The sequence below is a fragment of the Amphiura filiformis genome, chromosome 14 (assembly GCF_039555335.1).
Source record: "Amphiura filiformis chromosome 14, Afil_fr2py, whole genome shotgun sequence".
NCBI lineage: Eukaryota > Metazoa > Echinodermata > Ophiuroidea > Amphilepidida > Amphiuridae > Amphiura > Amphiura filiformis.
In genome coordinates this window covers 12,176,892-12,248,980 of record NC_092641.1, presented here as the reverse complement: position 1 = coordinate 12,248,980, position 72,089 = coordinate 12,176,892, and the positions used below count along the sequence as shown (strand labels likewise).

The 72,089-nt window shown below is 37.6% G+C and overlaps 1 long non-coding RNA gene across 2 annotated transcripts; it reads right to left on the bottom strand.

The window, feature by feature from the left end:
* Positions 1 to 28,974: 28,974 nt before the first annotated feature.
* On the bottom strand, positions 28,975 to 50,863 carry LOC140169718 (uncharacterized). Of its 2 annotated transcripts, none has more exons than XR_011861386.1 (4): positions 50,851 to 50,863; positions 34,189 to 34,323; positions 31,890 to 32,109; positions 28,975 to 31,001 (listed from the first exon to the last, which is right to left on the bottom strand). It is a non-coding gene; the product is annotated as an uncharacterized lncRNA (long non-coding RNA). The 2 variants fall into 2 exon arrangements; XR_011861385.1 differs by lacking the exon at positions 50,851 to 50,863 and adding an exon at positions 38,481 to 38,647.
* Positions 50,864 to 72,089: the final 21,226 nt, after the last annotated feature.

Sequence of the window (72,089 nt, the reverse complement as noted above, 5' to 3'; positions counted from 1 at the left end):
GTTAGGGTCTATACGCCGTAGAAGTGACGTAGTTAATCGGATTAACTACCATGGCAATAGATGAATACAATTTGGACTATACCGCCCTGCACTACAACGTTAACGCGGTACCGATGCATTGAACCATAGATATCAAAGAAAGACTGATCTCTTGCACCTGTAAGATTAGTATCTTTTAAAAGGCGGTATTGTATCCAATCTATGTGTGCTGACCTACACAGGTGATTAGTGTAATCTACTTGTAGTGCGGAGCGATCTATTCAAAAATTGTATTCATCTATTGCTATGGTAGTTAATCCGATTATGACGTCACTTCTACGGCGTATTGACTTTGGATAACACAATGAACTATGTACTCTCACTGGCTATGATGCTACTTTATTAATAATGCATCTGCTTATGTTATAAAACTTATTTGACTGTAGCCCATGCTAGCAACCTTCAGTGTTACTTGAATTCCCGATGCGGATATCGTAACGAACATCGTAACGATCTTCGCATTGTGTATGACTAAATATGCCCTTCTCTTTCCAGTCAACCTAGAAAGGTCAGGGCGGTTGTTGAAATGGTTATAGCACTTGTTTCTCACCACTGCTGACTGGGTTCGATTCCTGTGGCGTAAGTGAGCACGGTTGCCGAACTATTACCATCTTCACAGAGATCTCTCCGAGTACTCCGCTTTTCATCATGTATCCTGGGACCTTGACCGGTCTTATTTGGTTTTCATTAATGCTCTGTAGGCACATGAAATTGCGCTCCAAAAGTCGCGCTTGTGATCTACATAATGGTGGATAATAATTTGCGCATTGGTGGCGATTCCTCCTTACTGGTGAGCAAAAGGGACCGGTCCCCTTTGTGCGAAGTCACTAAAACTCGAGACAACACTTATCTTAAAAGATACGTAGATACTCTATTCAATGTAAATCATCGTTACTAATATATTACATGATAGACTATATTCTCTTACCAACATTGAAAATAATAAGCTCATTTTTTTCATGGATATGCCCATCATCATCCAGGAATCTAGCCGGTCGAAATTTATCCGGATCTCCCCATACATCAGGATCGCGAAGAATAGCCCAGATATTCGGTATTACCGTAGAACCTAATTAAAACAAATATAAGCCAGATAATGTATTAATCATTCAGAGATAACCTTGATACTTTTTTAGAAGTTTTCCCTTTTCCTGCAAAAACAATATATAACTAGAGTCAACAGACGCTGATACAAGCCGCAATTTGACCCCTATAACTTGACCCCTGGGTTACGGATGGGGTTGATTTTTGGTTTTGACCGGAAGCGACCCTTAATGACCTTTGACCCCAAAACTGTAGACACCCCAAAGACCTTGGTTAGTAGCAATGCATGTGTGCTAATGACAGCACTCTGCTATGTAATTTGTAAAAACAGTGATTTTTGAATATTTTTAGCTCTCAGACCGGAAATGACCCCTTAATGACCTTTGACCCAAATTCTGTGAATAAATTATAGACACCAACCAAAGTCAAGTCACATGACCTAAGCATGTCACTATCACATGTTATTTGTGGAAGAAGAAGCATTTTAGAGTAAAAATCACATTTTTGCCATTGTGAGCAGGTCAAAGGTCAAATGGAGTTCAATGTCATGTCACATGTGGGGACATGGTCAGTGGTGTTTGTGACCAAGTATGGTCAAAAACTGTCAAAGCATAACAGAGCTAGGGCGAAACGTGGCAAGTCACGCACGTGTTGCCAGAAAGAAGAAAGATCCGATAGCATCACAAGACCTAGCCGGTGTCCCGGCTAGGTAAGAAACCGCCGTTCCATAGAACGGGTACAAGCCGACTCTTGAACTTTGACCCCTATAACTTGACCCCTGGGTCACGAATGGGGTCAACTGTGCTTAGGATGTCATAAGAAATATTCCTGGTGAATTTTAGCTTAATCGGAACTTATACACGGATTTTTATTTTTTTTAAATTTTTTTTTTTTTTTTTGACCCCCTTAATGACCTTTGACCTCAATGAAAAAAAAAACCTTATGTACACCAACAAAATGCATTGTTTCAATTTTAATTAAAACATTCTACTATGTTCAGTTGTTGAGATAAAAATTCTTGCAGTTATTTAGCTAAAGACAGGAAGTGACCCCTTAATGACCTTTGACCCCCAAAATAAAAATACCATGCATACATCAGGTAATACTGATTCATGTATGATGGTTATATTACTCTGGTCTGTTTACATTTTGAGATAAAATGTTTTTGATCAATTTTGATAATTTTGGTTTTTGACCGGAAGTAACCCTTAATGACCTTTGACCCCAAAACTGTAGGCATCCTAAAGACCCTGGCTAGTAGCAATGCATGTGTGCTAATGGCGACTCTCTGCTATATATTTTGTAAAGACAGTGATTTTTTGAATATTTTTACCTTTCAGACCGGAAATGACCCCTTAATGACCTTTGACCTCAATTCTTTTTGACAAGTTTTAAGCACTGCCACATGTTGATTCATATGCATGAGTAACATGATCATTGCATGTAACTTGTGGAAGGAGTAGCATTTTTTGTGAAATCACATTTTTGACCATTATAGCTAGGTCAAAGGTCACAGCAAGGTCAAAGTCAAATGGAAGGTTTGGCCTAGCCCAGTGGTCTTTTGGGTCAAGTTTGGTTGAAATCTGTCAATCCTTTGCAGAGCTAGATGCAGTTGATTGGTTGCCAGAAGAAAGAAAGAAAGAAAGAAGAAGAAGAAGAAAAACTAGAGTCAACAGACGCTGAATACAAGCCGCAATTTGACCCTATAACTTGACCCCTGGGTTACGGATGGGGTCAACTGCTCTTGCACTGTGCTTAGGATGTCATAAGAAATATTCCTGGTGAATTTCAGCTTAATCGGAACTTATACATGGATTTTGATTTTTGAAAATTTTGATTGACCTTTTGACCCCTTTAATGACCTTTGACCTCAATGTAAAAAAACCTTATGTACACCGACAAAATGCATTGTTCCAATTTTAATTAAAAAATTCTAACATGTTCAGTTCTCGAGATAAAAATTCTTGAAGTTATTCAGCTAAAAACAGGAAGTGACCCCTTAATGACCTTTGACCCCCAAAATAAAAATACCATGCATACATCAGGGAACACTAATTCATGTATGTTGGTTATATTATTCTGGTCTGTTTACATTTTGAGATAAAATGTTTTTGAACATTTTTGGTTTTTGACCGGAAGTAACCCCTTAATGACCTTTGACCCCAAACCTGTAGGCATCCTAAAGACCCTGGCTAGTAGCAATGCATGTGTGCTAATGGCGACTCTCTGCTATATATTTTGTAAAGACAGTGATTTTTTGAATATTTTTAGCTTTCAGACCGGAAATGACCCCCTTAATGACCTTTGACCTCAATTCTTTTTAGGAAGTTTTAAGCACTGCCACATGTTGATTCATATGCATGAGTCACATGATCATTGCATGAAATTTGTGGAAGGAGTAGCATTTTTGTGAAATCACATTTTTGACCATTATAGCTAGGTCAAAGGTCACAGCGAGGTCAAAGTCAAATGGAAGGTTTGGCCTAGCCCAATGGTCATTTGGGTCAACTTTGGTTGAAATCTGTCAATCCTTTGCGGAGCTACATGCAGTTGATTGCGGTTGCCAGAAGAAAGAAGAAAGAAGAAAGAACTAGAGTCAACAGACGCTGAATACAAGCCGCAATTTGACCCTATAACTTAACCCCTGGGTTACGGATGGGGTCAACTGCTCTTGCATTGTGCTTAGGATGTCATAAGAAATATTCCTGGTGAATTTCAGCTTAATCGGAACTTATACATGGATTTTGATTTTTTTAAATTTTTGATTGACCTTTTGACCCCTTAATGACCTTTGACCTCAATGAAAAAAAACCCTTATGTACACCGACAAAATGCATTGTTCCAATTTTAATTAAAAAATTTTAACATGTTTAGTTCTTGAGATAAAAATTCTTAAAGTTATTCAGCTAAAAACAGGAAGTGACCCCTTAATGACCTTTGACCCCCAAAATAAAAATACCATGCATACATCAGGGAACACTAATTCATGTGTGATGATTATATTATTCTGGTCTGTTTATCTTTTGAGATAAAATTTTTTGAACATTTTTGATAATTTTGGTTTTTGACCGGAAGTAACCCCTTAATGACATTTGACCCCAAAACTGTAGACATCCTAAAGACCCTGGCTAATAGCAATGCATGTGTGTTAATGGCGACTCTCTGCTATGTTATTTGTACAGACAGTGATTTTTTGAATATTTTTTACAAATTTTTCAGATTTTGACCGGAAATGACCCCTTAATGACCTTTGACCTCAATTCTTTTTAGGAAGTTTTAAGCACTGCCACATGTTGATTCATATGCATGAGTTACATGATCATTGCATGTAATTTGTGGAAGGAGTAGCATTTTTTGTTGAGATCAACATTTTTGGCCATAAGGTCAAGGTCAAAGGTCACAGTCAGGTCAAAGTCAAATGTAAGGTTTGGCCTAGTCCAGTGGTCATTTGACTCAAGTATGGTTGAAATCTGTCGAAGCATAAGAGAGCTAGGGCGAAACGTGGCAAGTCACGCAAAATGTCACGAGTTGCCAGAAAGAAAGAATTGGAAGAAGACAGCACAAGCCGACGTTTGACGTCGGCTTGTAACTAGATCTGGTTACAGATCTGGACCTAGCCGGAGCCGGAAACGGCAGTCTTAAAGTTTATGGATATCTCACACCATTAACGGTGCATCACTGTAGCATGTATGGGCTTTATCCGTCTAGATCTTCCATAGGCTGAGATACAGCTACTTTTCCGTAATTTTAAACATTTTTGTGCAAATTTGACGTTTTGACCTCCTTAATGACCTTATGACCTTTGACCCCAATATAAAAAACCCTCATATACACCGCGAAAAATGCATTGTTACAGTTTAAATAAAAAAAATCTACAATGCTTAGTTATGGTGATAAAAATTCTTGAAGTTATTTAGCTTAAAACCGGAAATGACGTGTAAATGACCTTTGACCAAAAAATTAAAAATACCGTGCACACATCGGGTAACACTAATGCATATATGAAGTTTACGTCACTCCGGTCTGGTTACGTTTTGAGATATAAAAAATGAACATATTTGATGATTTTTGGTTTTTGACCGGAAGCGACCCTTGATGACCTTTTGACCCCAAAACTGTAGACACCCCAAAGACCCTGGTTGGTAGCAATGCATGTGTGCTAATGACAACACTCTGCTATGTAATTGGTAAAAACAGTGATTTTTGAATATTTTTGCTTTCAGACCGGAAATGCCCCCCTTAAGGACCTTCGACCCAAATTCTATGAATAATTTATGGGCACTGGATATAGCCGATGCATATGTGTAAGTGACATCATCGTACTATGTAATTTGTGGCAGAAGAGCATTTTGAAGATATTTGGTTTTTAGACCGGAAATGACCCCTTAATGACCTTTGACCCCAAATTTGTGAATATCCTATAGACACTGGATATAGCCGATGCATATGTGCAAGTGACGTTATTGTAGGATGTAACATGTAGGAGAAGAAGCATTTTGAAATTTGTTGCCAGAAAGAAGAAAGATCCGATAGCATCACAAGACCTAGCCGGTGTCCCGGCTAGGTAAGAATTGAGAAGAGACAGAACAAGCCGACATCCGTCGTCGGCTTGTAAGAATTGGAAGAAGACAGAACAAGCCGACGTTCCGTCGTCGGCTTGTAACTAGAGTCAACAGACGCTGAATACAAGCCGCAATTTGACCCCTATAACTTGACCCCTGGGTTACGGATGAGGTCAACTGCTCTTGCACTGTGCTTAGGATGTCATAAGAAATATTCCTGGTGAATTTCAGCTTAATCGGAACTTATACATGGATTTTGATTTTTTGAAAATTTTTGATTGACCTTTTGACCCCTTTAATGACCTTTGACCTCAATGTAAAAAAAAACCTTATGTACACCGACAAAATGCATTGTTCCAATTTTAATTAAAAAAATTCTAACATGTTCAGTTCTTGAGATAAAAATTCTTGAATTTATTCAGCTAAAAACAGGAAGTGACCCCTTAATGACCTTTGACCCCCAAAATAAAAATACCATGCATACATCAGTGAACACTTATTCATGTATGTTGGTTATATTATTCTGGTCTGTTTACATTTTGAGATAAAATTTTTTTTTTTTTTTTTGGTTTTTGACCGGAAGTAACCCCTTAATGACCTTTTACTCCAAACCTGTAGGCATCCTAAAGACCCTGGCTAGTAGCAATGCATGTGTGCTAATGGCGACTCTCTGCTATATATTTTGTAAAGACAGTGATTTTTTGAATATTTTTAGCTTTCAGACCGGAAATGACCCCTTTAATGACCTTTGACCTCAATGTAAAAAAAACCTTATGTACACCGACAAAATGCATTGTTCCAATTTTAATTAAAAAATTCTAACATGTTCAGTTCTTGAGATAAAAATTCTTGAATTTATTCAGCTAAAAACAGGAAGTGACCCCTTAATGACCTTTGACCCCAAAATAAAAATACCATGCATACATCAGTGAACACTTATTCATGTATGTTGGTTATATTATTCTGGTCTGTTTACATTTTGAGATAAAATTTTTTTGAACATTTTTGGTTTTTGACCGGAAGTAACCCCTTAATGACCTTTGACCCCAAACCTGTAGGCATCCTAAAGACCCTGGCTAGTAGCAATGCATGTGTGCTAATGGCGACTCTCTGCTATATATTTTGTAAAGACAGTGATTTTTGAATATTTTTAGCTTTCAGACCGGAAATGACCCCTTAATGACCTTTGACCTCAATTCTTTTTAGGAAGTTTTAAGCACTGCCACATGTTGATTCATATGCATGAGTCACATGATCATTGCATGAAATTTGTGGAAGGAGTAGCATTTTTGTGAAATCACATTTTAACCATTATAGCTAGGTCAAAGGTCACAGCGAGGTCAAAGTCAAATGGAAGGTTTGCCCTAGCCCAGTGGTCATTTGGGTCAACTTTGGTTGAAATCTGTCAATTCTTTGCGACGCTAGATGCAGTTGATTGGTTGCCAGAAGAAAGAAAGAACTAGAGTCAACAGACGCTGAATACAAGCCGCAATTTGACCCCTATAACTTGACCCCTGGGTTACGGATGGGGTCAACTGCTCTTGCATTGTGCTTAGGATGTCATAAGAAATATTCCTGGTGAATTTCAGCTTAATCGGAACTTATACATGGATTTTGATTTTTGAAAATTTTTGATTGACCTTTTGACCCCTTAATGACCTTTGACCTCAATGAAAAAAAAAACCTTATGTACACCGACAAAATGTATTGTTCCAATTTTAATTAAAAAATTGTAACATGTTTAGTTCTTGAGATAAAATTCTTGAAGTTATTCAGCTAAAAACAGGAAGTGACCCCTTAATGACCTTTGACCCCCAAAATAAAAATACCATGCATACATCAGGGAACAATAATTCATGTATGTTGGTTATATTATTCTGGTCTGTTTACATTTTGAGATAAAAATGTTTTGAACATTTTTGATAATTTTGGTTTTTGACCGGAAGTAACCCCTTAATGACCTTTGACCCCGAAACTGTAGGCATCCTAAAGACCCTGGCTAGTAGCAATGCATGTGTGCTAATGGCGACTCTCTGCTATGTAATTTGTAAAGACAGTGAATTTTTGAATATTTTTTAGACTTTGACCAGAAATGACCCCTTAATGACCTTTGACCCCTTATCTGAGCACACCCTATAGACACCTACTAAAGTCGAGTCACATGATATAACCATGTCCTCATCGCATGAAATTTGTGGAAGGAGTAGCATTTTTTGTGAAATCACATTTTTGACCATTATAGCTAGGTCAAAGGTCACAGCGAGGTCAAAGTCAAATGGAAGGTTTGGCCTAGCCCAATGGTCATTTGGGTCAACTTTGGTTGAAATCTGTCAATCCCTTGCGGAGCTACATGCAGTTGATTGCGGTTGCCAGAGGAAAGAAGAAAGAAAGAAAGAAGAAGAATTGAGAAGAGACAGAACAAGCCGACATTCGTCGTCGGCTTGTAAGAAGAAAGAAGAAGAAAGAAGAAGAAACTAGAGTCAACAGACGCTGAATACAAGCCGCAATTTGACCCCTATAACTTGACCCCTGGGTTACGGATGGGGTCAACTGCTCTTGCACTGTGCTTAGGATGTCATAAGAAATATTCCTGGTGAATTTCAGCTTAATCGGAACTTATACATGGATTTTGATTTTTTGAAAATTTTGATTGACCTTTTGACCCCTTTAATGACCTTTGACCTCAATGTAAAAAAAAACCTTATGTACACCGACAAAATGCATTGTTCCAATTTTAATTAAAAATTCTAACATGTTCAGTTCTTGAGATAAAAATTCTTGAAGTTATTCAGCTAAAAACAGGAAGTGACCCCTTAATGACCTTTGACCCCCAAAATAAAAATACCATGCATACATCAGGGAACACTAATTCATGTATGTTGGTTATATTATTCTGGTCTGTTTACATTTTGAGATAAAATTTTTTTTTTTTTTTTGGTTTTTTTTTGGAAGTAACCCCTTAATGACCTTTGACCCCAAACCTGTAGGCATCCTAAAGACCCTGGCTAGTAGTAATGCATGTGTGCTAATGGCGACTCTCTGCTATATATTTTGTAAAGACAGTGATTTTTTGAATATTTTTAGCTTTCAGACCGGAAATGACCCCCTTAATGACCTTTGACCTCAATTCTTTTTAGGAAGTTTCAAGCACTGCCACATGTTGATTCATATGCATGAGTCACATGATCATTGCATGAAATTTGTGGAAGGAGTAGCATTTTTTGTGAAATCACATTTTTGACCATTATAGCTAGGTCAAAGGTCACAGCGAGGTCAAAGTCAAATGGAAGGTTTGGCCTAGCCCAATGGTCATTTGGGTCAACTTTGGTTGAAATCTGTCAATCCTTGCGGAGCTACATGCAGTTGATTGCGGTTGCCAGAAGAAAGAAGAAAGAAACTAGAGTCAACAGACGCTGAATACAAGCCGCAATTTGACCCTATAACTTGACCCCTGGGTTACGGATGGGGTCAACTGCTCTTGCACTGTGCTTAGGATGTCATAAGAAATATTCCTGGTGAATTTCAGCTTAATCGGAACTTATACATGGATTTTGATTTTTTGAAAATTTTGATTGACCTTTTGACCCCTTTAATGACCTTTGACCTCAATGTAAAAAAAACCTTATGTACACCGACAAAATGCATTGTTCCAATTTTAATTAAAAATTCTAACATGTTCAGTTCTTGAGATAAAAATTCTTGAAGTTATTCAGCTAAAAACAGGAAGTGACCCCTTAATGACCTTTGACCCCCAAAATAAAAATACCATGCATACATCAGGGAACACTAATTCATGTATGTTGGTTATATTATTCTGGTCTGTTTACATTTTGAGATAAAATTTTTTGAACATTTTGGTTTTTGACCGGAAGTAACCCCTTAATGACCTTTGACCCCAAACCTGTAGGCATCCTAAAGACCCTGGCTAGTAGCAATGCATGTGTGCTAATGGCGACTCTCTGCTATATATTTTGTAAAGACAGTGATTTTTTGAATATTTTAGCTTTCAGACCGGAAATGACCCCCTTAATGACCTTTGACCTCAATTCTTTTTAGGAAGTTTTAAGCACTGCCACATGTTGATTCATATGCATGAGTCACATGATCATTGCATAAAATTTGTGGAAGGAGTAGCATTTTTTGTGAAATCACACTTTTGACCATTATAGCTAGGTCAAAGGTCACAGCAAGGTCAAAGTCAAATGGAAGGTTTGGCCTAGTCCAGTGGTCATTTGGCTCAAGTATGGTTGAAATCTGTCGAAGCATAAGAGAGCTAGGGCGAAACGTGGCAATTCACGCAAAATGTCACGAGGTTGCCAGAAGAAGAAAGAAGAAACTAGAGTCAACAGACGCTGATACAAGCCGCAATTTGACCCCTATAACTTGACCCCTGGGTTACGGATGGGGTCAACTGCTCTTGCATTGTGCTTAGGAGGTCATAAGAAATATTCCTGGTGAATTTCAGCTTAATCGGAACTTATACATGGATTTTGATTTTTGAAAATTTTGATTGACCTTTTGACCCCTAATGACCTTTGACCTCAATGAAAAAAAACCTTGTGTACACCGACAAAATGCATTGTTCTAATTTTAATTTAAAAATTCTAACTTGTTTAGTTCTCGAGATAAAAATTCTTGAAGTTATTCAGCTAAAAACAGGAAGTGACCCCTTAATGACCTTCGACCTCCAAAATAAAAATACCATGCATACATCAGGGAACACTTATTCATGTATGTTGGTTATATTATTCTGGTCTGTTTACATTTTGAGATAAAATTTTTTAAACATTTTGATAATTTTCGTTTTTGACCGGAAGTAACCCCTTAATGACCTTTGAGCCCAAAACTGTAGGCATCCTAAAGACCCTGGCTAGTAGCAATGCATGTGTGCTAATGGCGACGCTCTGCTATATAATTTGTAAAGACAGTGATTTTTTGAATATTTTTTACAAATTTTTCAGACTTTCACCGGAAATGACCCCTTAATGACCTTTGACCTCAATCTTTTTTAGGAAGTTTTAAGCACTGTCACATGTTGATTCATATGCATGAGTCACATGATCATTGCATGTAATTTGTGGAAGGAGTAGCATTTTTTGTGAAATCAATATTTTTGGCCATAAGGTCAAGGTCAAAGGTCACAGTCAGGTCAAAGTCAAATGTAAGGTTTGGCCTAGTCCAGTGGTCATTTGGCTCAAGTATGGTTGAAATCTGTCGAAGCACAAGAGAGCTAGGGCGAAACGTGGCAAGTCACGCAAAATGTCACGAGGTTGCCAGAAGAAAGAAAGAACTAGATCTGGTTACAGATCTGGACCTAGCCGGTGCCGGAAATGCCAGTCTTAACTTAAAGTTTGACCTTTGACCGGCTATTATGGACATCTCACACCATTAATGGTGCATCACTGTAGCATGTAGGGGCTTTATCCGTCTTCCATAGGCTGAGATACAGCTACTTTTCCGTAATTTTAAACATTTTTTTGCAAATTTGACGTTTTGACCTCCTTAATGACCTTTGACCCCAATATAAAAAAAACCTTATATACACCGAGAAAATGCATTGTTACAGTTTAAATTTAAAAAATCTACTATGCTTAGTTATGGAGATGAAAATTCTTGAAGTTACTTAGCTTAAAACCGGAAATGACGTCTAAATGACCTTTGACCAAAAAATAAAAATACCGTGCATGCATCGGGTAACACTAATGCATATATGAAGTTTATGTCACTCTGGTCCGGTTACGTTTTGAGATAAAAAAAAAAATGAACATATTTGATGATTTTTGGTTTTTGACCGGAAGCGACCCCTTAATGACCTTTGACCCCGAAACTGTAGACACCCCAAAGACCCTGGCTAGTAGCAATGCATGTGTGCTAATGACAACACTCTGCTATGTAATTTGTAAAACAGTGATTTTTGAATATTTTTAGCTTTCAGACCGGAAATGACCCCTTAATGACCTTTGACCCAAATTCTGTGAATAATTTATAGGCACTGGATATAGCCAATGCATATGTGCAAGTGACGTCATTGTAGGATGTAACATGTAGGAGAAGAAGCATTTTGAAGATATTTGGTTTTATACCGAAATAACCCTTAATGACCTTTGACCCCAAATTTGTGAATATCCTATAGACACTGGATATAGCCGATGCATATGTGCAAGTGATGTCATTGTAGGATGTAACATGTAGGAGAAGAAGCATTTTGAAATTTGTTGCCAGAAGAAAGAAGCAGAAAGAAAGATCCGATAGCATCACAAGACCTAGCCGGTGTCCCGGCTAGGTAACTAGACTAAGCTGTGGTCTAACCCACGAACACAGCCGTGTTGTTACCCCTAATGACCTTATGACCCCAAAATATATGAAAACGGCCATAGACATAGGCTAATGTCAATGCATGGGTGCATGTGGCACCACTTTGCTATGTTACTTGTGGCAGAAGGGGCATTTTGAAGGTTTTTCGTCTCAGACCGGAAGTGACCCCTTAATGACATTTGACCCCAAATAAAAAATACCACATATGAATTGAGTACCCACAATTCATGTGTGAACATACCGTTACTGTCCTATGTTTTTCTTAGCAAATAAAAAATTTTGACGGTTTTTCGTTTTATACCGGAAGTGACCCCTTAATGACGTTTGACCCCAAATAAAAAAATACCACATATGAATTGGGTATCCACAATTCATGTGTGAACATACCGTTACTGTCCTATGTTTTTCTTAGCAAATAAAATTTTTGACGGTTTTTCGTTTTATACCGGAAGTGACCCCTTAATGACCTTTGACCCCAAATCTGTGAGGACCCCATAGACACTGGATAATAACAATGCATGTATGCAAGTGGTGTTACTGTCCTACGTAATTTGTGGGAGAAGAAGCATTTTAAAGGTATTTCGTTTTGTACCGGAAGTGTCACCTTAATGACCTTTGACCCTAAATACAAAAATACCACATATACACAGGGTAATTACAATTTATGTGTGAACATACCGTTACTGTCCTATGTTTTTCTTAGCAAATAAAATTTTTTGAAGGTTTTTCGTTTTATACCGGAAGTGACCCCTTAATGACCTTTGACCCCAAATCTGTGAGGACCCCATAGACACTGGGTAATAACAATGCATGTGTGCAAGTGGTGTCACTGTCCTACGTAATTTGTGGGAGAAGAAGCATTTTAAAGGTATTTCGTTTTATACCGGTAAGTGGCCCTTAATGACCTTTGACCCTAAATAAAAAATACCACATATACACAGGGTCACTACAATTTATGTGTGAACATACCGTTACTGTCCTATGTTTTTCTTAGCAAATAAAAAAATGTGATGGTTTTTCGTTTTATACCGGAAGTGACCCCTTAATGACCTTTGACCCCAAATCTGTGAGGACCCCATAGACACTGGATAATAAAAATGCATGTGTGCAAGTGGTGTCACTGTCCTACGTAATCTGTGAGAGAAGAAGCATTTTGAGTTGAAATCACGTTTTTGACCCCTATGACCCCTGCGTGACCTTTGACCCCACGAGTTTCATATGACATGTAGGGGCATGGTCAATGATGGTTGTGACTAAGTTAGGTCAAAATCGGTGTAAGCATGTAAGTGCTAGAGCAAATGTAGTGGTCGGCAGAAGAAAGAAGAAAGAAGAAAGAACCTGTAAGAAAAAGACACAGCCGTGACTAACGTCACGGCTGTGTAAAAAGAAGAATTAGAAGAAGACAGAACAAGCCGACATCCGTCGTCGGCTTGTAAGAAGAACTAGATCTGGTTACAGATCTGGACCTAGCCGGGCCGGAAATGTCAGTCTTAACTTAAAGTTTGACCTTTGACCGGCTATTATGGACATCTCACACCATTAATGGTGCATCGCTGTAGCATGTAGGGGCTTAATCCGTCTTTAATAGGCTGAGATACAACTACTTTTCCGTAATTTTAAACATTTTTTTTGCAAATTTGACGTTTTGACCTCCTTAATGACCTTTGACCCTAATATAAAAAAACCCTCATATACACCGAGAAAATGCATTGTTACAGTTTAAATTTAAAAAATCTACTATGCTTAGTTATGGAGATAAAAATTCTTGAAGTTACTTAGCTTAAAACCGGAAATGACGTCTAAATGACCTTTGACCAAAAAATAAAAATACCGTGCATACATCGGGTAACACTAATGCATATATGAAATTTATGTCACTCTGGTCTGATTACGTTTTGAGATATAAAAAAATGAACATATTTGATGATTTTTGTTTTTTTTTCCGGAAGCGACCCCTTAATGACCTTTGACCCCGAAACTGTAGACACCCCAAAGACCTTGGTTGGTAGCAATGCATGTGTGCTAATGACAACACTCTGCTATGTAATTTGTAAAGACAGTGATTTTTTGAATATTTTTAGCTTTCAGACCGGAAATGACCCCCTTAATGACCTTTGACCCAAATTCTGTGAATAATTTATAGGCACTGGATATAGCCGATGCATATGTGCAAGTGACGTCATTGTAGGATGTAACATGTAGGAGAAGAAGCATTTTGAAGATATTTGGTTTTATACCGGAAATGACCCCTTAATGACCTTTGACCCCAAATTTGTGAATATCCTATAGACACTGGATATAGCCGATGCATATGTGCAAGTGACGTCATTGTAGGATGTAACATGTAGGAGAAGAAGCATTTTGAAATGTGTTGCCAGAAGAAAGAAGAAGAAGAAGAAGAAAGATCCGATAGCATCACAAGACCTAGCCGGTGTCCCGGCTAGGTAACTAGATCTGGTTACAGATCTGGACCTAGCCGGAGCCGGAAATGCCAGTCTTCAAGTTTATGGACATCTCATACCATTAATGGTGCATCACTGTAGCATGTAGGGGCTTTATCCGTCTTCCATAGGCTGAGATATAGCTACTTTCCGTAATTTTAAACATTTTTTGCAAATTTGACGTTTTGACCTCCTTAATGACCTTTGACCCCAATACAAAAAAAACCTAATATACACCACGAAAATGCATTGTTACAGTTTAAATATAAAAAATCTGCTATGCTTAGTTTTGGAGATAAAAATTCTTGAAGTTATTTAGCTTTAAACCGGAAATGACGTCTAAATGACCTTTGACCAAAAAAATAAAAATACCATGCTCACATCGGGTAACACTAATGCATATATGAAGTTTATGCAACTCTGGTCTGGTTACGTTTTGAGATAAAAAAAAAATGAACATATTTGATGATTTTGGTTTTGACCGGAAGCGACCCCTTAATGACCTTTGACCCCAAAACTGTAGACACCCCAAAGACCCTGGTTGGTAGCAATGCATGTGTGCTAATGACAACACTCTGCTATGTAATTTGTAAAAACAGTGATTTTTTGAATATTTTTAGCTTTCAGACCGGAAATGACCCCCTTAATGACCTTTGACCCAAATTCTGTGAATAATTTATAGGCACTGGATATAGCTGATGCATATGTGCAAGTGACGTCATTGTAGGATGTAACATGTAGGAGAAGAAGCACTTTGAAGATATTTGGTTTTATACCGGAAATGACCCCTTAATGACCTTTGACCCCAAATTTGTGAATATCCTATAGACACTGGATATAGCCGATGCATATGTGCAAGTGACGTCATTGTAGGATGTAACATGTAGGAGAAGAAGCATTTTGAAATTTGTTGCCAGAAGAAAGAAGAAAGAAGAAAGATCCGATAGCATCACAAGACCTAGCCGGTGTCCCGGCTAGGTAATTGAGAAGAGACAGAACAAGCCGACGAGCCGCAATTTGACCCCTATAACTTGACCCCTGGGTTACGGATGGGGTCAACTGCTCTTGCACTGTGCTTAGGAGGTCATAAGAAATATTCCTGGTGAATTTCAGCTTAATCGGAACTTATACATGGATTTTGATTTTTGAAAATTTTTGATTGACCTTTTGACCCCTTTAATGACCTTTGACCTCAATGTAAAAAAACCTAATGTACACCGACAAAATGCATTGTTCCAATTTTATTTAAAAAATTCTAACATGTTCAGTTCTTGAGATAAAAATTCTTGAAGTTATTCAGCTAAAAACAGGAAGTGACCCCTTAATGACCTTTGACCCCCAAAATAAAAATACCATGCATACATCAGGTAACACTGATTCATGTATGTTGGTTATATTATTCTGGTCTGTTTACATTTTGAGATAAAAATTTTTGAACATTTTTGGTTTTTGACCGGAAGTAACCCCTTAATGACCTTTGACCCCAAACCTGTAGGCATCCTAAAGACCCTGGCTAGTAGCAATGCATGTGTGCTAATTGCGACTCTCTGCTATATATTTTGTAAAGACAGTGATTTTTTGAATATTTTTAGCTTTCAGACCGGAAATGACCCCCTTAATGACCTTTGACCTCAATTCTTTTTAGGAAGTTTTAAGCACTGCCACATGTTGATTCATATGCATGAGTCACATGATCATTGCATGAAATTTGTGGAAGGAGTAGCATTTTTGTGAAATCACATTTTGACCATTATAGCTAGGTCAAAGGTCACAGCGAGGTCAAAGTCAAATGGAAGGTTTGGCCTAGCCCAGTGGTCATTTGGGTCAACTTTGGTTGAAATCTGTCAATCCTTTGCGAAGCTAGATGCAGTTGATTGGTTGCCAGAAGAAAGAAGAAAGAAGAAGAAAGAATTGAGAAGAGACAGAACAAGCCGACATCCGTCGTCGGCTTGTAACTAGAGTCAACAGACGCTGAATACAAGCCGCAATTTGACCCCTATAACTTGACCCCTGGGTTACGGATGGGGTCAACTGCTCTTGCATTGTGCTTAGGATGTCATAAGAAATATTCCTGGTGAATTTCAGCTTAATCGGAACTTATACATGGATTTTGATTTTTTTTAAATTTTTGATTAACCTTTTGACCCCCTTAATGACCTTTGACCTCATTGGAAAAAAAAACCTTATGTACACCGACAAAATGCATTGTTCCAATTTTAATTTAAAAATTCTACTTTGTTTAGTTATGGAGATAAAAATTCTTAAAGTTATTTAGCTAAAATCAGGAAGTGACCCCTTAATGACCTTTGACCCCCAAAATAAAAATACCATGCATACATCAGGTAACACTGATACATGTATGATGGTTATATTACTCTGGTCTGTCTACATTTTGAGACAAAATTTTTTGAACATTTTGATAATTTTGGTTTTTGACCGGAAGTAACCCCTTAATGACCTTTGACCCCAAAACTGTAGGCATCCTAAAGACCCTGGCTAGTAGCGATGCGTGTGTGCTAATGGCGACTCTCTGCTATGTAATTTGTAAAGACAGTGATTTTTTGAATATTTTTTAGACTTTGAGCGGAAATGACCCCTTAATGACCTTTGACCTCTTATCTGAGCACACCCTATAGACACCGACTAAAGTCGAGTCACATGATATAACCATGTCCCCATCGCATAGCATTTTTTGTGAAATCACATTTTTGACCATTATAGCTAGGTCAAAGGTCACAGCGAGGTGGTCCTTTGGGTCAACTTTGGTTGAAATCTGACAATCACTTGCGGAGCTACATGCAGTTGATTGCGGTTGCCAGAAGAAACAAGAAATGAGGTTAATGGGATCAAAAGTACCATGTCTTGTACACATTCTGTTCCTGTTTAATGTGCCGAACTTGGGGGCCAAATCAGGGAGTGCGAATGTGGCTCCTCGTCAGTGATCCAGATTGCCGCATTCTGGTTTTAACCACAGATCCTCAATTTTTTGAGGATCGGTAGTTTTAAGACTCGTTTCGGTAAGAGCAGTAAAACCTGCTCTCCTGGACCAGACGAGCCTATTTTGAGCTCTATGATAATAAAAAGATGGCAAATTTATAATTGCAAAATAATTCAATACAAATAACAAATTGGACAGCATTGTAGATGAAAATACGTCACATTTGATTATGTAATACATTACTCTCGATTATATTTCGCATATAAGATTTTTGGTGTAGTGTTCATTACACTATTATTGCACATGTAGATATTGATTATTACTAGTATACAGTATATTGCACATTAATTATTGTAAATTATTTTTTCTCTTTTCAGTGTTTTTGATCACAATGGTCAAATATAAATTCAAATATATTGTAACAAACACTTTCAGTTTTAAACAATACCATTAAATATACCCACGATGGAGTTACACTTTGTATATTACATAACATTCGAACATGGTTGACATTCGTTTTATTGTACTTCATTTATCATTATATCTTAAGTTTTCTTGTCGAGTTCTTCATCATAATATCATTGAGTTTATTTGATTCTGTAACAAGTAACTTGTCAATAGGACCTTATTGGTCTCTTTGTTTTAATTTTTGACTTACATATAGAAAAAGATGCAAATTCAATCGAAATATTGGTTAAAATATTAAGTTTATCATTGATATTCCATCCCCGGTATTCCATCCAAAAATAATTGTATGCAGTGATACATCAACATTAAAAGCGTTTTCATGAATTGATACATATAATTGGAGAATTTCAATATGCAGTGATACATCAACATTAAAAGCGTTTTCATGAATTGATACATATAATTGGAGAATTTCAACCAAAATGATTGTTTTTGTACCACGAGAACGTGTTCATTGTCTTCTATAGAATTGCAAATAATACAATTTGGAGTGTCACTAAATGATCATTTCAATTATTCCTTTACCGTTACTAGAGTTGACTGAAATCAATGTGGATCCTTCAATATCAAGACTGTGAAGTTCCTAATACTTTATGGCAACAAATGTTGGATGATGGTAACTGTAGTAGGAAGTCAATACTGAAGCATTGTAGTTCTGCGGTGTTGGTTTGATATATATATGATCCAAAAGAGTTCCTTTGGAAGTAGTTGGGTCTTCAATCAATTGATTGTATTGTCTGAATGCAGGCAGGACTTGCTCTTTTATCAAGTTTCGATTGAAGTCTCCCACAAGGACTTTAAAATCTGTTTCTAGATTTTCAATCTGGGCTGTTATCTCATTCATTTCATCATTGAATACTCTTGAGCTTGTTGCAACAGGTTTGTATATAGCTGCAATCAGCAAGTTGGTTCTTCCTGATGTTCTTATCGCTAATACATCGGAGTGCTCAGTTATCAATGGTAATATATTGTATTTCACACTGTTTTGAACATAGATGGCAACCCCTCTTCCACTACCAGAATTGATGGATTCAATGAATAACCATCAATTGCAATTGTTTCAGGGTTATTGCTACTTGTCAACCAGGTTTCAGATAAGCAAATGACGTGAGCTTTTCTGAACTCGCTATTGTTTTTCATATCTTCGAAATGTCGATTTAGGCTCTGTATGTTATGATGTGCAATAATGAAATAGTTGTTGTGGTCTATTTCTAATAAAGGGTTAGCTACGGAAAGATCACATTGCGACATCTTGGCAATATTGGTTGCAACAGTTTCATCACAATAGATTCTTCTGGCATCAAAATTCATCAGATACATTCCATCAAGATGAGTGACTCGACTAAGTGCTACGTATGCCATTGCCTGCTGCAAGTATTTCAATGATATTACTGCTTTGTCCGTAGTTTGTCCTTGGATCTTGTGAATGGTTACAGCCCAGGAAAGTTTTAACGGTATCTGTTCTCTGGTTGTGGTAAACGTCTTTCCTTTCAACTGAAACGATTCCTTGCGTGGCTTTATGGGAGTACATTCTTGATAGTGTGGTGGGATGAATTCTGTTGTTCTTGCCTTGGCACCAATACGAGAACTATCAAATTTGACATATACGACAGTTGGCATATTTGTCGAGTTGCAGAATTCGATACCTTTAAATACGCCAGAAACTCCATTGCACAGACCGTCAGTCACATCAACGTTCGATATCAGCATAACTCGGGCACCGACTGCTAATTTCAGTTCATCTGCCAAAGTTGTGTTGCGATCTTTGCGTGTTGTCTTATGTGGTTGCTCATTTCTTCTTATGATTCGCCCACCTGTTTGATCAATGTCAATGGCTTGTATCGTATGTATATGTGTACTCAAGGTAGCTAGCATTTTCTCATTATGGTCATCGACATCATCGTTGCGATAAAATAGATGCATTGCGTCATCAGGGAGCGGATAGTCCGTTATCGTGGTTACCGGAAACTGTACGTGACTGAAGTAACTTCATATCAGTATCGCTTATTGGTTCATTTCGTTTCCTTGTGCGAAGTCTGTTCAGCATTTGAGCAAAGACGACATCATCTTTTTGACGCATAATTTCTGTCAGTTCAACAACATTGAATAGGTTCCAGAGGTCCATTAATATATCATCACGTGGAAGACACAATGGTGTTCTTGGAGAAATAGGCGGTAATTGATAAAATCTCCAACTGCAAGAATTGACACATTGCCAAAGTAAGTGGTGTCTGGACAACCTTTGATCTGTTGCAATCGACCATTTATATAGTCAAACTGTGGTACACTCACCATAGATATTTCATCAATGATGACAAGTTGTAGGTGTCGATACTTCATTCGCAACGTGTTTACAGATTCTTCTGCAAGAGGCGTGTAATGATGCGATCCTCTGGGAGGTATCTTTAACCCAGTGCAGATTGTTTGGCCATATATATTAAAGGCGGCAGTTCCCATGTGGGCAAGTAGTAAAACAGTCACTTCCTCAGCATTTTCTGTCATTGGAAGAAAGGGTTTTCTAGCATAATATGTTATGCACTTGATCAGATGTGATTTCCCAGTTCCAGCTCCTCCAGTAAGAAAAATGTGGAATGGTGATATGGTATGGTCACTGGCCTTGTCATTGCACCACTTGGTAACATAGTTAAATAGTTGACGTTGTTTGTCGTTCAACTGTCGCATCATAGATTCTGCTTGTTCTTCTGTAATTTCAGGACGGCATGTTTCTATTGCACACCTCGGTAAATCTTGACGTTGTTGTTGCGGCTGCTGTAATTCAGGAATTTCGATTTCAGCAAGCTCGTCATCTGAATCCTCGTACAAATTACGGTCCAATCTATCATCCTGCTGTTGTTGTTCTCCTTGTGGATTTAAAGCATTCCATGCATCTTGAAGGTCAGGTATTTCTTGGAGTGCATCCCATGCATTATCTAGGGCACCGTTATCTGGTTCGAATTCTTTCATGTTGTGTTGCACTATTTCTTGAACTGAAACGATTTCGCCATTAATGGTTACGCGACCTTGTAAGTGATAACTTTCATACGTTTCATATGTTGCAGGTTTGATTTGCTTTCTTCTGTGTGGCAGATATAGACGTAGCATGTTCATATGGTAACGCTCTTTATCCCTATGAATTGATACTCGAGGATAACGAATGACAGCTGGTTTTCCGGTGGTTCGTTGTTTCATTTTCGCTGAGCATCCCGACAATGCGATAGCCTTTTTCTTTGGTCGACATCTCTTAATTCCTTCTTCCGGTACACTTCCATCTTCATAATCACTTTGGTCATCTTCTGTCTGATCATCAATTTCGTTTTCTGTCTGTGTACTTTCTTTGCTAGATACTTGATAATGACTAGAGAAGAACTTTGCCATGCACATGTTTTCATATTTTGCTACCTTAGGTCCACCGATGTATTTCTCAATTTGAGAAGTTTGCCAAACTTCTTCAGAATTTCCAGCATTCTCTTGAAGTTGTTGGAGTGGCAACGATATCCTGTGTCCATCAACATCAGTTTGAACAAACACAACATTACGTGAGCTTTGTTTCAAAGGCATACTGCAAACCATGTAAATAGCACCCATTACACTGATTTCTCTGTGTTGCAAGTATACGTTACCAACTTTTCTAAGTTCGGTAAGAACATCGACATTCCTTCTCTAGCTTCTCTTTGTGCGTTTCTGAGCAAGTCACCCATTTCTCTTTCACACTTCGTCAGGTACGAGAGCATGTATATTGTAGCCGCAAATGGATCTAATATGTACTGTATGTCCATGTTTCCATTCCAACATCTTATCAAGTGAGGATTGTAGTTGTTTACCCATTGATCTTTGAGACGTCGTTTCAGATAGACGGTGTTTCTTTTGGCAAGTGTGCTTAAGCATGTTTCAAATTGACTGTGTGTTATTTGTATTTTCTGGAGGATTTCATCAAAATCTGTGTCATCGGTGGCTGATTCAATTTCTTTCCACATTTTCTTAATAGTCTCCTTTGCATTCTCTTCCCTTTCTTTTCTTTTTGTACGCTCCACTTCCGCTTCCAGTTCATTAAGATCTAGATCGTCTATGGATTCTGGACGTCTGCAAATGAAGGTTTCGTTCGATGGTGGCCTAGGATAGTTAAATCGGCATACCTGTCCAGTTTTTCTGCATGACCGTGTATGGGATTTAGTATGCATCTGTACTTTTGATACTATTTCATGCAATTCGACGTCTTCCTCTGGAGGAAGTTCACATGACACATATCTGTCAATGAATTCAGCGATTTCCTCGTCTGGATCTGTATCGAATTCTGGCGCATCTTTCACCCATGCTATCATGTGAATATGTGGCCAACCTCTCTGTTGGAACTCGGTTCTGTAATAATAGTCTTCGACTTTTCCAATAGGATTGGCTGGAGAAAGAATGACGTTCCTCGTATCTTGGCTAGGAATCTATACCCTTCATCTCTTCGAATCAGACCCTTCACTTCTTCATGGTTTCTTAACATTGAAGCTGTTATCTTTCTTCCATCTGCAGTCTTGGTACTACCTTTACGAAGTGCAATTTGAATATTGTCACAAATCTGTTGTACCTCTGTTGCATACAACGCAAAAAAGATATATTCTGGGTTTCTGGCAAACCTGTTGTCTGCTGACAATATGCGTGCATTGAAATAGCGAGATGGCGATAATTTATCTTCTCTGTCGTCATTGAAAGTATTTGAACCATCCGGGAATTCGGCGGGAAAAGATTGCGCTTCCATTTCCAAAACCTTTTGTGGCCTATTGCCTTCACCTGGAGCTATACAGAGGATTGATTCGTCATGCTTGTCTGCAAGATATTGAGAAAAATCAACCGGGTGCAAAAAGGAATACAGAGGAGCAGATGTGTTCGTAATGTCATGATCATCATCATCATCGTCATCATTACTACAATCATCGTCATCATCATTATTAGTAGCATCATCATCATCATTATCATGGTTGTCCAAGTCTTGTCCTTCATCGTACATTTCTATGTTGTCACTGCTATCCTCATCTTGGTCGTGCATGTCTTGCTCTTCATCAATATTGATGTATTCGTACAATTCTGTGCTGTCACTAGCTATAGACTCAGTCGCGAGTTCACTCTCATTTGGAGAATGGGGTTCTGCGATGTCATTTTCTTGATCGTGTTCGCCGGAAATTAGTTGGTCGTCTAACAAAGAATCAAACTGATCAAAGTTGATATCGATATCTTCAAATACCGGATTGTTGGCTTTCAACCATTTAAGTGCTTGTCTAACATTTTCTGGATTAACGTCCTGACACATATGATGCCCTTTGTAAATGAGGCGACGTTTTAACTTGATCCGGATAAGACTTTGTTCCGTTGGTAGTCTTGGTAAACACGCAGCTGTGTTATTAATATTAGCTTTTACGCACACGACTTGTGCATTGATACCTTTTTGAGCACCTTTAATCAATGGGATCATTTTCATAAATAGGATAGCTGGCGAAATAAGATGTCTTTCTAGCATGTTTAGTCCGGCTAATTGGTGAGGTTGTTGTACTAATGCCAATTTGTTCACAGTTGACAACTTCGGCACACGGTCTTTTAATAAATTCTCGTGGCATGCTCTGCAAATCCACACTTGATCATGAACTTCATCATTTTTCTTAGCGGGTAATGCATTTTTATCGGTGTTGCAAGGTAAACTTTGCTCCAGGATAGACCGATTATAGGCGCTAGTGTACAGTGCCCTGACTTGTCTCTTGAAAAAAATACGTTGACATATCTGACACACGTAAGTAAGCTGATCGTTTCTACACGATTCTTGAAAATGCAAAATTACTGTACTGATATCCGATTTTTTCCTGTACATATTTGACTGTGTTTGCTGACGCTTTTTCTCTGCCTTTTCTGGAATTTCATATGATTTCTTTGATTGCTGACGTTTTTTCTCTGCATTTTCGGGAATTTCATATGATTTCTTTGATTGCTGACGTTTTTTCTCTGCATTTTCGGGAATTTCATATGATTTCTTTGATTGCTGACGTGCCTGATTACGTTTGTTGTCTGCCTTTTCTGGAATTTCATATGATTTCTTTGATTGCTGACGTGCCTGGTCACGTTTGTTGTCTGCATTTTCAGGAATTTCGTATTTTGACGTGTCCGCAATTTTTGCGCTCTGCGTATTCGGTTATTTCATATTGTTGCTTTGACATTTTCGCTTCTTTTCGAGTCTTTCATTTTTTTGATCGGTAGTCAAACTTTGATACCACTTTTGGTATTTTGACAGTCCTGTCGACTTCGTCTGTGGTATATCTTGACTTTTGGTCCACGTGGAACAGCCTGCCTCGTCGTGAATGTTAGTTTCTGATAACATTTCGCTGGTCATTTGAATATGTACAGACTGAATACCGAATATTTCAGTTGTGACTTTCAATTTTGAACACAAGACTTTCAGGTAAGAATGTAAATTGTCAAAGTCTTCAAAACCAACAGTACTGAATGACCGTTATTTGCTGTGGGAACCCAAATTCATCTCGTGAATGTGAATCAAAGAACATATAGCATCCAGTTGCTGAATCCTGTAAATTGCCATCATGTACGATTGAAATATCAGTATATTTAAATCTGACAGTGTAAATGCTGCTTGCAATTGTACATTGAGTGGTACTAGGTCATTACCATCCTCTCTCTCGAGTATGCAATATCTTAAGGGTTCATAATTGATTGCATATGTTGAGTTGTCTTGTAATTTACATTCTGTAGGTAATTGCGTATTTTCTAAATAACCACTTTCGTGGAGTTCACCCGATAGACGTAATTTCTGGGATAAAGTTCTATACAGATAATCGCCATCCTTCAATATTTGATCTAAATTCACAGAATTGAATTCTCGGAAATAAAAGGAATGCGGCAAAGATACACTAATGTATTGCAAGAGCATTGGACACCTCTAGAATGGTCACTAAATAGAAAATCACCCTGATGGAAAGTACCAGACACTTGATTTACGTAGGCAATGCGAATCGAATCAGGATTTGGTTGAATATTATCATCGATGATTATAATTTCTTTCTCGCATTCTTCCTTGTTTTCAAATTGTATTTCTGATATTTCGATTGTAATTTCTTTCTTGCATTCTTCCTTGTTTTCAGATTGTATATCTGATATTTTCTTACTTTTCTGTTTACTGTAGCTTGCTTTTGCAATACGTGATTTCTTTGATGGACGTGGCATTATTACTGTGTCTAGATAATTTGATAGAATTAATATTATGCTAAATTAATTCGAAAACAATGTAAATAAATGCAGTTATAATCAACGAGGGTAACTAATAAACGATATCTGTATATAAATATGTAAACTGGAAAATGTAACGAGGGTAACTAATAAACGATATCTGTATATAAATATGTAAACTGGAAAATGTAACACTAAATATAAATACAACAATTAGTAACTAGAAAAATACAACTTTATGAATACAACAGTAACAATAATAACTTTTAAACAAACAATAATTATATTCTTTGAACTTGAATCAAAATACTTTATGAAAGTTCTTGAATTCTTCTAAATTTATGTGTAAACTGAGTTTTTGAAGTTTGGATCACATCCAGTTCTTCACGTTTCGTGTCGTAAATGTAAGCGGGACTGCACGTAGAGTCTATCCGTTACAATTAATTAAATTTTTCCACAAAATCTGTTCAGATTATCAATTCGTTATACGAAATTGTGTGTAACATTTAGCGTTACCCGGGACTTGGTTGTATGCGCTTTGAACTTGTAGCATGCAAAATAAATGCGTTCTCTATACCATACGGAACCAGTTACACAAAAGCCCCATGACGTTGCGGTCGATTATTACGTTTAAATTATCATATGAAAATATACGTATTTAATAGCTTTTTATAATGATAATCTATTGTTTATATTCTTGAATTGTTTCAATATTTCAATCATGAATAATGTTTATGGTTTAATGTGAATTTCTCACTACGGGAACAGCGCACTTTTGCAGCTTTTCATTGAAGGGGTTACATGTATATGCCCGTGTATAGGTTAAGACCATATCAGTTTTGATTACAAATTGGATTGTGTAATGTTTCCTGGATATGACACGTGATGTGTGCTGTAAAAATGTTAGCGGTTCTTTATAAAGTATGTATTTTAAACATACCATTAGAATATATTTACCATACTATGGGCGATATAAGTTAGTACTGTATTTTATTCACGTATATAAAACAATTCAGTAAGCCTATTTTGAATTTCCGGCCTACATAGACTCAGTAGATATAAGCTGAAAATACTGCCTTGACCATTTTTAATTGTAGCAACTGCCGGCTCCTAATCATTGCGGATAATATTGGGTACAATGCTTAATGTTTAAATCATTGTCTTTCAAATTCTTAAATGCGAGTTTTCAGACTCTAGGTTATACTTTTAAAATGAAGGTCTGGACTGGGTACTTTTTCAATCATTACAATTGTCAAGTGGTCTATATCTACATGATGTACCAAGGTACTTATATTTATATCGCCTAAATTACCATGCTAATTATGACTGAATATCACTTCACTAGTTTAATCTTATGTTTTAAAATAACAATGTTTCACTGGTTGAAGACAATGTCAAAACTGAGGTTGGTAAGATAGGGAGTTTAGAGGCGGGAAGTGAAACGGAGTAATATCTGTCATTCAAAGTTCAACCGGATGTCAAGATATCAAGATCCTTAAAAGTCTCTTGGTGTTCATATTTAAGACATATTGTTGTGAAGATGATGGAAGACAGCTGTGGAAAAGATTATGAATTCAAGCGGGCTCCTAATCATTGCGGATAATATTTGGTATCATGTTAAAGTTTTAAATCGTCGTCTTTCAAATTCTAGGTTATGCTCTTTAATTGTTGATTTCGTCTTGTCTTTTGAACTAGATACGAAACTTATTATATTACCGAAGTAGTGGAAGGGTCAGAGCAGAGCTGAATATCAAAATGAGTGTTTCTACAAGAATGACCGTTGAATTAAGAACACCATTAGCCGTCACGTGACAAGTTTCAATCCAAATGCAATTCATGAATAAATAATGTTTAGAATGTATAGAATAAAACTTATTTTTCCAGATGGATAAATTCCTAATACATTATTTGGTCTTTCATTTTTTGTATGAATATAAAATATCTGCATGTATAGGGATTATTTTCTACAATGCACTGTAAAACATTTTCGGGCTCTTACTAGAAACACTGCAAAAAATCTTATTGACTATTTGTTTTTCCGACTTTCTGTGTACTCAAGTTAAAAGTGTAGACAATCTAGCAAGACTAAAAAGAGTTTTTCGGTTGAGATATGTATTTCTTTATTGCTGTACAATACATCATAAAATATTACAAGAAGAATACACAATGTACATTGTTTAAACAATGAATTTGTAAAGCAAAGAATAAGTGTAATGTAACAAGTTTTTTTTTGTTCTTCGTACACGTCAATTAAAATGGATGTTAGATCTGGGGTGCCTATGAAATCATTGCGGATAATATTGGGTACAATGCTTAATTTTAAATCATTGTCTTTCAAATTCTTAAATGCGAGTTTTCAGACTCTAGGTTATGCTTTTAAAATGAAGGTCTGGACTGGGTACTTTTTCAATCATTACAATTGTCAAGTGGTCTATATATCTACATGATGTACCAAGGTACTTATATTTATATCGCCTAAATTACCATGCTAATTATGACTGAATATCACTTCACTAGTTTAATCTTATGTTTTAAAATAACAATGTTTCACTGGTTGAAGACAATGTCAAAACTGAGGTTGGTAAGATAGGGAGTTTAAGAGGCGGGAAGTGAAACGGAGTAATATCTGTCATTCAAAGTTCAACCGGATGTCAAGATATCAAGATCCTTAAAAGTCTCTTGGTGTTCATATTTAAGACATATTGTTGTGAAGATGATGGAAGACAGCTGTGGAAAAGATTATGAATTCAAGCGGGCTCCTAATCATTGCGGATAATATTTGGTATCATGTTAAAGTTTTAAATCGTCGTCTTTCAAATTCTAGGTTATGCTCTTTAATTGTTGATTTCGTCTTGTCTTTTGAACTAGATACGAAACTTATTATATTACCGAAGTAGTGGAAGGGTCAGAGCAGAGCTGAATATCAAAATGAGTGTTTCTACAAGAATGACCGTTGAATTAAGAACACCATTAGCCGTCACGTGACAAGTTTCAATCCAAATGCAATTCATGAATAAATAATGTTTAGAATGTATAGAATAAAACTTATTTTTCCAGATGGATAAATTCCTAATACATTATTTGGTCTTTCATTTTTTGTATGAATATAAAATATCTGCATGTATAGGGATTATTTTCTACAATGCACTGTAAAACATTTTCGGGCTCTTACTAGAAACACTGCAAAAAATCTTATTGACTATTTGTTTTCCGACTTTCTGTGTACTCAAGTTAAAAGTGTAGACAATCTAGCAAGACTAAAAAGAGTTTTTCGGGTTGAGATATGTATTTCTTTATTGCTGTACAATACATCATAAAATATTAAAAGAAGAATACACAATGTACATTGTTTAAACAATGAATTTGTAAAGCAAAGAATAAGTGTAATGTAACAAGTTTTTTTTTTGTTCTTCGTACACGTCAATTAAAATGGATGTTAGATCTGGGGTGCCTATGAAATTATTACGTCTTTCATCATCTGAACACATCACAATTGGCCTAACATGATCTAGAACATCTAGTATAAAGTATGCTATCATAAAGGCTAATTCTATTGAAATACATGAATTGGATAGTTCTGGACGTGTTTAATTCTCCATGTTCATTAGGCTTTTGCAGGTTAATATTAGAGAAAAAGTTCATTATTTTTTATGTCGTACGTTACATAGTATTCATATTTTATTTACCATATACACTCATTATTTCCCATTGATAGTCTATATATTATTGTATAACGTTTAAAAGTTTGTCTGGGTGCTTAGGCGATTTTTAGATTTTCTGATTCATTCTGCAAATGACCCAAAATGACCTTTGACCCCATACCTGTGTAGGTTATGAAAACTGTGCCTAGAACTCTTTGGTTTACTACTGTTCGAATACTTTGCTAAGGCAATACATTGTGTTTAATTCATTTCATTTCATTGGGCTGCGAAGCAAACGACTACAACGTTCTCCATTTACTACGATCTGAAGCCAAAGTGGCAATGGCATCTGGCCGTAGAAAGTTGTCGAAATCCCCCAACAGTTTTTGCACATAAGACAAGTAGGATGTTCTTTGCCTTCCAGGTCTTCTTTTACCATGTAATGGGGTGTAGAGAGCATATCTTCTGCATGGTTCATCTTCCTGCATCCTCAGGATATGTCCCAGGAATCGTAGTTGTTCGGATCTGACAGAGTTGATAAGAGGCACAGTGTTGGTGATGGTATAGACCCTTTCATTGCAGTTGATAGTCATGTACTCAGTTGTCATACTTTTGTGTTTAATACTTTGTGTTTTGCTACATGTCAAGAACTGACAGTACTCCATACTGTCGCAGCATTGAATACTGCGAATCTATATGGCAGACATCTGACTGTACTGAGTACTGCCGCAGCATTGAATACTGCGAATCTATGGCAGAAAATCTGACAGTACTGAGTACTGCTGCAGCATTGAATACTGCGAATCTATGGCAGGAAATCTGACAGTACTGAGTACTGCCGCAGCATTGAACACTGCGAATCTATGGCAGAAAATCTGACAGTACTGAGTACTGCCGCAGCATTGAATACTGCGAATCTATGGCAGAAATCTGACAGTACTGAGTACTGCCGCAGCATTGAATACTGCGAATCTATGGCAGAAAATCTGACAGTACTGAGTACTGCCGCAGCATTGAATACTGCGAATCTATGGCAGAAATCTGACAGTACTGAGTACTGCCGCAGCATTGAATACTGCTAATCTATGGCAGAAAATCTGACAGTACTGAGTACTGCCGCGGCATTGAATACTGCGAATCTATGTGTTTTGCTATGTCAAGAACTGACAGCAGCATTGAATACTGCGAATCTATGTGTTTTGCTATGTCAAGAACTGACAGTACTCCATACTGTCGCAGCATTGAATACTGCGAATCTATATGGCAGACATCTGACTGTACTGAGTACTGCCGCGGCATTGAATACTGCGAATCTATGGCAGAAAATCTGACAGTACTGAGTACGGCCGCAGCATTGAATACTGCGAATCTATGGCAGGAAATCTGACAGTACTGAGTACTGCCGCAGCATTGAACACTGCGAATCTATGGCAGAAAATCTGACAGTACTGAGTACTGCCGCAGCATTGAATACTGCGAATCTATGGCAGAAAATCTGACAGTACTGAGTACTGCCGCGGCATTGAATACTGCAAATCTATGGCAGTAAATCTGACAGTACTGAGTACTGCCGCAGCATTGAATACTGCGAATCTATGGCAGAAAATATGACAGTACTGAGTACTGCCGCAGCATTGAATACTGCGAATCTAAAAGTATGGTTGTTAAAATTCAAAAGTTCACAGGTTATGTATGATGTCAGTTGAATGTAATACTGGTAAACTTCTCGGCAGTGAGGCTGGGCTCCATATTACACAATATGTACTGGTATGCACAACATATCTTAATCAGAAGTGACAACTTTAGTGTTGTTCATACAGGTCATTACTGTGACTGACATCTACATGCAGTTACTTTGAATACAATTATGTAGTTACTTTATCCATAGAAAGTAAGTACATTAAACATGTATGCACACCATAAATGCTGTGATTTTAGCCAAGTATTGGAAAGAAAAAAGTTTTTAAAAAATAATATAGAGTTTATGATGCAAGTTGAATGTAATACTGGTGCCACTGTAGATAAAGGAACTGCTTAGGTCTTTCCATATTATATATAATATGTACTGATATGCACAATGTACCTTTACCTTAAGTCACATTTTTTGAGATATGTTCATACAGTTCAAATAACACAATACATGTATATTGTATTGAGCTGAAAGTATGTAATATATATGCTCCGAGTCTGAGACTTAAGGTAAGCCTTTATTGGAAAGCACCAGACGAAAACTCAGGAAGACTACTGCATACAAAATTTAAATGGTGGTGATGTTGATGGCCGACCAGGTAAGTACTCCACTCCAACCAACAAATCAAAGTACAGTCAACATACAGAACACCTGAAAAGGAAATAAAGAAAATTACAGTTTATTTTTCTTTTATGGAGAAGGGGAAGTTCATGTATCAGGTTATTTTGCTTGTTTGGTTGGGTTTGACAGGTGCAGCTGAAAGGGCTAATCTGACAAAAGTATTGTACATGTTTTCGTAAAAATAAATTGGGTTTCCATCAAATGTGTCAGAGCTACATTGTATGTAATTATTCACATCATAATTTGTGCAAATTTTGTACATAATATCTGCACATCGGAATGTCTGACATTTTGTAATACCAGATAGGAACAAATGGGCAATTCCAGGGTAAAAAAATATCAACTTTTGTACGCATAAGACAGCTATGAAAAACGTGAGTTCCAAGGAGCTACGTGTATGTGTCGCCGCGAGCCGCGATTTACTGGCATTCATAACCATATTCACATGTACATAGTCGTAGAGTGGACTTTTCGCTGCTCATAATAATCACTTAAAAATCACCTTTTTAAATATTTCTTTGGACAAAAGCTGATGCGTAGAATAAGTTGAGCAATCACAGATGACATATATCAGTGACACAGGTTTCTAAAGATAGTATTTTACTAGATATATACTAATGCAAACTTGCCAAAATAAAACCCTGGATGCACCCTACGGGAGTATCTACAACTTGAGAACAAGTCCTCAAACATTCAAAATTTGTAGTTACTACAACTAGTAATTTGGTAAGCATGCACCAACATAACTGTAAGATGACTTAATAATTTAAAGAGCATGTAAACCTCTTTCATTTGATACCAAATTTGTCATTATAGGACTTGTAGTTTTAAAGTTCTGAAGCATTTTTGATGTTTTTGGTCATGTCCCTGTTTGTTTGTAAATGCCCAAATGTATAATGTACACTAGTTTTAACATACCTTAATTTTAGTAGTTGATGTTAAAAGCCTCAACAAAGGATTTGACAGGCAGTTATCACAGATTCTTGTTCATGCAAAAACAAAGGTTTCTTGTGCCGATATGGAATGACATATGCAAGGAATGACAGCAAAGCCAGACGAAGATGTAGGATTACCATACTCCGATCCCATGGTGGTATAAAATGATACAAGGGGATAAGTCATGCACACAGTGATGTGTCTGCAAGGAACAATCAAACAAGAAACAAACTTAAGTGAACAATCGCAATTCCATTAAATATAAAAAATAAAAAGTGTAACTCCTGTGTTATAAATTCTAAAGTGTGATACACAATTCACACATGTACACCTGGAATTCAAATTTGAAATATAAACCACATGTATAGGTAGAAAACCTCCCCCCCCCCCTTTTTTTTTATTCTCATCAGTCATTAACTAGTCTTATATTCAAGAGCTAAATAAAAGAAAACTGTTGAGCAATAAATAACGACATGTGGTTGCAGAGATATGCTAATTTAAATATCTCAATTTTGTCAGCCAATATACTGTATAAACTTTTTGTGCATGTACATATTGTAATGCAAGTTATAGGCCTATACTATGCATTCTTAAAGTACACAATTTTAAGAATTAAGCACTTGCTCAGTAGCTTATACAGCCCTTTTAAACAGGCTAGCGCCCCGGTATAAAAAAGCACAGATTCTCAGCACATGATTGGCGCTTTACAAATATGTGCGTACAGTGTCTGAAATACATGTGCATAATACAATGATGAGCATGCATAAATTGTAGATTGATTTTATTTTTTATAGTTGTCATTAAAAAATATCCTGGTTTTGATACTACCCACCTGAGTACACAATTGCATTGATACCAAGCATGCCAAGGGGAGATAATGTGTTTAAGCACTGGCTGGTACATGCCCCACCCCTCCCCGGAGCAAACTGTTTTTCCGCGTGCACCCTTTGGAGCACTGGCTGGCGCATGCTCCCTGTTTTACTCTATTAATTAACCTTTAAGCTTAACCTTGTGAACTTTGGAAATGGTCTAACCTAATCTGATCCCTAAAATTTTTTTATCAAAAACATTGCCGTAAAATTTACTACGGTAATAAATTTCTAAAATGGTGGATGGTGCGCCAATCAGCTATATGCTATTTCTGGCAGACATTTAGGCATGCTCCTACATTCTCTTGGTCGGGGTTGTTCCATCTATTGCACTTACCCACTTCTCACGCCTGTCAAAGGGGACACCTTCGCGAAATTCCTATTGGTTTGTACAGGGCCTTTCAGTTCTAGTCAATTTTCTCAGTGCAGAAAATACCAATTTGCCCTGCCTTTGATAATTATTTAAAGTTGATTTCCCTGATAAGAACTTCTGGAATTTTTTTGTTTCAACAAGAAGTATTTTGGCATGTTTTGTGATTTCCCATAATTCCCCATTGAGTGCAACGGTTCCCCTTTGTGTATGAGGGGCGCTAGATGGAACAGCCAAATCTCGCAAAAGCAACCAATGGGAAGATAGGATCTATCGCAAGTAACATCATGCCGACCGACAGAATGATGATTTCATGTATAAAAAAAATAATAAAAAATAGATATAAATACAGTGTACTAATAACATACTCTACATACACCTCACACACACTTGCTTACATTGCCCAGTCATACCCCCCCCCACCCACATTTCATAATACAATGGAAACTCTTTAATCTGAAATTTGTGGGGCCACAACATTTAGTTTGTCTTATCAGGATTTTGTCTTATCCATCACATATTACATAGGGATTCAGTGCCAGGGACCTGAAAATCAAAGTCTTAAAGTGCTAGTTCATGTAGTAACTTAGTCTTATCAGGGTTGTTGTATTATCAGAGCTTGTATTAACGAGGTTCCACTGTACAGGTTTATATTTTCTCGCCTAGCTTTTCGGAGTGAAAGTCAGAAGAAATTATTTTGGTAATCATCTCGTAGGCCTATTAGTATTAAATGTTTTTAATGGCATGTATCATCTGAATTCGGAAGAAAACGATGTCGAAAAGCAGCTAAATAGTTGACTAAATACCTTCAGAAGACATAGCATATCTATCAGTTGTTATATGGTTAATAATAAAAATGAACATAAAATATTTTTCTCTCCGACTAGAAAAGTCCGAAAAGACAATTATTTTTGTCTGCTTAGCCTAAAAAGTCAGAATTCCGACAAAAGTTTGGACAATTTTGAGGAAAAAATTATATGTGCATGTAAATTTAATTTTCTAAATCGAGCACTGCTGCATGATGTTTTCTTTCAATATTTACCTGGTATTGGTACGTGAGGCAGCTGTGATAAAATGTTGCAAGTGCTGAAGAATCTGTAGTTGTAGTGATAAACCTCTAACTAGCGTATGATAACGTTCTGTGTATCTCGTGACTGTGATTACCATGTGAGTTCACCTGTAGAAATTAAGTAGATGCACTTCAGTTTACTTTGTTAACAATGCAGATACATGTACATGTAATATAAGGAGTCTGGGGAAAATATTTTGTTCAATTGAAAATATTTTTTATTCCTTATATAACACTGTGTATATGAAGCTATATCGGTCGACCAAAAGTGCCCCTATTTTTGTTCATAAAATCCAAAATAAATATCTGTTACTCTTAGCTCTAAAAATTCACATGGTCAATGATAAAAAATATGACATCTTTCTTCTGGTACCAAAATTGACACCACTTCTGGTAAAATCTGAGGTTCTGGGGATGAGACTATTAGCAATAGGAACATGCCCCTTTAAGCAGGCTCATAAAGCCGCCATTTGTTATTAATAGTCACAGGTCAGTGATTTGACTACTGTGGGAGGTCAAGATATTACAACACACAGTATACAATGACAATGTGACCGTAAAAACCTCATATTTAGTAAAGTTAGAAACAAAGGTGTTTTTTTTTACTCATATCTAAATAGGCCTAGTATAAATAGGTATGAAAAGCGAAATCAAATTTGTCATCACACCACATCATTTTATATATCAAATTAAAGCCCTTGAGTAAAAAAGCCAAAACCGAAAACCGTTTTGTCATAACGCCATCAGTAGGAAAGTTACATCTTGTCAAAGATTGACTTTCATCCAAAACGTTCAGCCAACTGATGCATTATTTTTTTTTATGTGGAACTGCTATTAAAATCCCTCTAAAATTCCATACACGATTGTCTCATCACAAAAATAAATTACATATATGTGTGTCAAGTGAAGTATAGACAACATATTTATGTAGATTTCCTTGACGATTCTTTTCTTTTAATCTTCTATGTAAAATTTGTATTGTGTTTTTGAACCAATCTGACAAGCAAATGTGTCAACTATAAAGGTTGCCTGTTATACAGTGTATAATAGTTTGTCAATGGACATGTATCATGTCTATGTATTGTTATGCCAGTTTGGGAGCGTAAATGGCACACAATCATGACAATAGAGATCCTTTGAAAATTAAACATATGAATTTTGATGATTTGGCAGCGATGATCATGCAGTGCATCATCTAGTCCGAATAATCAGACCCAGAACAAAATATTAATATCTGACATCATCTTGACTGAACACCACCATGCACCGTGCTACATACATCGAATGTATGGAGCCGGTATATACAATGTATTAACTCACACATACATATACGATGGGTGTAGCACCGTGCACAATGGTACATGCACGCGTATCAATGACATACCCATGTGATTTTACTACTGTGGGAGGTCAAGATATATTACAACCATAGCTATTGCAACACACAGTATACAATGACAATGTGACCGTAAAAACCTCATGTGTGGCAGTCTTACTTGTGGCCTATACTCCACCGTAATTTTCACTTCATGATTTAAACACCAAATTGGACAACATTACACACAATCACCATTCACTAATGTTCCATGACATCTATATATTTTGCAATTTGATACTTTACATGACCGGATGGCTGAAGTCAGCAAAATAAAGAGCGATTCAAAAACGAGTTTCATAGCCTATACTTATGTAGCGGACCTCTTGGATGATGGTTGTTCGGGCGAAGCGCAGTACGCGATGCAAGGCAGCGCTGTACGCTACGCGCAAGAAGTGAAAAGACACCAGCAGGTAAAATATCAACAATGTATTATGCAACTATGATCTACAGGGTATTGTCACATGATAAAAATATGGTAGCGTAAAATATCATGACATCATACATATAAATCAACAGTTAAAGCAACCTCAATAAAATATGGTACCACACAATAAAAATCACAGTTAGGGCAACCTCATAAAAATATGGTAGCACAAAATATGGCATCACACATAAAAATCACAGTTACGGCAATCTCATAAAATACGGTAGCAATGGAGTGTAACCTTAAGACAAACACTTTGCACAGCAATTGAGCGCCACCTTAAGAACAAACCCGTTACACAGCAATTGAGCGCAACCTTGAAACAAACCCGTTACACAGCAATTGAGCGCAACCTTAAAATAACCCGTTACACAGCAATTGAGCGCAACCTTAAAATAACCTGTTACACAGCAATTGAGCGCAACCTTGAAACAAACCCGTTACACAGCAATTGAGCGCAACCTTAAAATAACCCGTTACACAGCAATTGAGCGCAACCTTAAAATAACCCGTTACACAGCAATTGAGCGCAACCTTAAAACAACCCGTTACACAGCAATTGAGCGCAACCTTGAAACAAACCCGTTACACAGCAATTGAGCGCAACCTTAAAACAACCCGTTACACAAATACAGTTATTATGCTTACCTCAGTTATAAACACACAATATAACACAATATATCTCAATATCAACACAATAATAATAAGCGTCACCTTAATGCAACGGTTCAGCACTTAGCAAATGTGAAATGTGTACCCGAAACATGTCCTGGTAATCAGAATAGAAATGCGTTACTCGAATCGCACATTAATTATGGCAAGTGGTATTTTGGGGTGACAATTTTGTTATACCTTTTGTGGCAAATTTGGTTGGTGTCCCTTAAGCGACTCGACACCTGCTATACATGGACGTAACCTTAAACACACTAAGTTACTACATGAACTAGCACTTTAAACCCTCACTTCTTATGTCAGGTACAACAATAACATCAATTAATACCCTTTAATACCCATGTGCACTACTCATGATCTTCAGGTACCACATATATACAATGTAAGTGTAGCAATTAGTACATGCAAGGTGCTGTATCAGTCTGACGCCTTTTTATGAATAAGTTCAACTCTGTGCAATCATGGAATGTTTAATATACGCTTGGCATCTTTCAGGAATGAGTTCAGTGCAATCATGGAATGTATAAATATACGCTTGGCACCTTTCATGAATGAGCTCAGTGCAATCATGATTAGGTATAATATGGACGTCTTTCATGAATAAGTAGGTAACCCAGGCAAACCTTAGTTAACACATTTGCTGGTCAGCCAAATTCACCGACAATGTCAATGCATTTTTACATAGAAATTTAAAACTTGTGCCCGAAGAAAGAAACCTACATAAATATGTTTTCTATACTTCACTTGACCCAAATATATAATTTTGTATGGTGATAAGTCACCCGCACATGGAATTTCAGAGGGATTTTGATAGCAGTTCCATTAAAAAAAGCTGCTATCGCCATGAGACTAAGATCTAGAAACACCCCCGAAATGCCGTTTTGGGGAATTTTGCTAGATGAATCTTTTTGATGAAAGTCAGGCTTTGACAAGATGTAACTTTGCTACGGAAAGTGCTATGAAAAAAAGGTTTTCAGTTTTGGCTTTGTTTACTCAAGGCCAAGGGCTTTAATTAGATATATAAAATGATGCAGTTTGATGGCAAATTTGAATTCACCTAGGATACCTAGAATAAGTTCAGTGTAATCATGATGCTGGTTTATGTATACGCTTGACGGCTTTCATGAATAAGTTTAGTGCACTCATGATTCCGGCGTATTTACAGGCTTGTAGCACATTATTTCCCACAGCTCAGTACATGTGTCAACACAGAGAGGCAGAGTTTAGGTTATTGATTTAATGCTCCCTTGCTTGACGTTGTGTTATTTAAGCTGTTGGTCGATATAAAAGATGGCAATCAACCTGTTTCATATTCATAAGAATGAGTACATGATTTCCCATGTGTATGAGTTCTAAATCATAACAAGTTCTAGATACAGACTTTAAGGTACATATTTCGAGGTGCATAACAGACACAAAATTTGTGTCATAACAAACACCAAATTGGTGTCGATGACCTGACATGCATGCATTCTTTTGTGATGGTCTTTCAATTTGTGTCGGTGTCCTTGGCAGACTTGACTATGCTTCAGTGGTCATGAAAGGATTCAATAGATAACCTCTGCCCCGCTAATCCCCAGCTATTGTCTGAAATTGCACCTCGGAAGATATATTATAACAACTCAGTCCCTCAAATGATAGTCATATAACGACCAAAAGATAAATGACTGACTATCATTGAGGACTGAGTTCCGCAGTCTAAACAAGTTCAATGTAATTGCACCATGAATATTTTTAAGCACTGTTTACAAATATCAACACTCTTATTTCTGGATATTTCGACCCTCTTACTACACTGTCATGACCGTAGGTTCCATGAGGCACTTCACTGGAGTCTCCATACCAATTGTATATAAGTTTTACTCTGGCAGATATAGTTTCGGCGGAAAATCAGGCCATTTTCTGGTGTCCAAAACAATCAAAACACGCATTTTCGTAGATCGGGGGCACACACTCTCTCTAAGGAACGACACTGCTATATACCGGTAGTCTCATGCTGTACGTCATTATGTTAATATGAATATTAATGAGTAATATCAGGGCCACTTTCGGGACAGCCAGTGGCATATTAAACCACTCCGACACCATGATGCAGTACAGTTTGGCGCGCGATGGCTGGGGTGTCTCCGAGTGGGTTTCTCTGGCTGGGTATTTTGGTTAGAAATAAAATAATAGTTCATAATATTCTAAGGTAATTGGTAGAGACAATTCGAAGAGTTGACACGACATTTTTCTCCCTCACTGCTCGCTCGCACAATGAGCAGTTGGCATGAACTGCCCAGGCACAGTGGTATCGATAGGCCTATCAGGTATCACACACTGATACAGTAGGCTACGCTACGTAAAACCCTGGTAAAACCCAGTAAATGTGATCGGGATCGAGGGGCCCAGAAATATTCTTGACATTATCTTACTAATTTAGGTCAACTGACATGTTTGGTGATAGGGCTGTAAGTAAAATTTTGGGGAAACAATTAAAATTGCAACTGTGGCTCAAATTTTTTTCTATCACTGCAACGAATGCATGAGAAGACCAAGGGACGCACTAAAGATATAAGGGGGGGGGGCTTGATAGTTTTATGGAAAAAATTGTCTCGCCATCTGAGCAATTCAGAGCAAAGAAAAGATTTCATGTCAAGGGTAGAAAAAAATCACAGTTTAATTAAAGGGGCATTTCGTGATCCACAGCCTCATCCCCCACTTTTCTCAAAAAAAGTTGAGATTTTTATATCACTGGAAACCTCTGGCTACATAATGTTTATGTACCAAATATTTCTTGCAGATTAATTCGTTTAGCAAAGATATCGTGAAATTTGAATTTCGTTCTGGTGCACCAGAACGAAATTACAACGCATTGTCTATGGAGCAGTGTAATACACATAATCATGCATAACTCGCGAACGCAAAATCGGAAGCAAATGAAATTTTGGGAATAGGTTTTTTTCCCCGGTTTTTTTCGTGGATATCTAATGAAAAATGACATAAATAGAGGATGCTAGGATCACGAAATACTCCTTTAAGGAAAATTGACGGCCTATTTGATTAGTTTGGCTTAAAATTGCAAATTTTCTCGCGCATTGCGCGAATTTGTCGGCATGTCCAGTTCAGACCTATATCCGGAGTCATGCTGCACTGGTGTCATTTAACCTAAAGATACTTCAGTAATGCTTTTTACGGCACGTGAGAATTTAGGTGCTATATAAAACGTTAAAATGGTAAAAATATATAGACTTAGGCGGCCTATATCATAAACAACATTATAAAGTTGTTTAATCCAACACAAATTGCTGAACTAGAACTTATTTAACGATGATAACAAAAATTGAGTCTCATGTTAATGAAAAATTGCTTCACCAAGGTGTTAAAAAACCCAAAATTGCTTCACCGAGGTGTTAAAATAATGCTAATACCGAGGTGCTAAACAAATCGACCCTACCCAGTCGACAGTCCCCCATTGGTATCTATTGGTGCGTCCCTAACTGTCGTGTATGGCAAGCTAAAAGGCCCATTACGTATTGAGACAACGCGTTGCTTTCGAAAGCAACGCGTTGCTAAGCCAGCCAATAGATAGGCTATAGAGCTTTTAGCAACACGTTGCTTTCCCAACGCGTTGCTTTCGCCTTCTGACAGCAACGCGTTGCTTTCGCAAACAACACGTTGTTGTCATTCTTTACGTCTTGTGGCGACAACCAATCACAGCGACTCTTACAGGATACACACAAGCATGCAAGAAACTCTTTATAAGCTTATTTATTGTTCTCATAATATCTGTGAAATTTTACGCCTGAAATGGATTTCGTTTTATGATATGAACAAATTAATATTGTTGCTCAAGGAATTTCTCAGACTGAGTATTTAGGTCTACAATTGAGTGTACAATTATAGTGTGATACAGGGTGTATCAAAATGATTGGTACCGAACACTTCTCATTTTTTGCCGAATTTTGTTACTATTTTTTGTGCCAGTTTGGGGTTAATTGTTTAAATATTTGTAATTATAGAAGTTTTATCTTCTCTAAGAATTTTAGATCATAAAGATAGCACATTCCATTCAGAAGTTACATAATTCTAAAGGACAGTAGGTGTATTTACACCTTTCATCATAACGCTGGATCAGTAGCGCACCATTTTCAAAGCTCTATTTTACTGTAAATACCTTGTGAGGATGATATGTTGAAAATCATGCAAATGTTTAATATTTTCCTTGCCTTTTTCTTCATTCATAATATATATAAATGTTATAATCAATATTTATTGCTTGAGAGTAATATTATTGACTTGAATAATTCAGGTGGGGTGAAAGAAGTTTGTGTATCAACACCATCCAGGGCGGTAATTTAAATTGTATTATTGAGATTACTAGAGTGTAGACAGTGTAGGTTAGTTTAGACCTGGTAAAGTTATTGAAATGGCTCCACAGTATTCCACACTTCAGTGTGCATTCATAGTTAAGAATCACTGGTCGACACGAATCTACGGAGAAGTGCAGAGAAGATTTAGGAGACAGTTTCTAAGAGCAAGGCGTATATCCCATGCAAACATGCTATAACTTGCAATGCTTCAAAATTTGATATGGGCAGTTACAGAATGGACCCATCCCAGGTGTTTTAAACGTTCTTTCAAGATAGGGCTTCACCTCACACTGCAAGAGTCGCAAGGCAGGGACTTCAGGAACTATCTTTCTAAAAGCATGTGTAAAGCAATTTTATGTTATGTATACTGAGGAGTATGTATGCAATAAATGGTTCAAGCAGTGAACCTATTCATCTTGTGTTGTGTAAGTCAAACCATGATTACGTCGATCTTCGTTAAAATGACAATAGCTCCCAGATGCATCAACCTATCAACTTCAGATTAATAGATCAATAAGTTAACATATGCCCCTTTCGATTTATAGCACAAAAACTATATTAATTAGCAATTTTGTATCTTGATATATTTTTGAAAATGTCACATAGCCCGGTACCAATCATTTTGATACACCCTGTACACGCAAAACACAAAACATGTAACAACTAGTACCACTAAGGCGGGATGGACATAATCAACAGCTCTTCAAAGCGCCGATATGATTGGCTAATCAAAAACTCGGCTTAGGCGCCCCTGAATTGAGTATGTAAGCAACGCGTTGCTTTGGGAAAGCAACGCGTTGCTTTTGAAAGCAACGCATTGCTTGTGAAAGCAACGCGTTGCTAAAAGCTCTATTTCTATTGGCTGGCTTAGCAACGTGTTGCTTTCGAAAGCAACGCGTTGTCGCAATACGTAATGGGGCTTTTGGCTTGCCATAGTCGTGTAACTTGTATTTCGCGTAGACGTTCAAGGCCGTGTCAGTATGTGGGCGTTGCCACATTGAAGTAGTTAAAATAAATGAAACTAGTTTTCCTCTTTGAAATCGAATTGCTATTTTCAGTACCCGGTCATTTTTCTACGCCATGTTATATCATAATCACTCATTATTCTATAAAGCTGCCCGACCTACCACAAGATTAAACAAACAAATATTTTATATAATAGGCCTAATAATAAGAGCTCACAGACTCACTGGTAGTCTTGGGTTGTTTGTGAAGAAGACATTGCTAGGCAGAAAAAAAAAGACCCCATATGATGTCGACTGTCTCATGATAATATTTCATAAATATTGTTTATAAAGAAGCCCCCTCACTATATTTAAAGATATATAAAGAAATACCCTTTTATTTTATTGATAATAAAATGTCAAACTCTCCGGTAGTCTCATGTCTAAATGAATCCTCTATGCACACAGATATATCACGGACATGATAGAAAGAGCACCTATATCGCCCGGTAGTCTCATGTTTATGACAAAAATAATATTACGGACATGAGAGACGACCCCCTATATCACCCGGTCCTCATGTTAATGAAAATAAGAGGCCCAGCTCCGGTAGTCTGATGTCGTTTGTAGAAGAAGACAGTATCTATGCTAGGCAGGGTAAAAAGACCCAGATGTCTCATGATAACATTTCATATTGTTTGTAAAGAAGCCCCCCCCCCCCAACCTGCATTTAAAGATATATCACGGACATGTTAAAAAGACCCCCCCATCGCGGTAGTCTCATGTTAATGAAAAAATATACTCACGGACAACCAGAACATCGCCCGGTAGTCTCATATTAATGAATAAATAGAAAGACCCTATATCACCCGGTAGTCTCATGTTAATGAATAAAATATCACAGACATGATAGGAATACCAACTATATCAACCGGTAGTCTCAGTCATGTTAATAAAAAAAATACTCACGCACAATAAAGACCCCCTATATCGCCCGGTAGTCTCATGTGAATGAAATAAATATCACGGTCATGAAAGGCAGACCCCCTATATCGCCCGGTAGTCTCATGTTAATGAAAAAAATATCACAGACATGATAGAAGACCCCATATATCACCCGGTAGTCTCATGTTAATAAAAAAAATACTCACTGACGTGATAGAGAGTCCCCTATATCGACCGGTAGTCTCATGTCAATGAAATAAATATCACGGGCATGATCGACCGGTAGTCTCATGTTAATGAAAACTATATCACGAACATGATAGAAAGCCCCCTATATAATGTATATCGACCGGTAGTTTCATGTTAATAAAAAATATCACGGATATGATAGGAAGACCCCCTATGTCGACCGGTAGTCTCATGTTAATGAAAAAAATATCACGGACATGATAGAGAGCCCCCTATATCGACCGGTAGTCTCATATTAATGAAAATAATATAACGGACATGATAGGAAGACCCCCGATATCGACCGGTAGTCTCATGTCTATGAAATAAATATCACGGATATGATAGGAAGACCCCTATGTCGACCGGTAGTCTCATGTTAATGAAAAAATATACTCATGGACATCATCGGATAGAAGACCCCCTATGTCGACCGGTAGTCTCATGTTAATGAAAAAATATACTCATGGACATGATTGAAGACCCCCTATATCGCCTGGTAGTCTCATGTTAATGTAAAAATATACTCATGGACATGATAGAAGACCCCCTATATCGACCGGTAGTCTCATGTCTATGAAATAAATATTACGGATATGATAGGAAGACCCCCTATGTCGACCGGTAGCCTCATGTTATTGAAAACAATATCACGGACATGATAGAAAGGCCCCCTATATCGACCGGTAGTCTCATGTTAATGAAAATAATATCACGGACATGATAGAAGACCCCTATATCGACCGGTAGTCTCATGTCTATGAAATAAATATTACGGATATGATAGGAAGACCCCCTATGTCGACCGGTAGCCTCATGTTATTGAAAACAATATCACGGACATGATAGAAAGGCCCCCTGTATCGCCCGGTAGTCTCATGTTCATGTAAAAATATACTCATGGACATGATAGAAGACCCCCTATATCGACCGGTAGTCTCATGTCTATGAAATAAATATCACGGATATGATAGGAAGACCCCCTATGTCGACCGGTAGTCTCATGTTAATGAAAACAATATCACGGACATGATAGAAAGGCCCCTATATCGACCGGTAGTCTCATGTTAATGAAAACAATGTCATGGACATGATAGAAAGCCCCCTATATCGACCGGTAGTTTCATGTTAATGAAAAAATGTACTCACGGACATGATAGAAGACCCCCTATATCGCCTGGTAGTCTCATGTTAATAAAAAAAAAAAAACTCACGGACGTGATAGAAAGACCCCTATATCGCCCGGTAGTCTCATGTCAATGAAATAAATATCACGGACATGATAGGAAGACCCACTATGTCGACCGGTAGTCTCATGTTAATGAAAACTATATCACGAACATGATAGAAAGCCCTCGACCGGTAGTTTCATGTTAATGAAAAAAATATCACGGATATGATAGGAAGACCCCTATATTGCCCGGTAGTCTCATGTCAATGAAATAAATATCACGGACATGATAGGAAGAGCTGGAAGACCCCCTATATCGCCCGGTAGTCTCATGTTAATTAAAATAAAATACTCACGGGCATGATAGAGAGCCCCCTATATCGACCGGTAGTCTCATGTCAATGAAAAAATATACTCACGGACATGATAGAAGACCCCCTATATCGAACGGTAGTCTCATGTAATGAAAATAAGAGGTCCAAATCTCCCCGGTAGTCTGATGTAGTTTGTAGAAGAAGACAATATCTTTGCTAGGCAGGGTAAAAAGACATTATGAAGCCTCCCCCACCCACCCTATAATTATTTAAAGATATATCACGGACATGTTAGAAAGACCCCAGTATCCCGGTAGTCTCATGTTAATAAAAAAATACTCACGGACATGATAGAAAGACCAGTACATCGCCCGGTAGTCTCATGAATAAATATAATCAAGGATATGATAGGTTACCCCCACCCCCATATCGCCCGGTAGTCTCATGTTAATGAAACTGAATAAGAGGACCAGACTCCGGTAGTCTCATGTCGTATGTAAGTAAATCACTCTATGAACACAGATATATCACAGACATGACAGAAAGACCCCTATATCGCCCGGCAGTCTCATGTTAATGAAAATAAGAGGACCAGACTCCGGTAGTCTCATGTCGTGTGTAAGTAAATCACTCTATGAACACAGATATATCACGGACATGACAGAAAGACCGCCCCCCCATATCGCCCGGTAGTCTCATGTCAATGAAAATAAATATCACGGACATGATAGAAAGACCACCTATATCAACCGGTAGTTTCATGTTAATGACACGGACATGATAGAAAAAACCCCTATATCGACCGGTAGTTTCAAGTTAATGACAAAAATGTCACGGACATGATAGAAGACCCCTATATCGCCCGGTAGTCTCACTCGTGTTATTGATAATAATCATAGGCGTAGATCGGGGGTGGGGGTCATATAAATGAATAAATAGGCCCAAAATAAATAAATAAATAAATAAATAAATAAATAAATAAATAAATAAATAAATAAATAAATAAATAAATAAAATCATGAGGAGTGCTATTTTGTGAATGAGGAGTGTGATTATATGCTGAAATGTGATGTAAGCTTAGAAATTAAGGAGTGTGATAAATCGCACTCCTTATGATCATTTAAGGAGGAGTGTAATTACACTCGCACTCTCCAAAACTCAAAGTCTTTCAATAATGTCCGTGATATTTTTTTCATTAACATGAGACTACCGGGCGATATCGGGGTCTTTCTATCATGTCCGTGATTTTGTTTTCATTGGCTTGAGACTACCGGGCGATATAGAGGGTCTTTCTATCATGCCCGTGATATATTTGTGTGCATAGATGGACTCACTTGGACCTCTTATTTTCATTAACAAGAGACTACCGGGTGATATAGGGGGTCTTTCCATCATGTCCGTGATATTTTTCATTAACATGAGACTACCGAGCAATAGCGGGGGTCTTTCTTTCATGTCTGTGATATTTTTTTCATTGACATGAGACTACCGGACGATATAGGGGCCTTTCTATCATGTCCGTGATATTTTTTCATTAACCATGTTAACATGAGACTACCGGGCCATATAGGGGGTCTTTCTATCATGTCCGTGATATTGTTTTCATTAACATGAGACTACCGGGCGATATAGAGGGTCTTTCTATCATGTCCGTGATATATTTTTCATTGACATGAGACTACCGGGCGATATCGGGGTCTTTCTATCATGTCCGTGATATTGTTTCATTGACATGAGACTACCGGGCGATTATAGGGGGTCTTTCTATCACGTCCGTGATATTTTTTTCATTCACCATTTTAACATGAGGGTACCGGGCCATATAGGGGGTCTTTCTATCATGTCCGTGATATTTTTTTTAACCATTTTAACATGAGGGTACCGGGCCATATAGGGGGTCTTTCTATCATGTCCGTGATATTTTTTTCATTAACCATGTTAACATGAGACTACCGGGCCATATAGGGTCTTTCCATCATGTCCGTGATATTTTTCATTAACATGAGACTACCGGGCAATATCGGGGTCTTTCTTTCATGTCTGTGATATTTTTTTCATTTACATGAGACTACCGGACGATATAGGGCCTTTCTATCATGTCCGTGATATTTTTTCATTAACCATGTTAACATGAGACTACCGGGCCATATAGGGGGTCTTTCTATCATGTCCGTGATATTGTTTTCATTAACATGAGACTACCGGGCGATATAGAGGGTCTTTCTATCATGTCCGTGATATATTTTTTCATTGACATGAGACTACCGGGCGATATCGGGGTCTTTCTATCATGTCCGTGATATTGTTTCATTGACATGAGACTACCGGGCGATTATAGGGGTCTTTCTATCACGTCCGTGATATTTTTTTTATTCACCATTTTAACATGAGGGTACCGGGCCATATAGGGGGTCTTTCTATCATGTCCGTGATATTTTTTTCATTAACCATTTTAACATGAGGGTACCGGGCCATATAGGGGGTCTTTCTATCATGTCCGTGATATTTTTTCATTAACCATGTTAACATGAGACTACCGGGCCATATAGGGTCTTTCCATCATGTCCGTGATATTTTTCATTAACATGAGACTACCGGGCAATATCGGGGTCTTTCTTTCATGTCTGTGATATTTTTTCATTGACATGAGACTACCGGACGATATAGGGGCCTTTCTATCATGTCCGTGATATTTTTTCATTAACCATGTTAACATGAGACTACCGGGCCATATATGGGGTCTTTCTATCATGTCCGTGATATATTTTTCATTGACATGAGACTACCGGGTTATGTAGGGGTCTTTCTATCATGTCCGTGATATTGTTTTCATTGACATGAGACTACCGGGCGATATAGGGGGTCTTTCTATCATGTCCGTGATATTTTTTTTCATTGACATGAGACTACCGGGCGATATCGGGGGTCTTTCTATCATGTCCGTGATATTGTTTTCATTGACATGAGACTACCGGGCGATATAGGGGGTCTTTCTATCATGTCCGTGATATTTTTTTCATTAACCATGTTAACATGAGGCTACCGGGCCATATATAGGAGGTCTTTCTATCATGTCCGTGATATTTTTTCATTAACATGAGACTACCGGGCCATATAGGGGGTCTTTCTATCATGTCCGTGATATATTTTTTCATTGACATGAGACTACCGGGCGATTATAGGTGGTCTTTCTATCACGTCCGTGATATTTTTTTCATTAACCATTTGAACATGAGGGTACCGGGCCATATAGGGGGTCTTTCTATCATGTCCGTGATATTTTTTCCATTAACATGAGACTACCGGGCGATTATAGGGGGTGTTTCTATCACGTCCGTGATATTTTTTTCATTAACCATTTTAACATGAGGGTACCGGGCCATATAGGGGGTCTTTCTATCATGTCCGTGATATATTTTTTCATTGACATGAGACTACCGGGCGATATAGAGGGTCTTTCTATCACGTCCGTGATATATTTTTCATTGACATGAGACTACCGGGCGATATCAGGGTCTTTCTATCATGTCCGTGATATTGTTTTCATTGACATGAGACTACCGGGCGATTATAGGGGGTCTTTCTATCATGTCCGTGATATTTTATTCATTAACCATTTTAACATGAGGGTACCGGGCCATATAGGGGGTCTTTCTATCATGTCCGTGATATTTTTTTCATTAACATGAGACTACCGGGTTATATAGGGGGTCTTTCTATCATGTCCGTATAATATTTTTTTTATTAACATGAGACTACCGGGCGACATAGGGGGTCTTTCCATCATGTCCGTTAAGTTTTTTTTCATTGACATGAGACTACCGGGCGATATAGGGGATCAATTAATGTCCGTGATACATTTTTTCCATTTAACATGAGACTACCGGGCGATACAAGGGGTCTCTCTATAATGTCTGTGATATTTTTTCCATTAACATGAGACTACCGGGCGATCTAGTGGGTCTTCTATAGTCCGTGATATTATTCTTATATTTTTTCATTAATATGAGATTATAATATACCGGGCGATGGTCAGTGGCGTAGATTTCTTTTTGGCATTGGGGAGCTGAGGGGGGGATCATGGAGTTTTCTTGAAGTATTGTGAATCAGCACCTTTTAGCGACAAAATAAGTTTATGGTACAATTCATATCAAATCCTTTGTCAACCTTTAGACAAGAACTGTCCAGCACGAAATGTCCCATTGCAATTCATCCACGAAAGTTGCCAAAATGGGGTCATTTTTTGTTTAATTCAACACAGCATGAACATTTTGGAATGTATAGGCCTCACCTGGTACCAAAATGGAGCTAAGAATATTCTCCATGCTGCTAGACTATTTATTAGTTCACAGGTTATTTTGTTAAGTCGCGTGAAATTTTTAAGTGCCAAGTTTTTTACTTCTTTTCTGTGAGTTTACTGTGTCAGTGCACTGTTTTGACCAAAAATTGACTCTTTCTTCTATCCGTACGTGGACTAGCGCCATCCATTTTAACTCACCAGGCCCAGGAGTATTCTTGTACTATTTCTGGAACTAACAATGTCAAATACATCATGATAGGTCAAATATCAGGGTCGCGAATCTAAATTATAGTAAAAGTTTTGGTAAAACTACCAGCTACTCCCTGGATTCTCAGTGACTAGCAGCTACTAGCCTCCAACACATGCATTCGCAACGCGCATGCGTTGTATGCAGAAACAGATGACTGCAGACATAGTTAGTGGATTGGTGTAATATGAGCTTGCATGTAAGCTGCACTGGACTCTCGTTCATTCAAGGTTATGAGCTTCACTATACATTGTACATGCATTTTGCTAAATAACTTATGTTGACATTTTCAATAAAAGGATTTGATATGATGGTTTGCGCGCGAAAAAAATTGGTATATTGAAGCTAAACTGATGAAATATAGTACAAAAGTTGAACAAATGCGCGCGAGCCGCGCAAAGAGGTTTTTCAGGTTAAAATAGCCAAATATGAGGTTAATTTGTTCAGAAACCCACTTAGGGACTATTGCCGTCAACATGGGGGGGGGGGGTGACTGTATGGACCATCCCCACAAGCGAAATATTGGGGATTCCCCCATCTACGCCTATGATTATTATCAATAACACGAGTGAGACTAGTGGGGACATAGGGGTTCATCATTTCCGTGATAAATCTTGATAGCTCTTGAGTCTTGATATTATAATCTTTTAAAAACGACGCGAGACTACCTGAGAGTTTTTGCCCTTTTCATTATCAATAACATAGGCCTACTACCTGAGCGTCTAAACATGTCACACTTATGACATGGGTTGTTCAGTTCCCCCGAATGGAGTCTGATTTAGGTGTGTAAGGTGCGGTTTTAGCGTTTTCCCCGAATGACCAACAAAAGTGGGGGAGGGGCACGTGCCGCCCTGCCCCCCTCCCCCGCGCACGCCCGACGTGAACAACAGTAGGCCTACTTTATATAGGCCCTACTTTAATACCAAGTATCATTTAAATATATTCCAGCTCCTTGCTTGAGCACTTTACCGTGGATGATTTACCTTACTTGTATTTATTTATATTTTGAATTATATATTTAGTTAATATTTATTTATTAATATTTAGGCTGTATAATTTATTTATTTTATGGATCTCGATACAATTTAAGAAAACAAACTTTCTTTATTTCTTCCTTCTTTTCTTTTCTCCTTCTTTCTTTCTTTCTTTTTTCTTTTTTAAAATTTATATATTTATTTATTTTAAGATTTATTTATTGAAATAATAAGAATTAGCATGCTTATCAAATTAATAAACAAGACGACTTTGGCAAGTCTAATTTCCCACTGCCAAAGTTTAAAGATGCGCGCCGCATAGCATTGTTATGGTATTATAACACTAAACTCCTTTACGTTTCAAACGAGAGGTATTTTCAAGGTAAATATACCTGCATTTCAGTGTGAATGATTATTTAGTGGTGTGTGCCTGTATACTGGTGGCCCTATTTGACTAAGTTGCCAGTTTATTACTAGGTCATATAAACCCGATCTTGGTAAAATTCTCATTATTATTCATAAGATGACGCACGACATGAGACTACCGGTATATAGCCAAAGCCCTCTAAGGAAAACCATGCGAAATATCGCAATCGGCCGCCTGTCTCCCATTTCAATCTCGTCATGTGAGGGCAGTAGATCGTTTTTACGGTGGCGTAGCACAAATCCAATTTTGCTACACTTACATGCACACAAAATCATGAAAATGGTCGGAAAACAATGTAGCCTCTTTCCCAGTACTGCAGAAACCGGTGTAAAGCACACGTACGGCAACACAACCACATACGATGATAAACAAAAATCGGCAAGAAATGTCTTTAAAAGACAACCATTTTGATTTTTTTGTAATTTTTGATTGACCTTTTGTCCCCTTTAATGACCTTTGACCTCAATGAAAAAAAAACCTTCTGTACACCGCCAAAATGCATTGTTCCAATTTTAATTTCAAAATTCTAGCATGTTCAGATGTCGAGATAAAATTCTTGACTTTTATTTAGCTAAAAACAGGAAGTGACCCTTAATGACCTTTGACCCCCAAATAAAATACCATGCATACATCAGGTAACACTGATTCATGTATGATGGTTATATTACTCTGGTCTGTTTACATTTTGAGATAAAATTTTTTTGAACATTTTTGATAATTTTGGTTTTTTGACCGGAAGTAACCCCTTAATGACCTTTGACCCTAAAACTGTAGGCATCCTAAAGACCCTGGCTAGTAGTAATGCACGTGTGCTAATGGCGACTCTCTGCTATATAATTTGTAAAGACAGTGATTTTTTGAATATTTTTTACAAATTTTTCATACTTTTACCGGAAATGACACCTTAATGACCTTTGACCTCAATCTTTTTTAGGAAGTTTTAAGCACTGCCACATGTTGATTCATATGCATGAGTCACATGATCATTGCATGTAATTTGTGGAAGGAGTAGCATTTTTTTTTTTTTTATATTTTTGACCATTATAGCTAGGTCACAGCGAGGTCAAAGTCAAATGGAAGGTTTGGCCTAGCCCAATGGTCATTTGGGTCAACTTTGGTTGAAATCTGTCAATCCCTTGCGGAGCTACATGCAGTTGATTGCGGTTGCCAGAAGAAAGAAAGACTAGACTAAGCTGTGGTCTAACCCACGAACACAGCCGTGTTGTTACCCCTAATGACCTTTGACCCCAAAATATATGAAAACGGCCATAGACATTGGCTAATGTCAATGCATGGGTGCATGTGGCACCACTTTGCTATGTTACTTGTGGCAGAAGGGGCATTTTGAAGGTTTTTCGTCTCAGACCGGAAGTGACCCCTTAATGACATTTGACCCTAAATAAAAAAATACCACATATGAATTGGGTACCCACAATTCATGTGTGAACATACTCGTTACTGTCCAATGTTTTTCTTAGCAAATAAAAAAATTTGACGGTTTTTCGTTTTATACCGGAAGTGACCCCTTAATGACATTTGACCCCAAATAAAAAATACCACATATGAATTGGGTACCCACAATTCATGTGTGAACATACCGTTACTGTCCTATGTTTTTCTTAGCAAATAAAAAATTTGAAGGTTTTTCGTTTTATACCGAAGTGACCCCTTAATGACCTTTGATCCCAAATCTGTGAGGACCCCATAGACACTGGGTAATAACAATGCATGTGTGCAAGTGGTGTCACTGTCCTACGTAATTTGTGGGAGAAGAAGCATTTTAAACGTATTTCGTATTATACCGGAAGTGGCCCCTTAATGACCTTTGACCCTAAATATAAAAATACCACATATACACAGGATAACTACAATTTATGTGTGAACATACCGTTACTGTCCTATGTTTGTCTTAGCAAATAAAAAAATTTGAAAGTTTTTCGTTTTATACCGGAAGTGACCCCTTAATGACCTTTGACCCAAAATCTGTGAGGACCCTATAGACACTGGATAATAACAATGCATGTGTCCAAGTGGTGTCACTGTCCTACGTAATCTGTGAGAGAAGAAGCATTTTTTTTTTTTTTCACGTTTTTGACCCCTATGACCTCTGCGTGACCTTTGACCCCACGAGTTTCATATGACATGTAGGGGCATGGTCAATGATGGTTGTGACCAAGTAAGGTCAAAATCGGTGTAAGCATGTAAGTGCTAGAGCAAATGAAGTGGTCGGCAGAAAGAAGAAGAACTAGACTTAGCTGTGGTCTAAGACCACGAACACAGCCGTGTTGTGGTGACCCCTTAATGACCTTTGACCCCAGAATATATGAAAACGCCCATAGACATTGGCTAATGTCAATGCATGGGTGCACGTGACACCACTTTGCTATGTTATTTGTGGCAGAAAGGGGCATTTTGAAGGTTTTTCGTCTCAGACCGGAAGTGACCCCTTAATGACCTTTGACCCCAAATGAAAAAATACCACATGTACAATAAGTAAACACAATTCACGTGTGAATATACCATCACTCTCCAATGTTTTTCTTAGCAAATAACAAATTTTGAAGGTTTTTCGTTTTATACCGGAAGTGACCCCTTAATGACCTTTGATTCCAAATTTGTGAGGACCCCATAGACACTGGGTAATAACAATGCATGTGTGCAAGTAGCGTCACTGTCATACGTAATTTGTGGGAGAAGAAGCATTTTAAAGGAATTTCGTTTTATACCGGAAGTAGCCCCTTAATGACCTTTGACCCTAAATAAAAAATACCACATATGCACAGAGTAACTACAATTTATTTGTAAATATACCGTTACTGTCCTATGTTTTTCTTAGCAAATAAAATTTTTGAAGGTTTTTCGTTTTATACCGGAAGTGACCCCTTATTGACCTTTGACCCCAAATCTGTGAGGACCCCATAGACACTGGATAATAACAATGCATGTGTGCAAGTGGTGTCACTCTCCTACGTAATCTGTGAGAGAAGAAGCATTTTGAGTTGAAATCACGTTTTTGACCCCTATGACCCCTGCTTGACCTTTGACCCCACGAGTTTCATATGACATATAGGGGCATGGTCAATGATGGTTGTGACCAAGTTAGGTCAAAATCGGTACAAGCATGTAAGTGCTAGAGCAAATGTAGTGGTCGGCAGAAGAAAGAAAGAAAGAAAGAACCTGTAAGAAAAAAGACACAGCCGTGACTAACGTCACGGCTGTGTAACTAGACTAAGCTGTGGTCTAACCCACGAACACAGCCGTGTTGTTACCCCTAATGACCTTTGACCCCAAAATATATGAAAACGGCCATAGACATTGGCTAATGTCAATGCATGGGTGCATGTGGCACCACTTTGCTATGTTACTTGTGGCAGAAGGGGCATTTTGAAGGTTTTTCGTCTCAGACCGGAAGTGACCCCTTAATGACATTTGACCCTAAATAAAAAAATACCACATATGAATTGGGTACCCGCAATTCATGTGTGAACATACCGTTACTGTCCTATGTTTTTCTTAGCAAATAAAAAATTTTGACGGTTTTTCGTTTTATACCGGAAGTGACCCCTTAATGACATTTGACCCCAAATAAAAAAATACCACATATGAATTGGGTACCCACAATTCATGTGTGAACATACCGTTACTGTCCTATGTTTTTCTTAGCAAATAAAAAAATTTGAAGGTTTTTCGTTTTATACCGGAAGTGACCCCTTAATGACCTTTGATCCCAAATCTGTGAGGACCCCATAGACACTGGGTAATAACAATGCATGTGTGCAAGTGGTGTCACTGTCCTACGTAATTTGTGGGAGAAGAAGCATTTTAAACGTATTTCGTATTATACCGGAAGTGGCCCTTAATGACCTTTGACCCTAAATATAAAAATACCACATATACACAGGATAACTACAATTTATGTGTGAACATACCGTTACTGTCCTATGTTTGTCTTAGCAAATAAAAAAATTTGAAAGTTTTTCGTTTTATACCGGATGTGACCCCTTAATGACCTTTGACCCCAAATCTGTGAGGACCCTATAGACACTGGATAATAACAATGCATGTGTGCAAGTGGTGTCACTGTCCTACGTAATCTGTGAGAGAAGAAGCATTTTAGTTGAAATCACGTTTTTGACCCCTATGACCTCTGCGTGACCTTTGACCCCACGAGTTTCATATGACATGTAGGGGCATGGTCAATGATGGTTGTGACCAAGTAAGGTCAAAATCGGTGTAAGCATGTAAGTGCTAGAGCAAATGTAGTGGTCGGCAGAAAGAAAGAAAGAAAGAAAGAACCTGTAAGAAAAAAGACACAGCCGTGACTAACGTCACGGCTGTGTAACTAGACTTAGCTGTGGTCTAAGACCACGAACACAGCCGTGTTGTGGTGACCCCTTAATGACCTTTGACCCCAGAATATATGAAAACGCCCATAGACATTGGCTAATGTCAATGCATGGGTGCACGTGGCACCACTTTGCTATGTTATTTGTGGCAGAAAGGGGCATTTTGAAGGTTTTTCGTCTCAGACCGGAAGTGACCCCTTAATGACCTTTGACCCCAAATGAAAAATTACCACATGTACAATAAGTAAACACAATTCACGTGTGAATATACCATCACTCTCCAATGTTTTTCTTAGCAAATAACAAATTTTGAAGGTTTTTCGTTTTATACCGGAAGTGACCCCTTAATGACCTTTGATTCCAAATTTGTGAGGACCCCATAGACACTGGGTAATAACAATGCATGTGTGCAAGTAGCGTCACTGTCATACGTAATTTGTGGGAGAAGAAGCATTTTAAAGGAATTTCGTTTTATACCGGAAGTAGCCCTTAATGACCTTTGACCCTAAATAAAAAATACCACATATGCACAGAGTAACTACAATTTATTTGTAAATATACCGTTACTGTCCTATGTTTTTCTTAGCAAATAAAATTTTTTGAAGGTTTTTCGTTTTATACCGGAAGTGACTCCTTATTGACCTTTGACCCCAAATCTGTGAGGACCCCATAGACACTGGATAATAACAATGCATGTGTGCAAGTGGTGTCACTCTTCTACGTAATCTGTGAGAGAAGAAGCATTTTGAGTTGAAATCACGTTTTTGACCCCTATGACCCCTGCTTGACCTTTGACCCCACGAGTTTCATATGACATATAGGGGCATGGTCAATGATGGTTGTGACCAAGTTAGGTCAAAATCGGTACAAGCATGTAAGTGCTAGAGCAAATGTAGTGGTCGGCAGAAGAAAGAAGAAAGAAAGAAAGAAGAAAGAACCTGTAAGAAAAAAGACACAGCCGTGACTAACGTCACGGTAACGTCACGGCTGTGTAAAGAAAGAAGAAAGAAGAAAGAACCTGTAAGAAAAAAGACACAGCCGTGACTAACGTCACGGCTGTGTAAAGAGTCAATAGATTCTGAGTACAAGCCGCCGGCAGTAAATATAACATATGGGTCACATAATCAAAAATTCGACCTTTGACCCCTAAACGTTGACCTTTGGGGTCATAAATATTTTTAACATGTTTAGAATGTCGTAAGAATAATTCCTGTTGAATTTGAGCTCGATTGGACCAATTTCGAAATTTGACCTTTGACCCCCTATAACTTGACCCTTGGATCACGGATGGGGTCAACTGCTCTTGCATTGTGCTTAGGATGTCATAAGGAAGATTCCTGGTGAATTTCAGCTTAATCGGAACTTATACATGGATTTTGATTTTTTTTAAATTTTTGATTGACCTTTTGACCCCCTTAATGACCTTTGACTTCAATGGAAAAAAAACCTTACGTACACCGACAAAATGCATTGTTCTAATTTTAATTAAAAAATTCTACTATGTTCAATGGTCGAGATAAAAATTCTTGAAGTTATTTAGCTAAAAACAGGAAGTGACCCCTTAATGACCTTTGACCCCCAAAATAAAAATACCATGCATACATCAGGTAACACTGATTCATGTATGATGGTTATATTACTCTGGTCTGTTTACATTTTGAGATAAAAATTTTTTGAACATTTTTGGTTTTTGACCGGAAGTAACCCCTTAATGACCTTTGACCCCAAACCTGTAGGCATCCTAAAGACCCTGGCTAGTAGCAATGCATGTGTGCTAATGGCGACTCTCTGCTATATATTTTGTAAAGACAGTGATTTTTGAATATTTTTAGCTTTCAGACCGGAAATGACCCCTTAATGACCTTTGACCTCAATTCTTTTTAGGAAGTTTTAAGCACTGCTACATGTTGATTCATATGCATGAGTCACATGATCATTGCATGAAATTTGTGGAAGGAGTAGCATTTTTTGTGAAATCACATTTTTGACCATTATAGCTAGGTCAAAGGTCACAGCAAGGTCAAAGTCAAATGGAAGGTTTGGCCTAGTCCAGTGGTCATTTGGCTCAAGTATGGTTGAAATCTGTCGAAGCATAAGAGAGCTAGGGCGAAACGTGGCAAGTCACGCAAAATGTCACGAGGTTGCCAGAAGAAAGAAAGAACTAGATCTGGTTACAGATCTGGACCTAGCCGGAGCCGGAAATGGCAGTCTTAAAGTTTATGGATATCTCACACCATTAACGGTGCATCACTGTAGCATGTATGGGCTTTATCCGTCTAGATCTTCCATAGGCTGAGATACAGCTACTTTTCCGTAATTTTAACAATTTTTTTGCAAATTTGACGTTTTGACCTCCTTAATGACCTTATGACCTTTGACCCCAATATAAAAAACCCTCATATACACCGCGAAAATGCATTGTTACAGTTTAAATAAAAAAATCTACAATGCTTAGTTATGGTGATAAAAATTCTTGAAGTTATTTAGCTTAAAACCGGAAATGACGTGTAAATGACCTTTGACCAAAAAAAATAAAAAATACCGTGCACACATCGGGTAACACTAATGCATATATGAAGTTTACGTCACTCCGGTCTGGTTACGTTTTGAGATATAAAAAATGAACATATTTGATGATTTTTGGTTTTTGACCGGAAGCGACCCTTGATGACCTTTGACCCCAAAACTGTAGACACCCCAAAGACCCTGGTTGGTAGCAATGCATGTGTGCTAATGACAACACTCTGCTATGTAATTGGTAAAAACAGTGATTTTTTGAATATTTTTGCTTTCAGACCGGAAATGACCCCTTAATGACCTTTGACCAAAATTCTGTGAATAGTTTATGGGCACTGGATATAGCCGATGCATATGTGTAAGTGACATCATCGTACTATGTAATTTGTGGCAGAAGAAGCATTTTGAAGATATTTGGTTTTATACCGGAAATGACCCCTTAATGACCTTTGACCCCAAATTTGTGAATATCCTATAGACACTGGATATAGCCGATGCATATGTGCAAGTGACGTTATTGTAGGATGTAACATGTAGGAGAAGAAGCATTTTGAAATTTGTTGCCAGAAAGAAGAAAGATCCGATAGCATCACAAGACCTAGCCGGTGTCCCGGCTAGGTAACTAGAGTCAACAGACGCTGAATACAAGCCGCAATTTGACCCTATAACTTGACCCCTGGGTTACGGATGGGGTCAACTGCTCTTGCACTGTGCTTAGGATGTCATAAGAAATATTCCTGGTGAATTTCAGCTTAATCGGAACTTATACATGGATTTTGATTTTTTGAAAATTTTTGATTGACCTTTTGACCCCTTTAATGACCTTTGACCTCAATGTAAAAAAAACCTTATGTACACCGACAAAATGCATTGTTCCAATTTTAATTTAAAAATTCTAACATGTTTAGTTCTTGAGATAAAAATTCTTGAAGTTATTCAGCTAAAAACAGGAAGTGACCCCTTAATGACCTTTGACCCCCAAAATAAAAATACCATGCATACATCAGGGAACACTAATTCATGTATGTTGGTTATATTATTCTGGTCTGTTTACATTTTGAGATAAAAAATTTTTGAACATTTTTGGTTTTTGACCGGAAGTAACCCCTTAATGACCTTTGACCCCAAACCTGTAGGCATCCTAAAGACCCTGGCTAGTAGCAATGCATGTGTGCTAATGGCGACTCTCTGCTATATATTTTGTAAAGACAGTGATTTTTTGAATATTTTAGCTTTCAGACCGGAAATGACCCCTTAATGACCTTTGACCTCAATTCTTTTTAGGAAGTTTTAAGCACTGCCACATGTTGATTCATATGCATGAGTCACATGATCATTGCATGAAATTTGTGGAAGGAGTAGCATTTTTGTGAAATCACATTTTTGACCATTATAGCTAGGTCAAAGGTCACAGCGAGGTCAAAGTCAAATGGAAGGTTTGGCCTAGCCCAGTGGTCATTTGGGTCAACTTTGGTTGAAATCTGTCAATCCTTTGCGAAGCTAGATGCAGTTGATTGGTTGCCAGAAGAAAGAAAGAAGAACTAGATCTGGTTACAGATCTGGACCTAGCCGGGGCCGGAAATGCCAGTCTTAACTTAAAGTTTTACCTTTGTCCGGCAATTATGGACATCTCACACCATTAATGGTGCATCACTGTAGCATGTAGGGGCTTTATCCGTCTTCCATAGGCTGAGATACAGCTACTTTTCCGTAATTTTAAATTTTTTTTTCATATTTTTCGTTTTGACCTCCTTAATGACATTTGACCCCAATATAAAAAAAACCTTATACACACCGCGAAAATGCATTGTTACAGTTGAAATAAAAAAAATCTACTATGCTTAGTTATGGAGATAAAAATTCTTGAAGTTATTTAGCTTAAAACCGGAAATGACGTATAAATGACCTTTGACCAAAAAAATAAAAATACCGTGCATACATCGGGTAACACTAATCCATATATGAAGTTTATGTCACTCTGGTCTGGTTACATTTTGAGATATAAAAAAATGAACATATTTGATGATTTTTGGTTTTTGACCGGAAGCGACCTTTTAATGACCTTTGACCCCAAAACTGTAGACACCCCAAAGACCCTGGTTGGTAGCAATGCATCTGTGCTAATGACAACACTCTGCTATGTAATTTGTAAAAACAGTGATTTTTTGAATATTTTTAGCTTTCAGACCGGAAATGACCCTCTTAATGACCTTTGACCCAAAATCGGAGAATAACTTTTGTGTACCTGTAATAGCCAATGCATATGTGTAAGTGACATCATCGTACTATGTAATTTGTGGCAGAAGAAGCATTTTGAAGATATTTGGTTTTATACCGGAAATGACCCCTTAATGACCTTTGACCCTAAATTTGTGAACATCTTATAGACACTGGATATAGCCGATGCATATGTGCAAGTGACGTCATTGTAGGATGTAACATGTAAGAGAAGAAGCATTTTGAAATTTGTTGCCAGAAGAAGAAAGAAGAAGAAAGATCCGATAGCATCACAAGACCTAGCCGGTGTCCCGGCTAGGTAAGAAAGAAGAAGAAAGAAGAAAGAATTGAGAAGAGACAGAACAAGCCGACATCCGTCGTCGGCTTGTAACTAGAGTCAACAGACTCTGAGTACAAGCCGCCGCAGTTGACCTTTGACCCCTAAACTTTGACCTTTGACCCCTATAACTTGACCCTTGGGTCACGGATGGGGTCAACTGCTCTTGCATGTTTAGGATGTCATAAGAAAGATTCCTGGTGAATTTCAGCTAAATCGGAACTTATACATGGATTTTGATTTTTTAAATTTTTGATTGACCTTTTGACCCCCTTAATGACCTTTGACCTCAATGAAAAAAACACCTTATGTACACCGACAAAATGCATTGTTCCAATTTTAATTAAAAATTCTAACATGTTTAGTTCTTGAGATAACAATTCTTAAAGTTATTCAGCTAAAAACAGGAAGTGACCCCTTAATGACCTTTGACCCCCAAAATAAAAATACCATGCATACATCAGGTAACACTGATTCATGTATGATGGTTATATTACTCTGGTCTGTTTACATTTTGAGATAAATTTTTTTTAAATATTTCGGTTTTTGACCGGAAGTAACCCCTTAATGACCTTTGACCCCAAAACTGTAGGCATCCTAAAGACCCTGGCTATTAGCGATGCATGTGTGCTAAAGGCGACTCTCTGCTATATAATTTGTAAAGACAGTGATTTTTTGAATATTTTTAGCTTTCAGACCGGAAATGACCCCCTTAATGACCTTTGACCTCAATTCTTTTTAGCAAGTTTTAAGCACTGCCACATGTTGATTCATATGCATAAGTCACATGATCATTGCATGTAATTTGTGGAAGGAGTAGCATTTTTTGTGAAATCACATTTTTGACCATTATAGCTAGGTCAAAGGTCACAGCAAGGTCAAAGTCAAATGGAAGGTTTGGCCTAATCCAGTGGTCATTTGGGTCAAATATGGTTGAAATCTGTCAATGCTTGGCGGAGCTAGAGCATTTTGATTGGTTGCCAGAAGAAGAAGAAGAAAGAAAGAAAGAATTGGAAGAAGACAGAACAAGCCGACATTCGTCGTCGGCTTGTAAGAACTAGATCTGGTTACAGATCTGGACCTAGCCGGGGCCGGAAATGCCAGTCTTAACTTAAAGTTTGACCTTTGACCGGCTATTATGGACATCGCACACCATTAATGGTGCATCACTGTAGCATGTAGGGGCTTTATCCGTCTTCCATAGGCTGAGATACAGCTACTTTTCCGTAATTTTAAACATTTTTTTGCAAATTTGACGTTTTGACCTCCTTAATGACCTTTGACCCCAATATAAAAAAAACCTTATATACACCGAGAAAATGCATTGTTACAGTTTAAATTAAAAAATCTACAATGCTTAGTTATGGAGATAAAAATTCTTGAAGTTATTTAGCTTAAAACCGGAAATGACGTCTAAATGACCTTTGACCAACAAAATAAAAATACCGTGCATACATCGGGTATCACTAATACATACATGAAATTTATGTCACTCTGGTCTGGTTACGTTTTGAGATATAAAAAAATGAACATATTTGATGATTTTTGGTTTTTGACCAGAAGCGACCCTTTAATGACCTTTGACCCCAAAACTGTAGACACCCCAAAGACCCTGGTTGGTAGCAATGCATGTGTGCTAATGACAACACTCTGCTATGTAATTTGTAAAGACAGTGATTTTTTGAATATTTTAGCTTTCAGACCGGAAATGACCCCTTAATGACCTTTGACCCAAATTCTGTGAATAATTTATAGGCACTGGATATAGCCGATGCATATGTGCAAGTGACGTCATTATATGATGTAACATGTAGGAGAAGAAGCATTTTGAAGATATTTGGTTTTATACCGGAAATGACCCCTTAATGACCTTTGACCCCAAATTTGTGAATATCCTATAGACACTGGATATAGCCGATGCATATGTGCAAGTGACGTCACTGTAGGATGTAACATGTAGGAGAAGAAGCATTTTGAAATTTGTTGCCAGAAAGAAAGAAAGAAGAAAGAAAGAAGAACTAGATCTGGTTACAGATCTGGACCTAGCTTGGGCCGGAAATGCCAGTCTTAACTTAAAGTTTGACCTTTGACCGGCTATTATGGACATCTCACCCCATTAATGGTGCATCACTGTAGCATGTAGGGGCTTTATCCGTCTTCCATAGGCTAAGATACAGCTACTTTTCCGTAATTTTAAACAGTTTTTTTCGCAAATTTGATGTTATGACCTCCTTAATGACCTTTGACCCCAATATAAAAAAAAACTCATATACAACGAGAAAATGCATTGTTACAGTTTAAATTTAAAAAATCTACTATGCTTAGTTATGGAGATAAAAATTCTTGAAGTTATTTACCTTAAAACCGGAAATGACATCTAAATGACCTTTGACCAAAAAAATAAAAATACCGTGCATACATCGGGTATCACTAATACATATATGAAATTTATGTCACTCTGGTCTGGTTGCGTTTTGAGATATAAAAAAATGAACATATTTGATGATATTTGGTTTTTGACCAGAAGCGACCCCTTTATGACCTTTGACCCCAAAACTGTAGACACCCCAAAGACCCTGGTTGGTAGCAATGCATGTGTGCTAATGACAACACTCTGCTATGTAATTTGTAAAGACAGTGATTTTATTAATATTTTAGCTTTCAGACCGGAAATGACCCCTTAATGACCTTTGACCCAAATTCTGTGAATAATTTATAGGCACTGGATATAGCCGATGCATATGTGCAAGTGACGTCATTGTATGATGTAACATGTAGAAGAAGAAGCATTTTGAAGATATTTGGTTTTATACCGGAAATGACCCTTAATGACCTTTGACCCCAAATTTGTGAATATCCTATAGACACTGGATATAGCCGATGCATATGTGCAAGTGACGTCATTGTAGGATGTAACATGTAAGAGAAGAAGCATTTTGAAATTTGTTGCCAGAAGAAAGAAGCAGAAGAAGAAAGAAGAAAGATCCGATAGCATCACAAGACCTAGCCGGTGTCCCGGCTAGGTAAAGATCCGATAGCATCACAAGACCTAGCCGGTGTCCCGGCTAGGTAAGAATTAGAAGAAGACAGAACAAGCCGACATCTGTCGTCGGCTTGTAAGAATTGAGAAGAGACAGAACAAGCCGACATTCGTCGTCGGCTTGTAAGAAGAAGAATTAGAAGAAGACAGAACAAGCCGACATCCGTCGTCGGCTTGTAAAAATATAATACAACATAACCACAACAAAATAATTCATGATAGTATTGCTTGATTGCACGTGGTGTCACTACTTTCAACAAACCTTTAGGAATATTGTAACCAGCAACTGCAACAGACTCTTCCGCAGCGTGGGATATCCCCAGCGGCACAATACCACTTAGGCGAAGTACCTCCAAAATAAAAAGCTCGTGTAAGAGGCAATTGATCCCGATCAGATAATCTTGGTAAACGATCCCTCCCGATCACAGTATCCATATTGGGGCAGGTTCGCCCATATGGTGGGGTAAGTTCACCCTAATCACAAAAAAGGTTTAAACATTGCGTAACAATAACATATTCAATGCAAACATTTAGCAAGAGTATACAGGGCATTCATTCTCTTCTGGGGAATCACTAAATTTGTTGCTGGGGTCGGGTCAGGGTAAAATGTTGGGGTCCAAAGTGAGCTTAAACGTATCATGTTTACAACTTCAGGGGGATTATGGATTAGGACATAAACGGTGGTATGAGTAATACTGATACCACATAACTTTAAACAACATGATTTTCAGTAGTTTTGCCTTGTTTAATGGTATAATTATCAATATTTTGCATAATACGCTGATGGGGCAAGTCCGCCCTGCAGTTTGGGGTAAGTCCGCCCGGGGAAGATATAGGGCGAACATGCCCCATCCTCAAAAGGGCGAACGTGCCCCTTGTGCACATTTTTGTTTTTACTTCAGGGTATGCAAAATACAAATCGAATAAGGAGTTTATAACTGCATTAAATCTTTAACAAATCCCATATGTTCCCAATACATATTTCCATTAAAACCATCTGTATTTATGTATCAATGATAATACAACATTATTAATGCAAGAAATAATTACGTTTTTGGTGTAATTTTTTTGTTTTGGCTGCAGTTCGATGAACACGTCCCTATATGTCGCGTAGCTAATATGAGAAGTTGATAATGACCTATGTCACCTAATTTTCCCATCACCAAATCCCCCGATAGCCGTAGTGCTGAGAAACAAGGGGTGGGCGAACCTGCCCCTAGGGCGAACACTCCCCGCTCTCCCCTATACAAGACACCAACATAGGATACTGCTTGTCGTATCTCCTCCTGCGGCGAACAACGCATACAGGTTTCCTCGCAAATTGACATCAGTCAACCACGAAGTCGAATCTAGATCTTCCTTAGACTGCAGCCTTTGCTGATGTAAATATGCATCGATGAAATCTTTGAGGTGATCCGAGTTGAAATTTTTTCTATGTTCACTGACCATTCGCTCAAGAAATGGGATGATCGTATTAGCACAATCGCTCAGTCCTTGTTTGGCTTTAGTAGGTATGTGTTTGAACACGGGGAGATAGAGTTCGAGCAACCCGGTACCAAGGTAATCATTCCATTTATCTATGATGTGCAGCAGGTGTTTAAAACTTTCATCAGTATATTCGTACCTGAAGGAAATTGAGATAATTCGTCAGTAAATGAGATTTCATGATTATATAGGTTTAGTTTTGCCCATTTTTCTTAGTATAGTAAGGTGTTATCTTTTAAAGCCATATTGTGACATTTGGTGAGGAGGACGCCCTCAATATTATTTTTTAATTCTGTTTTTTTACACGATTGCAATGTACTTTAGTAAACAAAGATAACATCCAAAAATCAAGACTTTAGGTGCCGTAGTTTTGTCAAAATCCGAGATTTTGAATAAACCGTCTTAATAAGATGGTTTATTTGTTCGATGGAAATATTAGTCGAACACGTATGCGATGTTCATAGCACAGTACGTACACGGCGTGCGGGATGGCTATACACACACATCAAAGGATCGTACTAAATATTATGACCGCAGGAGTAACACGCATTGGCGCTGGTAGTAAACTCCATTTTTCTTTGCAGTAAAAGCTAACATTTTATGGAAAAGAAATACTAATCTTTTTTATAGAACTGTTACAACATGGCTGTAATGTAAACCTCACTGATGTGATTGTAACCTATACAATCTTCGAAGAATTACATTTAAAACAAGGCAAAGTTCAATAGGTTAAAACATATTACACTTATTCTGGATATTTACATGGTGACAAGTTGTCTTTCCCCACAGTAACCTGCATATTGAGAAACGCGGGTTTACCTGATAATGATTTGAAATTTAAACTTCAATACTACTTGTTAATTGCGCTTACCGGGTGCGCTTTTGAGGAACTTCTATGTCATTAGCCGACGTTGTTAGCTTTGTTACCTAGGTGACGCGTAGTGGAGATGACGTCACCGAAATCTTTGTTTCATTCTTCAATACTTTTCCTTACTTTTTATTCTGTTCTTAAAATGATCTAATTTGCTGATCTTGTTTTTCGTGGAAATGGAGGTCTGACGCTTTGACCGGGCGCTTTGACTGTCACGTATTTACCTCTTCTTTATCAACAACATGGCAAATGACAATGTTGCTCGCTCGGCCGATTTGGCCCCCCACCCCCCATCTCCGAAAAGACGAACGTGGCTTACCTTTTGCCAAATACAACTGCACATATCACATTAGTCGTTGCCGCCTGAAATAATGCCCTTGGCTCAGTCTTGTCAGTTTTCTTAAGTTCCTCCATTAATACCCCAACTTCTGTCGACACCATATCCGAGAATGACGCATTACCAAACCCATAGCTGCGAAATGTCGATATGGCAAATTTCCTATACGGTTGGAAGCTTGACAGCTTGTGCTCTGGTGCAAGGAAAAAATAAAGGTATAGTATCTTGGGCCTGTTTAACGAAGCCTTACGGTCAATCTTACGATTGATTTACCACACGTAAATCTCTATGAAGTGCTCTCTTTTTTCCATTCAAATTCATAAGTTGGAAAAATAAAGTCGCATCGTGCCGAGTGAGATATACACGCAGAACGAACTTTCCATATGTTTGTTACTTTATTTAGTAATTTAGGTTTAGATTCTTTAAGATATTGCTCTTGTTTTAAGTGTACGCATTATAATCTTTTCTTAGCATGATCATAAAATTCATATCAAAGTTTATAAAAAAACACTTGTCTGTTTGTGTATTCTAAATGTAATCAAACGCCAATGGATTCAACATTCGAAATGATGGGATGTGTGGCTATCAGTTCGAAACTATTGTTTTTCAATAAGAGATTTAGCACCAAAAGAAGGGGCCATTGGGTATAAGAGGGTGGAAAGAAGTGATTGATGTGCCCTCACACCCCATCACATCTTTTATTGAGCCCCTTTCCCTGTCACATCACATACCTGATGTTCCATATACTCTTGTCGCTAATACGCTCGGTTCCCTGTTATTCAAGTGCTTATTTTGCATCGCTTCTTTCAGAATCTTGTAATCGCAGATGACAACAATATTAACTCCCATCAAATCAAAACTATAAACTTTCCCGTAATTTCTACTCATTTGGGTCAGTAATTCGTGCGGATCCAGTCCGGTACGGTATGCCTTAATGGCTAACAATGGTAGGTAGCCCACCAACGGCAGACCAGAAGGTCCTGGTGGGAGATTGCGAGGTTTTCGTAGCCAGTACAAAGCGGCGATGAAAGTTGTTATGAATACCAAAACGGTACCCGTGGTACCCGCTAATTCATATAGATGTTGAACGACAGCCATCTTGATTTGCTACGAAAGATTACAAATTCTGAGAGGACTTGAACTTTAAAGTTTGATTTTGATAACTATTAGTTGGTAAATACAACAATGTTGACAGTGGCCCCGGACAGTGGCTGTGCACGTCATTTAAATATTTGGCTATTGGAAAACTGAGGCAAACAATTTAATTACCATTAATTTAGATAACTATTATTAGATAACTATTATTTGGTAAATATAACAATATTGACATTGGCGGTGCTTTGCATTCAAATGATTTAATTACCATTATTTAAGACAGTGGATGTTTTGCATTATCCTCTGGTGTGACATGAACCCATAATGATATCGTTATAAAACAAATATTGCTTGCCTCGTGATATGAGTAAAAATATTCGGTCAATTTTCGACGTACAAAGTTTGACCTCATGATATATGTATACTGTTCAACTCGTAAGCAGTCAATATTTGTCTAATGATATCTGGATCTCTCAATAAAGGTCCATGTCGCGAGACACAGCAGCACACGCTGAGTGCCTTAGAAATGCGTAAAAAACAACTTGATTGTTTGTGTACAAACTGAAGCATTCTATGTATAAAAGAATAAATGAAAATTAACTGCAAATCATAAATAACGATTCGTGATACCCAATTGTGGTACAGTTAATGTCGGTTAGGAGGCAGAACATCTTATTACAGTTATATATTCGCCAAAATATTATATTTTTTTAATTTAGTGAAAATGAAGGCTGAAAATATGATGAAAAATATATGTACAAGTACATAGAACCTTTTGACCTCATAATATATGTATACTGTTCAACTCGTAAGCAGTTAATATTTGTCTAATATCACTGAATATCTGGATCTCTCAATAAAGGGCCATGTCGCGAGACACAGCAGCACACGCTGAGTGCTTTAGAAATGCATAAAAAACAACTTGATTGTTTGTGTACAAACTGAAGCATTCTATGTATAAAAGAATAAATGAAAATTAACTGCAAATCATAAATAACGATTCGTGATACCCAATTGTGGTACAGTTAATGTCAGTTAGGAGACAGAGAATCTTATTACAGTTATATATTCGCCAAAATAGTATATTATTTTAATTTAGTGAAAATGAAGGCTGAAAATATGATGAAAAATATATGTACAAGTACATAGAACCCCGCCTAAGATTACTGTTTCATTTTTGTGGTAAACTAATCTTTTATTTTTTGAAATAAACTTCTATGTAGACTTATCATATAAATGGTAAAAACCCGAAGTATACAAGTAAAATGGTTGGCTCCATAAACTGATCTATATGGCCGCGTGCAGTCCGGCGAGTCAAAATCAATATGGTGTAGGTATATTGTCGTATTTCTGTATGTAGAACACGCAGATACAATTCTAAAATATGGTACGTTTTCTGTCTTTGCTTTTGGGGAGGGGGCACTTAACACAAATGACCATATCGGTAGGCTACCCCGGAAAGACCCCCACCCCCCGCTTTTTGGATTTTGCAGCTTCGAAAGACCCCCTATATTTGACCAAAATAGAGCTCCGAAAGACCTTTCATTTTGATCATTTCAGCTCTAAAAGACCCAAAAATTGCTCTCTTTTTTTTCAGGCGATTTTCAACCAAAAAGCCAAGAAAAACCCTTGATTTTGAACGTTCGCAGCTCCAAAAGTCACCAGTTTACTTGTTCGCAGCCCGGTTTGCAGCTCCACAAATTCTGACTCAATTTCTGCGTTTTTTTCTTTAATTTAGCCTTTACTTAATATAGTACGAACTCAGAGGGACAAATGACTGGGTGTTTTAAAATATCGAGGTTACGGTAGCACAAAACCATTTTACCAAAACTGGGATGCGGTAGACTCCAGATATATAAGTACACCAGACACGAGTATACGTTTAACACTCTCTAATATTTATGACCCAAATCAACAATTACCATTACATTACCAACTCAAATGTGTGATTGATCAAAAATGTATTAAATGTCAAACATTTTACAGCTATTCAAAGTTAATTGTCACAAAATTGGGTGTTTTTAAAATATTGTGGTCAAGGAACGAGTACAGCGGTAGCACAAGACCGTTTCACCAAACCAAAAGTAAGTTACCGGGATGTGTGGACTCTCGATGTAAACAATAATTACTCCAGACACGAGTAGTTCTGGAGTAACAGTTTAATCTACATAACATAAATCAACTTCATTTGATAAGTTTATTACCATTACATTTCCAATATAATATTATTTGTAAATTATCTGATTTGAAAGTTTGACTTAAATCGTTTTGAAACCGGTGCTTCAAATAGCTCTGATGCCAGAGGTGGCCGGTTCGAGTCCCGCTTCATCCAAATTTTCTCCTGGAATTTGATAGTCCAGTGTAATAAGAATTTGCTTAATTTTAAATGTGTGATTTATCAAAATGTTTTAAATGTCAAACATTTTACATTTATTCAAAGTTATTAAATTGTCACAATAACAAGATAACTGGGTTTTTTTTTATGTTGTAGGCAGGGAACGATTATAGCGGCAGCACAACACTATTTCGCCAATCCTAAAGCAAGTTACTGGGATGTGTGGACTCTATGGGTTGTCATTTTCTTCTTTGATCCACCTTCCCTTCCTCCAACACAGACTCAAGGAAAATATTATTCAATGCTTGAACTAAGGTGCGGAACGCATAAGAAGAAAGGCGTAAGAAAGTACGAGCAGCGTGCGAGAGCGCAAAAAATCTTGCACTATATAACTAAAGATTGCGCACACAATTTGATTGTAAGTGAAAATAGTGTGCGCGTCGTACTAGAACATTTAGAGTCACAAGCCCTTAATAATTTTATAACCCTTTTTTGGTGTAAACAATTATGACCCCCTATTTTTGGTATAAAAATTCTATGACCTCCCGTATATTCATGACCCCCATTCCGAAAAAAATGGCAGCCCTTAGATGTAAACAATAACTACTCCAGAAACGAGTAGATACGTTTAATAGCTTAATCTACTTAAAATAAATCAACTTTATTTCGTTAATATAAGTTTATTAACATTAAATTCTGAGGTCTCCGGTTCGAATCCCACTTCATCTGTTCTCTAAAAAGTATATTAGCCTTCGATGAATTTAAAAACCAGGAGCCCCGAAAGAAGCAATATATAATATCAATGAACAAGAATCTATTAATGAAGGGTATATTATTTATACGTAAACAATTAAATTAGCATCTATTAATTAAGGATATATATTTACACCTTTTTTATTATCTTTTTAACGTAAAATGTGCTTGCTTAGCTAACTATCAAGAAAAAAAATCAACATTCCAAAATGACACATTAATTGCGCTACTATACGCCATAGAAGTGACGTAGTTAATCGGATTAACTACCATAGCAATAGATGAACACAATTTTGACTATATAGACGAATCCAACGAGCCAAGTCATGGTCAGGATTTGGTCGGCCATGACGGGTCCCCGCATGAACCAAACTGGTGTAGTGACTGCCCAATTGGGTGGATTAAAGCCGCTTAAAATTCGATGTTAGATTCTTTTGTGTTGTACACTGTCATTATTCTTTTGTCTACGTGTAACACAGGTGATAGAATGCAGTTTAAAATACCCTCCAAGGCCGCATCATTTCACATTAAGGTGAGATGGAGCCGACGGGGACCCAACTTTGCCAGCCATTGAGGTGTAGGAATGCGTGAAATTGGATTCGACTATACCGCACTGCACTACAACGTTCACGCGGTACCGATGCATTGAACCATGATAGATGTCAAAGAAAAGCTGATCACTAGCACCACACCACTCCACGCCATACATAAATTCTCCCAGTCACATTTCCCCAATATGAAATTTTTAAAAAGTTCAATTTTAATTTTTCTTCTTTTAAAGTTTGGCAGAGGCGGGGTTCGAACTCACGGCGCAACACGCCGCTTTGGATATGCTCTATAGACCACTCGGCCACTTGTCTTGATGGAATCCATTTAAAACTTACCGTATTTGAAGATATAATCGCAACTTCAATATAGGCCTACCACGTAACAAGCAAAAGCAGAAAACGTACCATATTTTGGAATTTTATTTGCCTACAAACATTAATGTGTATTAATAGCGCTCAATTGATGTTAATCCGACAATAAACATGATAAATGCGCGTCTATATCATGTATATGGACAATACATTATATCGATTTTGACATGTGCTCGCACGGTGTCAGTACATTTCCATGGTCAGTAAAATACTATAGAGGAACCTATCATTTTTCTTGTATACACGTTCGATGTTTTTATCAATTACATAAAAAATCCATTTTAGACCCCAAATGTTTTTTTCAGGAAATAAAAGATTAGATTACCATAAAAACGAAACAGTAATCTTTTGCCGGGTCTAATGTTATTTATACATAGAATTTTCAACGTTTTTCTATCCTTATTCTTGCTCAATTAAAAAATATTTTGGCGTATATAAAATTGAAATAAAATTCTCTGCCTCATAAACGACATCAAATGTGCCACAATTGGGTATCACGAATCGTTATATGTGATGCGATCAAGCCAAATCAGTCGGAACTCGGAAATATTGATTTTGAGATATAGCCAAACAAAGGAATTTTTTCCTTTTGTTTCCCTTTGTTTTGGGAACTCTGTAATTGCTCATATATTTAGAACTGGTTGTTCAATTTCAATGGGGTTTTCTGCAAAATCCAGCTTTGTAAATACTTTTTACTATCCTATAGGAAACTGAAAATTTAATATTGCCGAGTTCCGACTGATTTTGCTTGTTCGCATCACATAATATGATGTGCAGTTAATATTCATATTTTCTTTTATACAGAGGATGCTTCAGTTTTGACAGGAAAAATATTTTCTTGAAAACCCTCTCACTCGGTTATTTCAAAACGGTAACCACGCTTCCCTAGAATGTGCAATAATTTAGCATTAAAATATTTCTTATTCTAACAGCAAGCGTTTCTAGAATGCATTATGGCGAAATGTGGTGTACACTAGCACCTGTAAGATAAGTATCTTTGAAAAGAACGGTATTGTATTCAATCTATGTTTGCTGACATACACAGGTGATTAGTGCAATCAAAAATTGTATTCATCTATTGCTATGGTAGTCAATCCGATTATGACGTCACTTCTACGGCGTATAGCGAGCACACCCAAGCTTCATCTTATTATTGTAGATTACACCAGGGATCTACACGAAGGGATAAGCATCCTAGACTGCTGCCCTCATTCGGAATATGTATCCTAGGTCTACGATTATGAA